Raw genomic sequence first — 72,089 nt, 5'->3', positions numbered from 1 at the left:
TTGTGTGGCTGCATTCAGCTGTTGGGGCAGCTATAGGGACTAGGCTCAGCTCACACGTCAGGACGGCTGAGACTCCCGCTCTCCACGTAGTCAGAGAGCTTCTCTCTCTCCATGCGGACTCTACATGTTTTCTGCAGCAGGGTAGCTGGGCTTTTGACATGGTGGCTCAAAGCTCCTAAGAGCACAAAAACAAAAACTGCCAGATTGTAAGACCCAGAACTGGCACAGTGTCATTTCTGCTGCATTTTATTAGTTAAATCAGGTTCCAGCCCCAGCCCAGATGCAAGGAGAGGGAAATCTATACAGATGTGAATACACAGATGAGGCCCGTCGCCTCATCCATCCAGCCTGGTGACTCGAGAGAACAGAGGTGAGCCCTCTATTCTAGCTTCTGGGTCACTGAGGAAGACAGACTGCCACTCCGCATGCTCTCCCTCCACCCCAGGCCCACTGGTAAACTCCTCTTGATTTAGAAGCTCTCTTTCAACTCCACATACATACATTGTGTGATTACTGGGTGATGGGCATTATGCTGTGCTCTGGAAGTAACTCCAGAATAAATAGCAGCGGTTTGTGTCCTTGAGGAGTTCATAGTGCAGCCAACAAAGAAGGGGGCTTAGAACCTATCTTCCCAGCTGACATGAGGTGACCTCACAAACCAAATCAAGAGCTGGGAGACATCCAGGTTAGATGATGGCCACAATAGCCACTTGACCTAACAGGCTGAGCCTTAGGTCACAAAAGGGCATCTGATTAGTCTAACAGGCATAATTTTGCTAAGGGCGTGAGGCTATTACTAGTGTGTGGCTTTATTGTTTAGATCAACATTTTTTAGATTCTGAAACTAAAAGCTAGCTACTTTTGCCCTGTACAACCTAGTACTATCTTCATTGCTCATAATAGGAGCCAAACAAAGATTTATTTTTAAGTTGAAATGAATTAGTGTTTTTTTTAATGTCTAAGAAATGCTGTTTTACTGTATGTGATACTTAGAACACCACTATTACAAAAATACCCAGTAAACCTCCAAAGACACAGATACACACCCATATATATATACATAAAATAGCTATTAGTCCTAGATTATTTTAGTCTGCTTTTAGCCAATTACATTTTTTAAAGTTCTAGGACACTTTGAGAAGCAAATAGGCACCACTTGTACTCCATAGCTAATCACTTTTAATTCTTCCAGTAGTCATTTTGATAATGTCAGACATAATTAAATCACTTTTCAGTAACGTGGGTCTAAGTCCCCCTATGCAAAATAGTCCATTTTAATTCAGGTTTGGAATCCCTGCCAGAGCTCTTGAGGCTGCTCTTTCTATAGGGTCATTATTGAAGGAAGTTTATTTTTATGATAATAAATTCTTTTTTTTAGAAATTTTTAATTATGAAATATTTCAAAAGTATAGACAAATGTATAGCTGACATCCATGTGGTCATAACCCATATTTACCAGATGTTACTTTGTTTTTTTTTGTTTGTTTGTTTTTTATTTATTTTCTTTTCTTTTTTTATTAGTTTCTGCTTTATACAAATAGATCTCACACAATAACACGGAACCCCAGCTAGTCTTTCCCAACTGTTGTCATGAGATGTTATCATTCTCCATATTATATGAATAAATAAGAAGCTGGCGGTTTCTAAACTACACCAAGTATACTGTAGGGGGTTATGAAGGTGACTCCTGGATCCCTGATAATCTGTCATTGCACTAAGAATTCAGATTAAATGGAATCTTATTAAATCAGGTATGAAGAAACTGAGGGCAGAACTGCTTTTATCTTTAATGTAAATAAGGATTGGAGTGCATCTTTTTTTTTTTAAGGCATGATTTTTCTCTTGATGGACGATGTGGCTTGTCTGACATCATTAAGGCCCTTTGTGTGGTTTTAATCTGCAGTTTGGATACTAGAGAGTGTTATGCTATTTTCACTCTTTAAAGTGACATAAGCTTGGTTAATGGAAGAAAGAAGATGAACCCCTGAGGGTCCTCAGCCAAAAAGCATTACCTACAGGATAAATCAGTCTTCTATTTGGGTTGGAGAAAATCAGCTGAAGAGAGGTGTTGAGTGGCCAGGAAATGGAAAGGAAGTTGAAGAAAGGAAAATGGGAAGGGAATGAGTCAAAGCCACCTCCATGGTCTTGACCATTCTTCTTCACAATGGGACCCTTTCTCTTCTCCAAGCTCCTCCTTTCACACACAGAGCCTGACAGCCTAAAATTGCAGGAAGTGGACAGTTAATAGCTAAAGGAAAGAAACATCCAGCCCTGCCCCCAGATAAGCCAGATACTCTTTTGTCTTTCTGCATAAAACTTGGAAAATAAGGGCATGCATGGTATGAAATATAGCTTTGTCTTAAAGTCTCTGAAGAGGAAAAAAAGACCAAATTGCAATCTTAAACTTACTGTGAAAATGTGTTTTAGTCACTGCATTTTCCTTTCTTGGTACATCTACATCCTTACAAATGGATTCATGCTGTACCAGTCACTATTCACGTTAGAATCCTTGGACCAAATCTGCAGAGAAAGATTCAGCCCTAACTCTCTTGCATATTTGTTGTTGTTGTTTAACTCAACCAGACCTGTGATTCATTAACTGCTTGTCATGTTTTGATATGTGGATCAGGAATTGATCAATAGCAGGCAAAATTTAATAAAAGGAGCTCATTTCTGGAGAAACGAGCTCGTTGCCATGCCAACTATCGATCTTCCCTGATGGAGGCTCGGCAGTCAGTCACAAAATGGGCCCTGTTAGGCAGACCCTACTGTCTGTCCATAGAAAATCACTGGGTCGCCAACCTCAAATGAGTTCCTAAAAATGACATCCGGTTCACAATGGAGAGAACTAGGCTACACTTTTATGCAGGGAAGACTCTTCCTTACTATTGCTCGAAGCACATCTATTCCATTGAGCACCTGAGAATCTTGTCACATAGCTGGTATGGAATGCAACATGATGGAAATACAGCATTGCATTCTGCTTGTGCAGTGCTTGCCATATTACAGCCATGGAGAAAAAATGAACAGCTTAATATATTACTGCTTCATGTTTATGAAGTGTAAATGGGAAGAAATCTGTTTACTCTGTGTCATTATGTACTCACTTCCTAGGTGTGAGAAAGATTAATAGCATCTTTATCAAAGAGAGATCTGGGTCTGTACTATGTTGTATAACATAAAGGCCAGGGGAAAAAGAGAGTGAGAGAATAATAATCAAAGAACTCTTTGAACTTTTTCAAACTCTGAAAACTCCTTTAAAGTTAAGAAGTCATCAGAATATTTGAAAATGTCACAGATTCTAATTTGGGGAATTTCATTTGCTTTTATAGGAACTAAGACATCTTTACATATAGAAATTGCATTTTACTATATTGTTAAGTGAATAAAGTGCTTAATATTTGTTCAACAAATATTTATTTGAACACCCACTATGTAGAAGGCAAAGCTCATGAATGTAACTTTTACCTGCAGAACAAGTTTTTGGAATCATACTGTCGTAAGGATTGAGATACCAGGTAACGGTCTCCTGTTTAAGCTTTGTCCAGCAATCTTCAAGCCTCAGGGACATGATTTCTCCCTCCCCAATCAACTGAACTCAGGAACCAGTTTGTGATGATGAGAGAGGACCACACTCAAAACAGAACCAACCATCACATATATAGTCAATAGATTTTTGACAAGGGTGCCAAAATCATTCAATGGGGAAAGGACAGTTTTTTCAACAAATGGTGCTGGGGCAACTGGACACCCACATGCAAAAGAATGAAATTGGACCTTCACCTTACTTCATATACAAAAATGAACTCAAAATGGATCAAAGATCTAAAAGTAAGACCTAAAACTATAAACCTCTTAGGAGAAAACATTGGAGGAAATCTTCATGACATATGGTTTGGCAATGACTTTGTGGATATGACACCAAAAGCATAGGCAAAAAAAAGAAAAAAAATAGATAAATTGGACTTCATCAAAATTAAGAACTTTTATGCATTAAAGGACCTTATCAAGAAAGCAAAAAGACAGCTTACTGAAAAAGAAAAAAAAAGGCAGCCTACTGAATGGGGAAAAATATTTGCAAATCATATACCTGATAAGGCAGCCATATCCAGAATATGCGAAAAAAAAACTCCTGTAATTCAACAACAACAAAAAACAACCTAATTCAAAAACGGGCAAAGGATTAAATAGAGATATTTCCAAAGTAGATGTGCAAATGACCAATAAGCACATAAAAAGATGTTCAACATCATTACTTATTAGGGAAATACAAATCTGAACCACAATAAGCTGCCACTTTTACACCTACTAGGATGGCTACAATTTTTTTAAAAATAGAAAATAAATGTTGGTGAGGATATGAAGAAATTGGAACCCTCGTGCATTGCTGGTGGGAATGTTAAATGGTGCAACCACTGTGAAAAACAGATTGCTGGTTTCTCAAAAGGTTAAACGTAGAACTACCATGTGACCCAGCAATTCCACTCCAAAAGAATTGAAAGCAGGGACTCAAATAGATATTTGTACATAGTAGCATTATGCACAATAGCCAAAAGGTGGAAAGAACCCGTGTCCATCAACAGATGAATGGATAAACAGAATGTGATATTTACATACAACAGGATATTATTCAGCCATAAAAAGGAATGAAATTTGTTACCTTGCTACGGCATGGATGAACCTTGAAACATTATGCTCAGTAAAATAAGCAAGACACAAAAGACAAATATTATATGATTCTACTTACACGAGGTACCTAGAATAGTCAAATTCATAGAGATAGAAAGTAGAATAGTGGTTACCAGCGACTTGGGTGAGAGGAAATGGGGAGTTATTGTTTAATGGGTACAGAGTTTCAGTTTGGGAGGATGAAAAAGTTCTGGAGATGGATGGTGGTGATGGTTGCACAGCAATGTGAATGTACTTAATACCACTGAAATGTACACTTAAAACGGTTAAAATGATAATGTTATGCATATATTAGCACAATTTTTTAAAACTTGACCTGAAACTAATATTGTATATCAATTATAATTCAATTTTTAAAATAATTTAAATTGAAAAAATACTAACCTTGAGAGATATCCTGGTTTAAAAAAAAACAAAACAGAAGCAGAATCATCTGCTATCATTCCCTTTTCTAATTAATAAATACCCTCAGCAAAGACATATTTCTCCACTTTCATACCAGCGTCCCATGGTGTTGTAATTGTCAGTTTCCTTCTCCATCTTTCCCACTGCTGTGAGAATCTTGAGGGCAGAGGCTGGCTTTTCTTTTCCTTTCTTTTCTTTTTTTTTTTTTACATCTTTATTGGAGTATAATTGCTTTAAAATGGTGTGTGAGTTTCTGCTTTATAACAAAGTGAAACAGTTATACATATACATATCTTCCCATATCTCTCCCCTCTTGTGTCTCCCTCCCTCCCACCCTCCCTATCCCACCCCTCTAGGTGGTCACAAAGCACTGAGCTGATCTCCCTGTGCTATGCGACTGCTTCCCACTAGCTATCTATTTTACATTTGGTAGTGTATATATGTCCATGCCACTCTCTCAGTTTGTCCCAGCTTATCCTCCCCCACCATATCCTCAAGTCTTTCTCTAGTAGATCTGTGTCTTTATTCCTGTCTTACCCCTAGGTTCTTCATGACATTTTTTCCCTTAGATACCATATATATGTGTTAGCATACTGTATTTGTTTTTCTCTTTCTGACTTTCTTCACTCTGTATGAAACACTCTAGGTCCATCCACCTCACTGCAAATAACTCAATTTTGTTTCTTTTTATGGCTGAGTAATATTCCATTGTATATATGTGCCACATCTTCTTTATCCATTCATCCGATGATGGACACTTAGGATGTTTCCATCTCCGGGCTATTGTAAATAGAGCTGCAATGAACATTGTGGTACATGACTCTTTTTGAATTATGGTTTTCTCAGGATATATGCCCAGTAGTGGGATTGCTGGGTCATATGGTAGTTCTATTTGTAGTTTTTTGAGGAACCTCCATACAGTCCTCCATAGTGTCTGTACCAATTCACATTCCCACCAGCAGTGCAAGAGTGTTCCCTTTTCTCCACACCCTCTCCAGCATTTATTGTTTCTAGATTTCTTGATGATGGCCATTCTAACTGGTGTGAGATGATATCTCATTGTAGTTTTGATTTGCATTTCTCTAATGATTAATGATGTTGAGCATTCTTTCATGTGTTTGTTCGCAGCCTGTATATCTTCTGTGGAGAAATGTCTATTTAGGTCTTCTGCCCATTTTTGGATTGGGTTGTTTGTGTTTTTGTTATTGAGCTGCATGAGCTGCTTGTAAATTTTGGAAATTAATCCTTTGTCAGTTGCTTCATTTGCAAATACTTTCTCCCACTCTGAGGGTTGTCTTTTGGTCTTGTTTATGGTTTCCTTTGCTGTGCAAGTTTTGTAGTTTCATTAGGTCCCATTTGTTTATTTTTGGTTTTATTTCCATTTCTCTAGGAGGTGGGTCCAAAAGGATCTTGCTGTGATTTATGTCATAGAGTGTTCTGCCTATGTTTTCCTCTAAGAGTTTGATAGTTTCTGGCCTTACATTTAGTTATTTAATCCATTTTGAGCTTATTTTTGTGTATGGTGTTAGGGAGTCATCTAATCCCATACTTTTACAGGTACCTGTCCAGTTTTCCCAGCACCACTTATTGAAGAGGCTGTCCTTTCTCCACTGTATATTCTTGCCTCCTTTATAAAAGATAAGGTGACCATGTGTGTGTGGGTTTATCTCTGGGCTTTCTATCCTGTTCCATTGATCTATCTTTCTGTTTTTGTGCCAGTACCATACTGTCTTGATTACTGTAGCTTTGTAGTATAGTCTGAAGTCAGGGAGGCTGATTCCTCCAGCTCCGTTTTTCGTGCTCAAGATTGCTTTGGCTATTCGGGGTCTTTGGTGTTTCCATACAAATTTTGAAAGTTTTTGTTCTAGTTCTATGAAAAATGCCAGTGGTAGTTTGATAGGGATTGCATTGAATCTGTAGATTGCTTTGAGTAGTAGAGCCATTTTCAAAATGTTGATTTTTCCAATCCAAGAACATGCTATATCTCTCCATCTATTTGTATCATCTTTAATTTCTTTCATCAGTGTCTTATAATTTTCTGCATACAGTTCTTTTGTCTCCTTAGATAGGTTTATTCCTAGATATTTTATTCTTTTTGTTGCAATGGTAAATGGTAGTGTTTTCCTGATTTCACTTTCATATTTTTCATCATTAGTGTATAGGAATGCCAGAGATTTCTGTGCATTAATTTTGCATCCTGCTACTTTACCAAATTCATTGATTAGCTCTAGTAGTTTTCTGGTAGCATCTTTAGGATTCTCTATGTATAGTATCATGTCATCTGCAAACAGTGACAGCTTTACTTCTTCTTTTCCAATTTGGATTCCTTTTATTTCCTTTTCTTCTCTGATTGCTGTGGCTAAAACTTCCAATACTATGTTGAATAAGAGTGGTGGGAGTGGGCAACCTTGTCTTGTTCCTGATCTTAGTGGAAATGGTTTCAGTTTTTCACCATTGAGGACGATATTGGCTGTGGGTTTGTCATATATGGCCTTTATTATGTTGAGGAAAGTTCCCTCTATGCCTACTTTCTGCAGGGTTTTTATCATAAATGGGTGTTGAATTTTGTCGAAAGCTTTCTCTGCATCTATTGAGATGATCATATGTTTTTTCTCCTTCAATTTGTTAATATGGTGTATCACGTTGTTTGATTTGCGTATATTGAAGAATCGTTGCATTCCTGGAATAAACCCCACTTGATCATGGTGTATGATCCTTTTAATGTGCTGTTGGATTCTGTTTCCTAGTATTTTGTTGAGGACGTTTGCATGTATGTTCATCAGTGATATTGGCCTGTAGTTTTCTTTCTTTGTGACATCCTTGTCTGGTTTTGGTATCAAGGTGATGGTGGCCTCATAGAATGAGTTTGGGATTGTTCCTCCCTCTGCTCTATTTTGGAAGAATTTGAGAAGGATAGGTGTTAGCTCTTCTCTAAATGTCTGATAGAATTCGCCTGTGAAGCCATCTGTTCCTGGGCTTTTGTTTGTTTGAAGATGTTTTATCACAATTTCAATTTCAGTGCTTATGATTGGTCTGTTCATATGTTATGTTTCTTCCTGATTCAGTCTTGGCAGGTTGTGCATTTCTAAGAATTTGTCCATTTTTTCCAGGTTGTCCATTTTATTGGCATAGAGTTGCTTGTAGTAATCTCATGATCGTTTTTATTTCTGTAATGTCAGCTGTTACTTCTCCTTTTTCATTTCTAATTCTATTGATTTGCGTCTTCTCCCTTTTTTTCTTGATGAGTTTGGCTAATGGTTTATCAATTTTGTTTATCTTCTCAAAGAACCAGCTTTTAGTTTTATTGATCTTTGCTATCATTTCCTTCATTTCTTTTTCATTTATTTCTGATTGGATTTTTATTATTTCTTTCCTTCTGCTAACTTTGGGGTTTTTTTGTCCTTCTTTCTCTAATTGCTTCAGGTGCAAGGTTAGGTTGTTTATTCGAGATATTTCCTGTTTCTTAAGGTAGCATTGTATTTCTATAAACTTACCTCTTAGAACTGCTTTTGCTGCATCCCATAGGTTTTGGGTCGTCGTGTCTCCATTGTCATTTGTTTCTAGGTATTTTTTTATTTCCTCTTTGATGCCTTCAGTGATCACTTCGTTATTATGTAGTGTATTGTTTAGCCTCCATGTGTTTGTATTTTTTACAGATCTTTTCCTGTAATTGATATTTAGTCTCATAGCCTTGTGGTCAGAAAAGATACTTGATACAATTTCAATTTTCTTAAATTTACCAAGGCTTGATTTGTGACCCAAGATATGATCTATCCTGGAGAATGTTCCATGAGCACTTGAGAAAAATGTGTATTCTGTTGTTTTTGGATGGAATATCCTATAAACATCAGTTAAGTCCACCTTGTTTAATGTATCATTTAAAGCTTGTGTTTCTTTATTTATTTTCATTTTGGATGATCTCCCCATTGGTGAAAGTGGGATGTTAAAGTCCCCTACTACGAATGTGTTACTATCGATTTCCCCTTTTAGGGCTGCTAGTATTTGCCTTATGTATTGTGGTGCTCCTATGTTGGGTGCATATTTACAATTGTTATATCTTCTTCTTGGATCGATCCCTTGATCATTATGTAGTGTCCTTCTTTGTCTCTTGTAATAGTCTTTATTTTAAAGTCTATTTTGTCTGATATGAGAATTGCTACTCCACCTTTCTTTTGGTTTCCATTTGCATGAAATATCTTTTTCCATCCCCTCACTTTCAGTCTGTATGTGTCTCTAGGTCTGAAGTGGGTCTCTTGTAGACAGCATATATACGGGTCTTGCTTTTGTATCCACTCAGCCAGTCTGTGTCTTTTGGTGGGAGCATTTAATCCATTTACATTTAACGTAATTATCGAAATGTATGTTCCTATTCCCATTTTCTTAATTGTTTTGGGTTTGTTATTGTAAGTCTTTTCCTTCTCTTCTGTTTCCTGCCCAGAGAAGTTCCTTTAGCGTTTGTTTTAAAGCTGTTTTTGTGTTGCTGAATTCTCTTGCTTTTGCTTGTCTATAAAGGTTTTAATTTCTCTGTCAAATCTGAATGAGATCCTTGCTAGGTAGAGTAATCTTGGTTTTAGGTTTTTCTCCCTCATCACTTTAAATCTGTCCTGCCACTCCCTTCTGGCTTGCAGAGTTTCTGCTGAAAGGTCAGCTGTTAACCTTATGGGGATTCCCTTGTGTGTTATTTGTTGTTTTTCCCTTGCTGCTTTTAATATGTTTTCTTTGTATTTAATTTTTGACAGTTTGATTAATATATGTCTTGGCATGTTTCTCCTTGGATTTATCCTGTATGGGACTCTCTGTGCTTCCTGGATTTGATTAACTATTTCCTTTCCCATATTAGGGAAGTTTTTGACTATAATCTCTTCAAATATTTTCTCTGTCCCTTTCTTTTTCTCTTCTTCTCCTGGAACCCCTATAATTCGAATGTTGGTGCATTTAATGTTGTCCCAGAGGTCTCTGAGACTGTCCTCAGTTCTTTTCATTTTTTTTCTTTATTCTGCTCTGCAGCAGTTATTTTCACTATTTTATCTTCCAGGTCACTTATCCATTCTTCTGCCTCAGTTATTCTGCTATTGATCCCTTCTAGAGTATTTTTAGTTTCATTTATTGTGTTGTTCATCGTTGCTTGTTTCATCTTTAGTTCTTCTAGGTCCTTGTTAAATGTTTCTTGCATTTTCTCTATTCTATTTCCAAGATTTTGGATCATCTTTACTATCATTACTCTGAATTCTTTCTCAGGTAGACTGCCTATTTCCTCTTCATTTGTTAGGTCTGGTGGGTTTTTATCTTGCTCCTTCATCTGCTGTGTGTTTTTCTGTCTTCTCATTTTGCTTATCTTACTGTGTTTGCGGTCTCCTTTGTGCAGGCTGCAGGTTCGTAGTTCCTATTGTTTTTGGTGTCTGTCCCCAGTGGCTAAAGTTGGTTCAGTGGGTTGTGTAGGCTTCCTGGTGGAGGGGACTAGTGCCTGTGTTCTGGTGGATGAGGCTGGATCTTGCCTTTCTCGTGGGCAAGTCCACATCTGGTGGTGTGTTTGGGGGTGCCTGTGGACTTACTATGATTTTAGGCAGCCTCTCTGCTAATGGGTGGGGTTGTGTTCCTGTCTTGCTAGTTGTTTGGTATAGGGTGTCCAGCACTGTAGCTTGCTGGTCGTTGAGTGAAGCTGGGTGTTGGTGTTGAGATGGAGATCTCTGGGAGATTTTCGCCGTTTGGTATTACGTGGAGCTGGGAGGTGTCTTGTGGACCAGTGTCCTGAACTTGGCTCTCCCACCTCAGAGGCACAGCACTGACTCCTGGCTGTAGCACGAAGAGCCTTTCGTCCACATGGCTCAGAATAAAAGGGAGAAAAATTAGAAAGAAAGAAAGAAAGAAAGAAAGAAAGAAAGAGGATAAAAGAAAATAAAATAAAGTAATATAAAATAAAATAAAGTTATTAAACTAAAAAATAATTATTAAAAAAAATTTAAAGCAAAAAAAAAACAAAACCAAAAACAAAAACAGACAGATAGAACCCTAGGATAAATGGTGAAATCAAAGCTATACAGACAGAATCTCACACAGAAGCATACACATACACACTCACAAAAAGAGGAAAAGGGGAAAAAATAATAAATCTTGCTCTCAAAGTCCACCTCCTCAATTTGGGATGATTCGTTGTCTATTCAGGTATTCCAGAGATGCAGGGTACATCAAGTTGATTGTGGAGCTTTAATCCGCTGCTCCTGAGGCTGCTGGGAGAGATTTCCCTTTCTCTTCTTTGTTCGCACAGGTCACGGGGTTCAGCTTTGGATTTGTCCCCACCTCTGTGTGTAGGTCGCCTGAGGGCGTCTGTTCTTCGCTCAGACAGGACGGGGTTAAAGGAGCCGCTGATTCGGGAGCTCTGGCTCACTCAGGCCGGGGGGAGGGAGGGGTACGGAGGCGAGGCGAGCCTGCAGTGGCAGAGGCCGGCGTGACGTCGCACCAGCCCGAGGCGCACCGTGCGTTCTCCTGGGGAAGTTGTCCCTGTATCCTGGGACCCTGGCAGTGGCGGGCTGCACAGGCTCCCAGGTGGGGAGGTGTGGATAGTGACCTGTGCTCGCACACAGGCTTCCTGGTGGCGGCAGCAGCAGCCTTAGCGTCTCATGCCCGTCTCTTTGGTCTGCGCTTTTAGCCGCGGCTCGCGCCCATCTCTGGATCTCCTTTAAGCAGCGCTCTTAATCCCCTCTTCTCGTGCACCAGGATACAAAGAGGGAAGAAAAAGTCTCTTGCCTCTTTGGCAGCTCCCGACCTTTTCCCGCACTCCCTCCCGGCCAGCCGTGGCGCATTAGCCCCTTCAGGCTGTGTTCACGCAGCCAACCCCAGCCCTCTCCCTGCGATCCGACCGAAGCCCGAGCCTCAGCTCCCAGCCCCGCCCGCCCCGGTGGGTGAGCAGACAAGCGTCTCGGGCTGGTGAGTGCCGGTCAGCACCGATCCTCTGTGCGAGAATCTCTCCGCTTTGCCCTCCGCACCCCTGTTGCTGCGCTCTCCTCCGCTACTCCGAAGCTTTCCCCCCTCCACCACCCGCAGTCTCTGCCTGCAAAGGGGCTTCTAGTGTGTGGAAACCTTTCCTCCTTCACAGCTTCCTCCCACTGGTGCAGGTCCTGTCCCTATTCTTTCGTCTCTGTTTTTTCTTTTTTCTTTTGCCCTACCCAGCTACGTGGGGAGTTTCTTGCCTTTTAGGAGGTCTGAGGTCTTCTGCCAGCGTTCAGTAGGTGTTCTGTAGGAGTTGTTCCACGTGTAGAGGTATTTCTGATGTATCTGTGGGGAGGAAGGTGATCTCCCCGTCTTACTCTTCCTCCATCTTCCCCCTCTCTCTGGCTTTTCTTTATGATAGAAGGCTGGATGGAAGTGGGCTTCGGATTCAAATAGGCCTTAGAGTCCAATTCCAAATCTACCAATAACTAGCCAGGGGGCCTTAAGCCAGCTCTTGAAGTCTCTGTGACTGTGCTTTCTCACCTGCAAACTGGAGATTGTTTTAAATAAGGTCATACATGTAAAGTGCCTGGAATCATAAGCATTCAAAACATCTCAGTTACAGTAACAACATTAATTTTAGTAATTAAAACTAGATGATGTTTAATGTAAAAAATTTATAACTTTAATCAATACAATGATTTCTATTATAATTATTATACCCAACATAGGCCTAACACATGACTGGCTAGTGGCAGGTAAGTTTCGGGGTATGTGCTTTTACCACACTGTAATTGCCAATTGCAACGGGCTCTTTTCTTGTTTGTCTTCCCACTAGATTGGTCTTTCTTGGAGGGCTGAAACAGTGTCTTATCTCGGTATCTGCAGCATGTTGTATAGTACTTGGTATACAGTAAAAAAAAAAAATCAGTACATGTTTATTGAATGAAGAAAATGAATGAATCGGGGACTGGGTACATTGGGAAACCAAGTGAGAGAACCCCAAAGAAGAGGGAGGAGAAATGAGGAAGGAGATGATAAGGACTGCTTGTGTGGCCACTTCCATCTATGTGGAACTTTTCCTAGAGCTCTTCTCAAGACTTGCGAGGTCTTCTGATTATTTTGAACGAATGGCCTTTCCTTGTTCATGCTTCCTAATTAGAATGCAGCAATGTAGAAAGTTACAAGGTATTTGCCTGTTTCCTTGTTTGCCTCCCTCCTCTAGACTGGGAGCACCTGGAGACAAGAAACCATCCTTCATTCGTCCTTGTGTTCCAGTATCTAGAGCAGTGCCTGACACACACTGGTGGTGCTCAGTGCATGTATAATGCATGAAAGAAGCAGAACAGAATTGGATCATATGTTCACATTTTACTTTACTAAAGACCTCTTACATTGGGGAGGGGGCAGTCCTGGCACAGTCAACGCTCTTGAGTAAATGAATGAATGAATGAATGAACCTTATTTGTTAATGTTAGGTTTGGGCTTTTCTTTCCCTGAGAAGAGGGGCACAGTAAAACATTCCTTCCTCAACATCCTTTAGGCATGTTTAAATGATCTCCTGCTCATCATGAACTTAGGCTTATACAAATAAGTAGGAGTCTGTCCATGTTTTCAGGGTTTTAGGAAGTAGGAGATGGTAACAAATTGAGGGGGTACAACAGGGAAAATAATAAAGGCCCAAGAATTTTCCATCTGAAGGACGTTAAAATAGACAAAGGGGAAGAGAAAGAAAAAAATAAGGAATGCAAAAGAGAGAAAACTCATGGATGTTTGAACACTGCAATCTGGAGGAAAGAAATTCATAGAGCATCACTTTTATTTAGAGTGATAGTATTGTCTTATTTTGATGCTGCTCTCTCCCTCCCCTGCAGTCTCTTCCTGCTGCAAGCCCTTAGAAAATGTTTCTGAGTTTACTGGCTAGTTCACATCCTCTCACTATTTTCAGTTTGGGGAGTCTAGGTTAAAAACAATCCAGTGACTTGACTCCATTTTGCATAATTGTCCCTGACTTCTGAGTTCTATATTGAGATCTCCTGACTTTCTTTTAAAATATCATTGCAAGATTTCCTAGAGTGGATTCTCATCGTAGGAAATGCTTCATCATCAGGAGTAATGAGTCATTCCAACCTGGAATATGTGTTAGTTCACAGTCACCAGCAAATACACCAATGTGGGGTTTAGCCAGGGAACAGTTACCACCAGGAGTATTGAGAATCAGCCCAAACCTGCTGTTCCTGGTGACATAGGGCTGTCAGCTGGGCCTGCAGGCAGCCCTGCGTGGCATCCATTCTCCATGGCTGATCCTGTACTCCGTCCACAGTCCAGTCAGGCCTCACAGGGACCCAGAATTTAGCTCCAGTGACAGGTTAAATCCTGCTAGAACAAACTGTGCAGTCTGGCGCCAAATTCCTTTGCTATAGAGGAACTCAGCTATAATAAATAGTGCTTGAAATCCAGCCATCAGTGGGACTTCCTGCCATATGGAGTTTTTTGGCTTGTGTGATGGTATTTCTTGTAACATAAGTTGACCTGCATCGTTTGGGGTCCTGCTGTACTTCCTTTCTGGGCATGAATGTCTGAAGAGGCCTGGTTACTCAGGCTATCACTTTGAAAGAGTCCTTCCATTTTTAAATATATGGTAGCAAAGGGAGTATTCAGATACACAAAAGTGGGAAGGCTCCGCTTTCACAAAGAAGAAGTCTATAAGTATCTCTAACTATGAAAGGCAAACTGGCTTCAATTTGTCAAATGTGCCAGCAAGACAACAATGCTAAAACCTTTTGGGAATTTATAAATAAATTGTAAAAATTGTACACATGGTATACCTTTTTGTCTCACAGTACAACCTCGCCTTATCTGTAGACACCTCTTTTCAATTTCCTTTGCAGTTTTGGAGGAAAGGCAGTTTGAAAGTTCCTCCACATCTAGGTGTGCCCCATCCACAGAGTGTTTCAGGACTTCTTGAGCCACGGCCACTCAGAATTCCCATGTTATGTGACATCATGGCTTTGCTATATGCCATTAGCACCTAGAAATAATCTATTGTTCCAAAAAGAATAGCTCTTATATCATGAGAGCAGGGCACAAACTTGGCTACATTCTAAGGATACAGTGAGAAGGACACAGTTCTGATCCTTCCTTGAGGAGTTTACAGGCTAATGAAGAAGGGAGTCAAGGAGTTGTGATCTGTTGTGATTCATGGTGTAGCGAGGGGCACACAGTAGATACCTGAATCTAGTCATTGATTTATTTTCAGATACACAACCAAGCCAATAACAAAATCCAAATTCCGGCCTTCTTTGAATTTGTGTATCTACTCTGCACTGCTTCTTAAAATTGGATTGAATACAGATAGGCCCCAACCCAGTAATAATTTAAGCCAAAGCTTTCCCTGTGTTTTTATTTTTATTTATTTATATATTTATTTATTTATTATTTTTGGCTGTATTGGGTCTTTGTTGCTGCGTGCAGGCTTTCTCTAGTTGCAGTGAGCACGGGCTACTCTTTGTTGCAGTGCACGGGCTTCTCATTGCACTGCAATGGCTTCTCTTGTTGTGGAGCACGGGCTCTAGGCACGCGGGCTTCAGTAGTTGTGGCTCGCGAGCTCAGTAGTTGTGGCTCACGGGCTCTAGAGCACAGGCTCAGTAGTTGTGGCACACAGGCTTAGCTGCTCCGTGGCATGTGGGATCTTCCCGGACCAGGGCTCGAACCCGTGTCCCCTGCATTGGCAGGCGGATTCTTAACCACTGTGCCATCAGGGAAGTCTCTTCCTGTGTTTTTACTTCCTAATTTTAAAGGTCTGAGGAGTTCTTTTATAGACACAGAAAGAGATTTTAAAAGCACGTACAACATCTACTCAGCACTAACTAGGTGCCAGACACTGTACTAACCCCTTAATCACCAACATAATTCTTTTTATAAATGGGGAAACTGAGGCTCAGGGAGTTTAAATAACTCACCAATGTGACACAGCTAGTAAATGGGAGGGCTGAGAAGGATTCTCCACTTCTTAGGAGCATGTGAAGCTGTCTCTTGGACATAGGTGTTGAGTTAACGTAGTTACAAATGACTCTTTCTCTTCCAATGACTGAGGCAGGACATCCCAGATTGGAATTTGAAATGCATTTTACCTAAGGAAATATGTAGATGGTATTCAGGTGTGGTTGAAATAAGGTAGAAAACATACAGGAAATTAAACCACAGAGAAAAGTCAAGTCAGAAACCACTGAACAATGAGAAAGATGTCTCTTACTGCTATACCCACCAAAACATTCATGTTTTACAAATCTGATAGATCGTCCCAGGTGTCAATGATTGTAAATCTCGACCCTGGAAGTTTAAAGAAGACTGCTGCCTCTCCAAGCCGGACAGAAAAAGACTGTTCTCAGCAAAGTGTACTTCCGTAAAATTATATTCAGCACTTCCCTGGTGGTGCAGTGGTTAAGAATCTGCCTGCCAATGCAGGGGACACGGGTTTGAGCCCTGGTCCAGGAAGATCCCACATGCTGCGGAGCAACTAAACCCGTGTGCCACAACTGCTGAGCCTGCGTTCTAAAGCCCGCAAGCCACAACTACTGAGCACACACACCACAACTACTGGTCCCGTGCACCTAGAGCCCGTGCTCAAGCTTCAAGAGAAGCCACTGCAATGAGAAGCCCACACACCACAACGAAGAGTAGCCCCTGATTGCCGCAACTAGAGAAAGCCCACGTGCAGCAACGAAGACCCAACTCAGCCAAAAGTAAATAAATAAGTATCAAAAAATAAATAAAATTATATTCAAAGCAAATATCTGAGCATAAGGTATGCAAAACCATGAACACTAAACTCACAAGGCCAAAGCCACATAATTCTACTTAGTAGCCAGGGCAAAGCCATGGTATTTTTAGAGCCTTTTATTTTAACCACATTGTTTCTTCTTCTCCTCAGAAAGTCCAAAGCAGAGGAGAACCCAAGTGTGGATGTATTCTTCCTGAATCCAATGAGGCTGCCTGTCTAAATACCCTACTGTTCAGTCTAACAGAGATAAGAGCCAAACTACAATCACCTAATGCCAAAAAAGTTTAGAATTATCTTTCCTTTCTTCACACACGTGTTGAGTTTTTGACACAAAGAAATGTAGCAGCTATTAAAATGCAACTGAAAATATGCTGTGACTCAAGTGACGGTCACTTAAAGTTAGGGAGTCATTGATTCCAGAATGAGCTATTTAAAGGGAGTGTTACAGGGATTTAATGAGAACCTAAATGGTACAAACCAAGTCCAAATGCAGGGACTACACTGAAATCATTTTCTTAATTGAGAAATCTCTTACATGTCTCATTACTTGTATGTTGGGAGATTATTTTTAATTGTCACGATACTCCTTGTGTTTGATATTTTCAGTTATGTGGGTAGGCATTTGGGGACTCCAGAGTTATTTAGTCCATGGCTCATAAGCAAAAATGGATGTGATCCTGACAGATATCAGTTGGCTAGGATTGTTAACCTGGGCACTGTCGGATGGTTCTGGAAGGTCTGGGAGACAGATGCGCCCTCCCTTGGAAGGATGGAGAGAAAAGATCCCACCTGATTTTTCACCAGTGAACTCCCTGGGGAACCAACACCATTCCTTGCAATTAGGTTAACCAAGGCCAAGCAAAACCACAGGAGTTTAGAATAATTTCCCAGAGGCATATAATGCTGTCCAATATAGGTGCAGTTAAGGTATATAGACTCTTCAACTATGGTTGACAGATTCAGTGGGAACCTGGGATCACCATGACCCCAGGAAGGAGGCCAGGACATCCTTCTCAGGTAACCTGCTTCTACTTTCTCTGTTAGGTTGCACTTCCTCTTGATCTAGATTCTTGAAGTAATGGATCATGGAGATTTCTCATCTCATTCTTAGGAAAAATCTTCTGCTCAGAAATAATCCAAAGGGCTTAGAAATGCCATAGCCACTCTCCCTCAGCCCCGTTCTGGCTCCACCCAGTTATTCTCTCAATGCTGTCAAACTTGATCTTGACTTTTTACGCAGGACTATGGTCATAGATCCTTAGGAATGGAAGGGCTTGTAGGGATCATCCAGTCCAGCTGCCTCAGATTTGCACATGAGTCCAATAGAAACCCAGATAGCTTAAGTAACTTGTCCAAGGTCACTTGGCTAGTTTAGGGCACTCCATTCAGTTGCCCATTGTGTCTCCACTTCACCATCTTCTTTGTCTTGAGATCATATTTCCAAAACTCTGCTACTGGCAGAGCTCAGGCCCAGGACTGACTCTAGGCATTCTGAAATACTGTCATTCTTCTGGGTACCTTGTTAGGGTGAGAGTTGAGTTGAGCTATTGAGAACTGGGCAGTGATTAAGGAAAGGAAAACTGATGGGGTCGCAGGAGTTCCATTTTCCCAAACCCACCATGCATGTAGCTCAAGGATTGCCCAATGCATTCTCCTTCCTCACCTGGTACTTCCAGTTCCTTAGGTTGCATTTTATGACTCCTCCCACACATTCTGGACTGCTACTGATAATCCTCTTATCTTCACTTACCCAGGAACGGGAACACATTGGAATGGAAATGAAGGGAAGGGCAGAGTCTTTTTGCTGGTCCACATCCCCTTAGGGCTGGGTCTTTGGCCGCCCTGGGTAGAGATGGGCCACTGGATCAGGGAAGACTTGTCCTATTTTAGAGAGAGGAGTTTCCAGCTTGGCCCTGGCTAGGTCTAAACTGATAAGGGGCTCAGTTAAAGTATCTCCAGCTGGCAATGGAGTTGCTCTTTGGGGATCTGAGGCACAAAAGCATCTGTCCTAAGTTGGTATGATGGCAGGTAGGATAAGGGGCTATAGTCATAGATTCATGTTTGGAAGAGATTTTAAAAGTAACTTCAGGGGCTTCCCTGGTGGCGCAGTGATTGAGAGTCCGCCTGCCGATGCAGGGGACGCGGCTTCATGCCCCAGTCCGGGAGGATCCCACGTGACGCGGAGCGGCTGGGCCCAGTGAGCCATGGCCACTGAGCCTGCACGTCCGGAGCCTGTGCTCCGCAATGGGAGAGGCCACAACAGTGAGAGGCCCGTGTACCGCAAAAACAAACAAACAAAAAAAGGAACTTCATTCAGCACACTTTTCTACAAGACCCCACAAAGATGGTGAAGCACATTAACCCCTTCTAGCCACTTTGCCTGCTCTGACACTCTACAGAGGAAGCCACTTTACCAGACATTACTTTATTCGTGTTAGTAGCCATCACTGAGTGGCCACTATGATGTGGCTCCATTTCATCTAATTTACCCGAAGACCATAAAGATAGGCACCATTATTACCCTTCTTTCACAGATGTGGAAACTAAGGCTCAGAGTTCTTAAGTCGCTTGTGCCAGGTCAAGAAGCTAGTTAATGGCAAGATGTAGAGAATCAAACCTTCCTAAAACTGTTTGACTAAAGTCTGTGCCCTGATCGCAGGGCTTTTGAGAAAGAGAGAGAATCAGTGAATGAATGAATGAATGAATGAAGTGTGTGAGAGAGAGCGAAAGAGAGACAGATACAGAGGGAGAGAGACGGGGGGCTGGGGGGAGTGAGAGAGTTGTGTTAGGTCTTCTGTGGGGTGGAGAGGTTAGACTGGATTCCCCATATCTCAGCTTGACCAGAAGGTGGGAATCAGTTAAAACATTGCAAGGAATGTGACATTTTTAGGTGTGGCAGTGTGGGCCACTGTCCCCCAAACCAGGAAGACTAACAGCAAAAGCCACTGCTTCCCCCAGAGTGCCCTTGAGGTCTTGTCCCAAAGCCCCTCAGGACCTACACCCGGCAAGCTTGTGAATGCCAGGGCACTATTTATGCCCTCCCTCACTAGATCCCCGCCCCCCCGCCCCGTTCCCGGCCTGAGACACTTCAGAGTGAGCAAAAAAGCGCCACAACTTTTCCCACTTGAACTTTCCAAAGCAAAAATGCTGTGCACATCCCCCCGCCCAGAGTCGGGGCCCTCAAGGCCAGGTTGGGTGCAGGTGGCGCTAGCCTGCACACCCTGATTCCCACCCTGTGCACAAGCTTTCTGGAATGTCTACCGGAACCGAGCGTCAGTACTTCTGTTTACACTTGACCCCGCGCTTTGCAGCCCCAAGCTGGGTGTGGCCCCAAGTAAGTTCGAAATAGCAAGCAGAGTAGCTGGGCCAGCTGGAACGCAAAGCATTTTCAGAACAGCCTCGGTCACCGGGGGCGGCGATTCTCAGGCTGCCAGGTGCGCCCGAAACTTTCCCCCAGACTCTGTGCGGGCCCGGCCCGGACAGTGGGACCGAGTCCTGCTCCAGAGGCTTCTCCAGGGTTGGGGGGGGGGGTCGGGGGACTTCCCAGCCGCAGTCCCCGCAAGTCCGCTTCCCGTGAAGTGGGCTACTGGCATGCTGCCCAGCATCCTGGGCAGACAAGGACCCTCTAATCCTGCCTTTGCTCTCTGGATCAGCTAATTTCAACAGTGCATTGTACTTGACAATATCGCAGACATTTTCTCCCCGGATTCTGATGTCCACCCAATGAAGGGATAGGTGATTATCATGATTCCCAATATAAAGATGGGGGAGAAGCAGAGAGGCGACGTGACTCCCCCAAGGCCCAGGGCTGGTCAACAGCAGTCTAGACAGGGCTCTAGATCTTGCACCTCATGCCAGGCAGTTGCTGAGGGCAGACTCGGTGGGCAGTTGTGCCTCCCACTCAAAGCCTCTTTAATTTTGACCCTTCTCTTCCAGCCTCAGGAGGAAAAGAAGAGGTTAGGGACCACTAAAACCGGTTAAGAAAGAAGGCTTCACAGTTGGGTCAAGTTAGGTGGTGGAGGGGCCTACTATATTCTAAACACTTGCAAGCAAGTCACTTCAGCCCTGTGCCTCAGTTTCCTGATATGTAAAATGAGGGATAGTAGTACCGACCTCGGAGGGTTGTGGAGGGGATTTCTTGGCACGATGTACGCTCAGCGCCTTATATTTAGTAGGTGTTAAATAAATCGCTGTTCCGTTGCTTTCCCGGAGCGCTCTGAACACCGCAAGTCTCACAAAGTTGTGAAATCATTTTCTAAACGACTGGAAAGTCCAAGGTGAGGTGGGGAAGCTGAGAGAGGAGGCAACTTTGAACTGGCTGGAAGCAGATGTTAATGCGGGACAACCAGTTGACATGGATGGAAGTCTAAAAAAATTATAAGCGCAAAGGGCAGAAGGGCCAGTCGGTGCACTGGGCAAACTGGATTAAGCCAGCGGATTTTTTTTTTTTTTGTGGCCAGACTTTGGCAGAAAGGAGCCAGTTTGGGTGTGGTGGGAGGAACGGCCGTGCCGGGACCCTTGAGGGTCCTCTGGCCTCCTGTGCAGAGCACCAAGTGTTTGCCCCAGGCGTGCTCGTTCCTAATTCTCAACCCCGGGAGAGCAAGGGACACGTTCCTCCCACCTGCCTCTTGGCTGGGGAGGTAGTGCGCAGCGCCGAGGCAGGGGGAAGCCAGATGAGAAGACGCGGGCTGGAAAGCGGCGGCCGGGGCAGCGGCGGAACAGCTGGGTAGTGGGGAGCCCCGCACCGCGGACGAGCATCCCGCCGGGCAGGGGCTCAGCCGACCGCCGGGATCTTCGCCTATCGTGTTTCTCTGGCCTGTGGGGAGAAGAGGTCCCACCGAGAAAATGGTCACACGGTGCGGGAAAGGAGCTATTTGTGTCTGGTGTTCTCGACCCGTGAGGTTTTACAACCAGGCAGCGATCTCAGCCGGGCAGTGGAGAGCGAGCAGGAGGGCTGCGTCTGCACGCTCTTGGACCGCTCGGAACTGCTTGGGCACAGCCTGGGATTGGCCTCGGCTTCTTAGCAGGAGATTGGACAGCCTTATTTTTGCGATCCCTAAATATTTAAAGCCCCCCAGTTTTCGAAGAGGCAGCCCGGGATCAAAGTGGCCCTCTGGCCCCCAGAGAAGGGGCGCGGTCAGCCCCTTTAGGTGGAAGTCCAGGCAAGGCAGGGCAGATGGCCCGATGAGCCCTCACTCCACCCTGCTGCTGCTGAGCGGCCATCCCTGTCCTTCAGGATCATCGGGCTCAGGGACTGAGGTGAGGGGCGCTGCACCGCCAAGACCCCAGCAACCCCTGGCTGCTGCAGTGAAAAACTTCCCGCGTTGGCAGGGCTCTGGGGACAGAGGAGGTGGTAGAAGATCAAGTCCGTTCAGGGGACAGAAGGGCTCCAAGGAAGTTTTTAGGAGTCTCTGTGAGAGGAGGGCAAAGGGGAGAGGCAGGAGTCCATCCGTTTGCCGAACAAACATATGGTGAGCCCGCGTCTACCGCCAAAGACCAGGCACTGTGCAGAATGCTCTAGAAGGACCCTTCCTTTTACAGGGAAGAAATCGAGGCCTGGACAGGAGCCAGGATTGTCCCGACGTCAGTCAACTTGTAGGAGCCTAGCTGAGACTGGATGTGAGGTCCTAATTCCAACTTGAATGATGTGTGACACTGTCCCTTCTCTCAAAGGTAGACGCAGTAAATCATCGGAGCTCCTTGGCCTCTGGCCCTTATTGCCAACCGCTTCTCCGGGTACGGCCTAAGACAACAGCGGGCTCCTGAGTGGCGGTGGCGCAGGCGGGCTTTGCCAGCCGGGGAGAGCCCGGCTGCTCGAGGTAAACGCTATCCGCAAGGTCCTGGGTTCTGGACTTCCTGGCTTGGCCCTGGGACCCTCAGCAAGGACTGGTACCCAAGCCGTGGAGAGAGCCTGGGAGGGACGCGTGTGGGGGGGCTCAGTCGGGGCCTGGGGTGACGGGCGACGACAGCTCGGGCCAGACTGGGCGCTGCCTTTGCTTCAGGCTCTTCCGCCAGGGTTCGGGGAGCCACAGGCTTCCCAGCGGACCGCGGCTTGTCTCCTGCGTACGCGGAAGTCCTCGTCTCCCTGTCGCGGCTGTTGGCAAGCTGCCTATTACAGCCGTCGAGTTCACACTTGAACTGCTTTACGCCTGGAAGTAGAAACCTAAATGTTCACCCCGGATTCCCAGAGCCACGATGCAATATAAAAGAAGGGTAATAACGTGTTCACTGGAGACAAGCAATTCCCCGCATCAAAAGGACCCATTATGTTCAGGATGTTTTTTTGTGTGTGCATACATCTATACCAAGATTTCACCGCGCTCCCCATTGCATCAAGCATTTCAGAAATTTCCGTGTGATCTGCCGCTCAGAGACAGACTGGCGTGGTCCGGGAGTCACAGCAAAACCCCAGCCCCTGTCACCTTGCTAAACCGAGGCAGGTGAAACCCCTCGCGCCTGCATCCCTCCCAGTCCACAGGCTTCTGCGGCCCCCGGCGCCTGCACTGGGGCCACCTTCGCACTTGCAAACTTCGCCAAAGGCTGTGGCAAAACCCCACACTTTGTCTTACAAAGCAAGGAAGGGGAGCATTGCCCCGACACAGGTTTCCCGGCAGGCTCCTCAGGCCTCCCCGAGGGCACCAGGCAGCAGCAACTTACCTCCTCACCGGGAGCGGAGGCGTCCCTTTTCCGCCCGGCGGCCCTACCTGCGGGAGTCCAGGAAGGGAACTCTGGAGAAGCTACCAACCCGCAGGGCCTGCGCTCCACGGGGCGGGGCCTTGGGGAGAAGATGAGGGGAGCCCCTGGGAGTCGCGGAGCGCCGGGCAGGGTTGGGCGAGGATTCCTGCTGATCTGCACCCCAGCCACCGCGTGGAACCCGAGGCCCAGCTGAAGGGGGGCGGGGAGGCCTGAGGGCTTCTTCTTCCCTCGTTTTAGAGTCAGCCTGAGGACCAGGTCGTCACTGAAGAGACCCCTGGGAAGGGGCAGGGGGGACGGCGATTTCCCTTCCAACGGGAGAGAGCCGGGGGGGTGGGGTGACGGGGGTTGAGCAAAAATCCAGGGAACCTGGGCCCCCTCCTCTCCTCGCCCTAGGCTCCCGGATGGACCCAGGCCCCTCCCAACAAGTGAGCCCTCTGGGGAATGCTAAAGAAAGAAACTGGCAGGTGGGGGAAAGAGGTGCTCTTGAGCGCTGGAGGGGAAGTGTCGCAGTCCGGTGGACATGGAACATGTGCGCGGAGGGTGCGTGTAACTGGAGACTAGGGCGGGTCTGCAGGAGTGTGTGAGAGTGAGCGCGAGACAGAGACAGAGAAATGAGAGACAGAGAGGCAGAATGGACTCACACTGGACTATTTCGAAATGCAGACTTTTGTCTATTCTACAAATGCATAAATCTCACACAGTTTTCACTTGTTCATCCCCTGAGACCTTAGCCAAACCGCACTCTCCTGGTTCAAGTTCGAAGTGGAACTGGAAACAAAAGCAGGCGACGATTCCGGCGCTGCCGGAAAGGAGGACCACAAAGCCTCCTCCCCCGTCTCCCCTCCCGGAGCTGGGAAGCCAATGTGAAGATCAAAAGCTTCCACAGCACCCCGGCGGGGCGCGCGCCCCCAGCCCTGACAGAGACTGACTAAAGGATGGGGGATCGGGGGGAGGGGGGAAATCTGTGGGACTCCGGAGCTGGGCGGCTCCTTCCAACCCTTCCTTGCATCCAGAGAAAGCGCGGGCGTAGGCCCTCACCCTCGTGGGTTCTCGGCAGCGGTTTACGAGTTTATATTTGGCCTTTCAGAGCCGCCCGCGCCGTCCCAGCAGCTCCGTGGTCCATTAGGCCAGTAAGCGTCCCAGTTGGGGAGCTGTAAGCTCTTTCCGGCCCGAGGCCACCAATTCGGTACTACCGGTGGGCGTCCCTAGCCGAGCCCCTCTTTCAGGGCTAGGGCTCTGTGAGAGCTGCTGGGGTCTCAGTGGTTTCGTGGCCGCTGCGGGGGCGGGAACGGCCTTTCCCAGAAGGTTGGGGAAGTCCCCCGAACGTCTGGCTAGGATGGGGCAGGGAGAGGGGGCCAGACAGGAGACACCTGAGGCTTGCTGGGAACCAATGCCCTAGGCTAAACCGGGCAGAGCAGCAGACCTCTCTCGTGGGTGTGGCCGGCCGTGCCTCCCCCTCCCCAAACTCGCGGGTCCCACAGCTCTGGAGGGGAGGCGCATCCCGAGGGCCCCAAGACTCCCTGTAGTCGAGGCGCAGCTGCGCTGGGACTTGCTTTCCCGGGGCAGACCGGCCAGGAGGGCGGCTACTGAGCCTCGCCGATCCACGCCAGTGGCTGCTGGGTGGAAGCTGTCGCGCGGCCATGACAAGCCGGGTCCTCAGCATTGACCCGAGTTGGCGTCGGGATACCCCCGCCAAGTGACCGCCACCTGAGAAAGCCCAGGCCGCGCACAATGCGCCGGCGCCTCGTTAGGGCCGGGCAGGCGCTCAGGGAGCCAGGCCTGCACTGTCCGCGGCCTCATCATTCATTTCCCTGGACGTGCTGGTAAAAATGCATCAAAACAGGCTTCGGAGCGCGGTATAAAAGCACAGCGGGATGAGCTGCTTTCCAAAAAGGATCTCGATGATTGGACCGGGCTCTGTGTGATTGACAAGAGCTTAGTTTGGTAAAGGGAAGACACGCAAGCTTTCACAGCGGGATCCCTTTTCTAAAATATATCACACTAGCCTTTGAAAAGCGCCGCACACTATAAGGAAATAGCGTTTCACGGCTCGCTTTATGGTGCGATGACATTTCTTTAAAACACAGCGAAGATCAAAAAAGGGAGAGAGAGAAATAAAATGTGTTGCAAACGCAATGTTTTAATTAGTTTATTCTGCGCGTTGCTTTTATCTGACGTATACATTGCGGGTTCCCCTTTAATTAAACAGCCCTTCTCAAGCGGCGGCAGGCAAGGAAGGGAGGCGAGGCGCTGCGCCCCTTGGTTCCCTTTAGGGAAAACGGAAGGGCTGGCCGGCCCCGGAGCCAGGCTCGCAGGCCCTTGTGCCCTCTGGGCCAGGATCAGGCGGCTGAGGCTTTGGGGCTTCGGGAAGCGGCAGGACCTGAGCGCCCCACGGAGGCAGAGAGGAGGGAGGGGAAGGAGAGGAGAGGAAGGGGAGGAGGTTTCCCTCTTCAGGGAACAGAATGGAACGAAGGCCGTCCAAGTAGCTCAGGCTCTGAGCCAACATCTTACCCCTCCCCTGGCGTACCCCCAGCACCACCACTACCCCCGCCCCTGCTAGCGGCCGACATCCCTCCTCCCCCGGGCCCTCTCGGCTCTCCAGGTTGGGCGGGTACGGGGGAACGGTAGGCACCAGGATAAGCACTGGGGGCTTTGCCCACTCCCCGGCTTTCGGACTCCGACTTCCGGCCACTTCGCCCTCCTTGGGTCCCAAAATAGCGGATCCTCTGTCCGGACCAACGGGAAGAGGAGACTTAGCCAGCGTCCGCTCACTGAAAGCGCGGGCGCCGCAAGCGCTGTTGTAAGTGACGCCTCAAGAAAGGCGAGGGAGAAGCTAAGGTAGGATGTGTTGTGAGCCTAAGCAAGGCATGTTCTCACACACACACACACACACCGCTTACTTCTTGGGAAGCTCTGCAGACTTGAGCTCCACCAATAACTACCTTCTCCCTCCCAAAAACGCCGTGGCCTGGCTTCAGTCTCAGCCCAGCCCTTGAGCCTAACACAGAACAGGCCCATGCAGCACTCAGCAATATTTGCTGCTCCAGCTGGGAGGTAATGATGGTAGGCATGATGTAGCCTTACACTCAGAGAGCATTGTTTGTTCATTCTGTGGTGAGACCAGATAATTCAAAATATAAACCTTTGGGGGCGGGGAGGGGGCGGAATAAGAGATGCAGATTTGGCCCTCTAGACAAAGCCAAAACACAACCCCGTAAATTGATGGACTGGTCATAAGACCTCCTCTCCTGACCAAATTTGTCCCTTCTACTGAAACTAGTAAAGAAAGTCAAGGTTTTCGGCCTGGGAGCAGGGATGGGGGTGAGGAGACCCACCACAGTGCTGGGATGCCTCCTTTCTACCTTTTGCTCAGAGGAAAATTTCCTTCTGACTTAATTCCACTCAAGGAAATGAGACAGAAGGCAGGATGGCCTGCTGAATACCTCTGTAGCGTGTTTGACTATGCAAGGAGGTCTGCAGTGTTGCCTCTCTTTGGAAATGGGGAAGATCCGTTACTTCTCCCACCAAATTTTTTTCTTTTGTTTTTTGGCCCGAGCCGCGCAGCTTTTGGGATCTCAGTTCCCCGATCAGGGATTGACCGGGCTCAAAGCGCTGAATATTAACCACTAGACCACCAGGGAACTCCCAATATATTTTTTTAAGTATTGGAGTTTGAATATTGGGATTTGTGAAAATGTCTGAAAGCCATGATCTTCAATATCAAGGACTCTTTTTAAAATCATATACACTCTCTCTATATAATAGCACACATAAGCAACATATGATATGTTTGGATGGAAATGTAAAAAAAAAACAACTGCAAGGACCATTTGATAATAATCAAAATAATTCACTTAATATGTGGTTTCTATGAATCAGAAAATGTGATGTTACAGAGCATATGCATAATATGCTCTCTCCATTGTATTATCCTCTAAAGCCCTTTCTTTCATTAAATTATTTGTGATGGGTCTACCTTATAAAAACAGTTAACAAAAATTAACTGACATGTGTGATGACAAAGCAGTGCCAAGCCCACTTCCAGAGCAGTCTGCCTCCCAACCTTTTTGAGCATTATACTCAAAATAATGATTTGAACCTACCACAGCTGTAGAATAACAACATAGCTCAAGAAATGAAGCTCATGTATGGAACTGAACTATAAAGGACTCTCCCATGTTATGTATGCTTCTCTCTCTCTCTTTCTCTCTCTCTTTCTCTCTCTCTCTCTCTCTCTCTCTCTCTCTCTCTCTCTCTCTGTGTGTGTGTGTGTGTGTGTGTGTGTGTGTATTTCAGGGAGTCACGGAATTGGAAAATTAATAATAATAAAAAATAAGCCTCCAGTTGTTACCAAGTGATCTTTAAAATTGTTTTAGAAGGGCCGGAGTGTAAGCAATATTAAATGAAGCCTCTGACCTTAAAGACTTTATATTGCAGAACAGGACAAAAGAAGAATACAATGGAAGAAGCCACTCCCCAAATTAAGAAAGTAATAAACTCAAGCTGATTTCTTTTTTCTCACAAAAAGATAAACTCTTCTATAAAAGTTCAATTTGGGTATTTATCCCAGCAAACTCCAGTAACATATCTGAGTTGGAAAAGACATAACTCAGAGAGGCATGTTTAAAAAAATGAATAAGCTCTATTGGTTACTCCAGACTTCCAAGCAATCAATATAGTATTCATGAAATACCTATTCTAAAACTTCAAATCCTAGCATTTGTTTTTAAGGTATTAAAATGTTTTGTTGGTCCATGTGCAAGACTGTGTCACAATGTGCCATCCTTTACTCTTATCTCCCCCACAGCGTCTAAGACAGTGTCTTGCATATAGCAGGCAAGTTGTAAATATTTTTTGAATAGAGTGAAACTAGCTAATGTATTGCTTGTGTGAATTTTTTTTAAAGTTTTCTAAGGAAAAAAAGTTAAATTTCAAATCACTGCAACTTGAGCTGCAACCACTTGCCCCCATCTCTCTCTGCCTTCCACAACTTCAGGGAGATGTCCCTGGAGCCTGAACCAAACTGCATGATCCCTGGACAGCTCTGTTCCTCATAACTGTCTAAACCTGAGAGGCCTAAGGCTCCCCTCAGAGTCCACCTAGGGTAGGGAGGGGGAAGCAGAGAAAGTATTCCTGAGGAACAGTTCCAAGTGAGAGGAAATGCCTCCCCATCCACATCCACATCCACTTCTCCTTTCTTCTGGCAGGAAGTCAGGACTGGACTGGGTAAGATGGAGAGAAGTGGGATCAGAACAGCCCTTTTGTTCAAGTAGCTCCATCCCTCACTGTCTTCCTGTGGACATTTTGTTCTGTGACAGCAAAACTGTAGCTCTTTAGTTGAAATAAAACAAATGGGACCAGAGCCAAGAACAAACTATTTCTTGATCAGATGCTCGTGATTTCTTCCACCTCAGACCAGGGCACGGCAAGGGTGCATTTCTAGAAAGCAGAGAGTGAGGCAGGAGTTGAAGGTGAGGTTCTCCTTCATGGGAACATTTGGTGGGCAAAGGGAACAGATAGGGATAGCAGTCTGCAGTGGGGACTCCACGTTTACTCTCAGAGCACACCAAGTTTGTGTAGCTTAGACCTGCGTAGTGACACCAGGGCCACAATGTGCCGGGGGAGGTTGCAGGGTTGGAGTAAAGAGGCTCCAGCCATTGACCTACCCTAGCTCAGTGATTCCCTCATTAGAATCACCTGGGGAGCTTTAAAATCTAGTAATATGGTACCCCTCCCTAGACTAAGCGAGTCAGAAGTTCCGGGGTGGTCTGGGCATCTGAATCTTTCAAAGATCCCCGGGAGATTCCAATGTGGAGCCAGGGTTTCCAATCCTGGGAACTCTGGCTCCATTCTACTGTTTCTGTGGCAGAAGTCAGGCAATTCCTCCCTCTTCCAAATTTGAGGAGGTGTGATGTCTGCAAAGGAAACTAGATATTGCAATATAACTCTGAGAACCACAAAAATAACAGATCAGGCCAGAGTTGGAGCTTTTAAGTGTGTGCATAAAGGAAATGGGTCCCCCTCCACTCCTAGGGGGCCGTATTAGAAACTGGGGAGGTCAGGCATGTGTATACTGATGTTCACAGTGGTAAAGGGCTATACATAAACCACCCAGAAGGCTAGTTTGCATCAGAAAGCAGTGGAGGCGCCCTTGGCTTCAGAAATACCTAGAGGCCAAAACAACTTCAGGAAGACTGGAGAGGTGAGAAATAAGAATTAGTGAACTTTTTGTAAAGTGGGAAAGGGGTACTTAGGTGATGGGGGGGGTAGAAGGGTCTTCTGGAATGTTCTTGAGGCCACTGAGCTGAGGACAGATTCAGCCTGTGGAACTAGTACTGAGGGAGTGCGGAAAAGAATGTTCTAGGCCGTGCTTTTTTCCTCTACATTTTATAGGTAGATAGATAAGAACCTCTGTCAAGAAATGTGGGGGGCTTCCCTGGTGGCGCAGTGGTTGAGAGTCCGCCTGCCGATGCAGGGGACACGGGTTTGTGCCCTGGTCCGGGAGGATCCCACATGCCACGAAGCGCCTGGGCCCGTGAGCCATGGCCACTGAGCCTGCGTGTCCGGAGCCTGAGCTCCACAACGGGAGAGGCCACAACGGTGAGAGGCCCACGTACAACAACAACAACAACAACAACAAAAAAAAAAGAAATGTGGGGTGAGGAAACAGGAGGGGAGGAAAATGGATGTCTGCTGATAAAATGTGTTTCACAAGGGCCTTGGTGCTGAGGAAAACTTGACCTTTTGCCCTGGAAGGCTGCAAAGGGGTTTCTGCACAACTGGTGTTGACTGAAGCATGTGTGTGTGTGTGGAGGTTGGGAGAAGGACAGGGCTGGGCAGAGGGATCCCAGGCTCTGGGAACTCCTCAAGGGCCCACTGGGTGTTCTTGCTCAAACCGAAAGTCAGGGAGGGGGAGAGAGGGCAAGGCACAGCGGTCTTTGGGGGCCAGGTCGGTGTGGAATTTGGATCCTGGGGAGGGAGCCTCGGGTGCACACAGGCAGAGCAAATTAGGAAAGGACAAGCAGACCGATCCCAGCCTCCAGTCCTGCTGGGGTGGCAAGAGGTCACTGCACGGGACCTCGAGGCCTGCAGGGCACGGGGTCTCAAGTTCCCCAGTACACGAGTCCTTCCACAACATCTGCTGTTTATGGGTCCCCCGCAGTCAGTAGCACACGGGGTTTCCATCAAGGGGTTAAGGACCTGCTCTGAGAGGGGAGGCAGGAGCCCTAGGGGACGCAGTTTGGGAGCAGCAGCAGGGGAGGGTGCTAGTCCCAGAGTTCTGCGGCCCCCTCCCACCTTCCGAGAGCTGAGGGTTTCTCTAGGCAGGGCCAGGACGGGGCTCGCTTTAACTATCGTGCCCTTGGGACTTCCCTGGTGGCTCAGTGGTTAAGACTCCAGGCTTCCACCACAGGGGGCACAAATGCGATCCCTGTTGAGGGATCAGGGAACTAAGATCCCTCAGTGGCTCAGTGCAGCCAAAAAAACAAAAGTCTGTCTTCCACATAGCCCCACCAAGATGGCTCCTGGCCCGCTTGAAGAGAAACGGCACCTTTGGGCCTGCCAGGGTCACGGGTCCCCAAGCTGATTTTTCGCAAATGGCGCCTGTGGAAAACCCTAGGTTCAGGGAAGTCCCTCTTTCTTCCTCCCCTAGGCACATGATACCTGGTCCCGCTGCCTCTCCCCGTTGAGACAATTTAGCCTAGCTTCTCAGCTCATCTAGGCCTTCTAGGCCAGGGGCCTGAATCTTAGTGTTACCAGATAAGATACAGCTCGTTCAGTTAAATTCAAATTTCAGACAAAGAAGGAATAATCTTTCAGTGTAAGTATCTCCCATGCAATATTTGGGACATACTTATACTTAAGAAAATCACTGTTTATTTGATATTCAAATTTAACTGAGCATCCCAGATTTGTATGCTAAGTCTGGTAGCCCTACCAGAGTGGAGTGACTACTTGTGTCTGGAGGAACTGTTGACTCTGTTTGCCAGCCTGGGCCAGGTTCAAAAGGTGAAGTGTAATCTACCAAAACTGAGTCTGTGGGGAAAAGGTTGAGGGCAGGGAGGAATTGCAACCTGGTAGAGAAATTCCTGACAGGGCTGAAGTCTGGGAGGAAAGAAGAGGAGGGAGAGAACTTAGCAAGAGGCCAAGCTAAGGTTGTTGGGAGCACCCTGGGGCCTTTATGGTTTTAAAGAAAGGAGGGGCATTCAAAGGGAGGGGGCCTAAAATCCTTGCCCAAGTGTACTGGCTGACAGCATTTGTCCATGGGAGAAAGGGAGGGAGTGTTTCTGGGAGAGAAAGAGGCGAGGGATGAAGTCCAGGCCCTCGCAGAGGAGGAGAAGTTGAACTGGGGAAGAGTTGTGACTTCTCTTCCTCAGAGACCCTTGGGCCTGGGGAACTGGGGTCACTTCCCTGGGGTTCCTGAAGGCAGGCTGCTCAACGGCCTTAGCCTGGAGTCACATCTCGCTGGGTTTGTCGGTTGCAGTTGCCCCTCAGGGCTCAATCATGCAGAAAGGGTCAATAAACTATGTATCTCCAGCCAAAGAAGAAAGACAATAAAACCACCCTCAGGGTCTGAGGTCACCCAACCGCGGATTGAGATATTCACAACCCTTTATCCTTCCTCCTCTATTCTTGTCCTTTCATCCTCCCTCGGGCTCATCCTCCCTTGACTCTACTTTTCACCTTTCCCCAAAGCCAAAGTTGTCCCCGGAAATAACTGAGGTGTGAGGCTGAAAAAAAATCATCTCATGCAAAATGAAGCTTGAAAAGTAGGAGAGTGATGGTGGATAAAACCCACCGGTTAGGAATACCTAGCTTCCGTGAAGGTTGCCGTCCAACCTCTAGTCCACGGGTCAGCAAACGTTTTCTGTAAAGCGTCATATAGAAAATATTTTAGCTTTGCAAGCCACATTCAGTCTCTGTAGCATAATCTCCCCACCCCCTTCCTTCTCCTCCTCCTTCTTTTTCTACTTCTAACTCTTTAAAGATTAAAAAAATATTCTTGGTTCCTGGGGTCATACAAATACAACAGGCCAGATTTGGTTTGCAAGTTGCCAAATCACATTCATGCTAGAAGTTAGTCTAATTCACCTCCACTCTGTCTGTTTGGGGTGGGGGCGGGGTGGGAAGAGGTGAGAAGGGAGGCCCCCATGCTTTGTTTTAATATCAAAGCCCTTTCCTCCTGTCCCTTCACTAGGAAAGGACTAGAGGAGTGAATCCAAACCAAATGCAAAAACCACAGGCAATTCCATTTTAAAAATGCCATTCCTGAACTATATAAAGTTCCTTGGGAGTTGAATGAGCCAGCCAGTTGAATGGATGGCATTTCCTTAGGTGGCAGGGATTCTCACTCCAATTTGGGCTAAAGGGAAGATAACTCAGGTAATACAGCATCTGCCCCCCAGGGAGAAGGGGAGGAGGAAGAGGGAATGGTAGAAGAGGCCTGGAATAGGTAAATGGAGCTGGGATGCTGGGGGCATCAAGGATGAGTCGCTGCCAGAAACCATGATGTGCTACAGAGGTACCCTTCCTGTCACCTTGGGTGCAGGATCCTGTCTCAAAGCAGAGAAATGAATAAGTAAGTACTTCAGGAGAGTCAAGTCTTCTCTCCACTTGTTTTGGAGCCGAAATCATTTACTAGAACTAATGGAGCATTTAGCAGTTAGAAGGAACTTGGGACCCTGGGTAAATGAGAGCTCCAGAATGTTAGGCAAGCTTTGCACCCCAAATCCATTCTCCTTCCTCCATCTCTTCAGGTGACTGGGGAAGGACTTGGAATCACATATCAAATGCATCATTGCATACTTCTGCCCCTGCCTGGATCTCCCTCTCCTCTTGCCTAAGTGCTTTCCTACCTACAAAGGGTTCTGATCCCAAAGGAAGGGGAAGTCTTCTTTCCATGTGACTTGTCCTTCTGGCATCCAGAGCCCCTCCCAGTGTACCTTAGAGTCTGGAGGCTAACATCCAGGCACCCCCAGGGCAATAAAGGTACTCATTGGCTGCAGGTCCTGGTGGGCCAGGACCACCGCTCACCATGAGCCTGGCACCCAGACTTGGCTAGTGACAGAACACTGCCCACTGCCTAGGGTTTCACTCCATTTCCTGTATTTCCTGGGCTCTCTTCATAATCTCAAACTAGATTCTGATAGCTCTAGTTCAACTTCCTGCCTTTCTCCAAGTTCAACCCTATTTACTTCAACCTGTGTCTCTGAAGTTCAAATATCTATCTATCGTTTATCTGTCTATCTATCTGCACAGCCTTGATTGACAAGTACAATGAATGAAAATGTCTCATTCCTGTCTGGTTTGCATTTCATTACATTGGGCAGCGATATGCGGTGGACTGCAGAGGACAAAGACAAAACAGATTTTTAAAAAGGGTTGGTTAACAATATCTATTTGTTCATTCTATATTGAATTTAAAGGTATCCAGGACTTATAAAATTTTTGTCAAATGATGAGAGGGTAGTGAAAACTCTGATGTAGCAAATAAAATCTGGACCCCAAATGAGCGGTTGATGAGATTGTCCCCTAGTCCCGGAGCTCCCGAGATCGATAGTTTAGCTCGGCCCCTGAAGCCAATTAAGAGCTTTATCTTAGCATAAAAATAAAGAGGAGTTAAAAACGCATTCCTTTACCAGCTTTCTTCCCCCTTCATTTTTTATTGCGATTTGCAGTTTTTCTTTTAAAAAGATCTGGGACTCTGAAGAGAGGGTGGGGATTGATGTAAAGAAAGTGTCGTTTACCAGGGAAAAAAATTGCGAATAATGGTGAGTTTAAGGACATGTTTCAACGAGAAACACTTTGTGCCTCGCTAGGAAGAGGCAGGGGCACCAAATTCAGCATCTTGGAATAATTCCTTTCCTGGATTCAAAGATTCATTTATTGAAATAAATCAGGAAGCATTGGCAGAACGGAAATCCCCTTGCTGGGTTTAAAGGGTCTTTAAAATGTTGCGAGTGTTAGATTGCAAGTCTTTTCTAAATACAAAACAGAAGAAAAGACCGCAGTGTTTCCCTTGGACTTAAAATTGCTAGGTCTCCGACTTAGGATAATTTCATGTCCGCCACAGAAAATGTGTTTAGGAAGAAATTCTGCCCGATAGCACAACTGCTGTACATGTTTTGTTTTTTAGTAGGCTGGATTGAAGAGAAAAGTGCTGCAGAGTGGGGCTCTGGCTTGTATGGAGAGACCAGTTCGTCCCTACTGCCCCTCTGGACGTTCTGTTTCCCTCCTGCTTCTCCAAGATGGATCCTAAAATTCTGGCTCAAAAGCTTTGCTCGTTTGGCAATGATCAGTTTCTCTGATTTTATTTATTGCTTCAGATTTGGGCATGAAAATAAATCTTTTTCCTATTTACTGTTTGAACTCAGTGTGAGGGAAAGGATCCCATTATATTTCCTATCCGTACAGACATGTGGATATTTAGACCAGACCACATACAACTGGGGGACGCATAAAAGAGATTTATTGGTTAATTTACGCCGCCTAATACACATGTAAACCCCAGTAAGCCAAAGCTGCCGAGGGAGCCTCGGTTCTAGTGTAAAATAAGAACCACGACCCCTGGATTCCAGTTGCCCTGCCCTGCCCTGCCCAGTGATTCCTTCCTTTACCTGAGAAACGAAGAAACCAGAGCTCTCTTCTGCCTCGCCCCAGCCTGTGTGCAGAAAAAAACTTTTCTTCACTTGCCTCTTTCCGCCACCACTCTGCTCTCAGACTCAGCTCCCTAAAGCCCCCTGTCCCCCGAAGTTGTTCCCAGAGTCCCCTCCAAAAAGTGAGTTGAGGGGCGGGGGGCTGCAGGTAATCAGGAGAACTTCGCTTATTATTATTATTATTGCCCAACAGGAGTGGTTTGTTTTGCGGGGGGGGGTTGTTTTCTTTTGCAGCAACTTGCTATATCTGGAGGTATTTCGCTTTCTATCGTGTTCCAAGGCTCAGGGTTCCCCCTCCCCAGAAAGAAACCTCCACTCAGACCAACCGAAATAGAATTCTAAATGGCCTGCCTCTGCCCTGCTGCTCACAAAGTCCCCAGCCTCGTCCTCTTGGGGGCATCGGGGGTCCCTGCGCCCCAACGAGCAACGACACCCCCTCAGAGTCGCACACTCGGGCTGGGCCGGGCTGCCCCAGGAAGGGCTCCACCGCCCGGGGTTTTGGCCTGGCTGAACCGCCTCAGGTCGGCCCCTTAACAAGCATCCCCCCTCCCCACTTCTCGGTTGATGACCTAATTGAATTATGCCTTTTTGTTCCTGGGACTACAGAGCACGTGCTGGAGGCAATTAATTATCGGAATGTGGCCATATCAAAACGGACACTGGGCACCGGGTAGGTCAGCGGCGGCGACATCCCCTGCCCTAAGCTCGGGACCCCTCCCCGCAAAGGGGCAGGCGAGGCTCCCTCGGCGCCCTCCTTCCTCGGCTCCACGCCCCGCTGCCGGCCCAGACTCCCAAGCGTGCCGGGCCCCTGGTTCTCGGGGTACCTGGCGGGGCTCCCCGGAAACCCTCGCATCAGCGCTGGCCGGGTTAGGGCTCGAGAGCCGCCTCCTCCCCGCCCCCGAGCCCCGCTGTCATCGGGGCTGGCGCCGGTAAGAAATCCAAACTTTTTCAGACCAACTGTGCGCCCAGGGTCCGCGGGGCTTGTTCGGAGGTGAAGAGAGGTAGAAGGAAGGGAGAATATAAAAGGGGGAAGGGGGAAGAAATGGGAAAAAGAAAGAAAAGCAATCATCCCTTTTTGTAAACCTGACTCCAGGAAATTCACTTGCATGATTTAGACTTATTTGTTCTTCAGTGAACATTTCCTCCCCCCGCACCGCTCCCCCGCAAAGAAAACCTCTGCTGAGCGGCACGGAAGCCAGTCTTGGAGAGCCTGTTTTCAGTAGATGTAATAATTTAAGTCAGCAGTGAACTCACCTTCCAACCTGGGGAGAGAGCTGTGATGTAGAGGGAGAATTGGGGCGAGTTTGAAGGGAGGGGGTGACTACGTAAGTGCGCTACCGGCAGGGTTTCCCCCCAGCAAACTGGCAAAGAAAGAAGGTGAAGTCTTGACCAGGCCAGGCGGATTGGGGGGGCAGGAAGTGAAAGGCTGCAGTTATAAAGCGCTGCTTGAGGCGGTCTTGCCAAGCGCCTCTGAACTTGATCAGATGTTCGGTTTCCTACAGAGAGATGGCGGCCAGGCTGTGAGGCTGCCTCAAGGCGCAGACTTTGGGGCTCGGCTCTCTTTGGGGTGTGACAATCACAGCCATCTTTTTCTCCGCCTTTTCTTTTCACTCTCACCCTCCTACAGTCTTCGCAAATGCCCTGCTGGACAAAAAATGAGTGGATTTATAGCCCTGTCTGAACCTGCTCATTATGTCCAGAAAGACCTCGCACCAGACAGGAGAGGGGACTGTGATCCCACACACAGCCCTGGAAAGTCAATCCTTAAGGGTAAGAAGTTCCCGAGGTCACTATATGCTTCTTTGGGTAGGAGTAGAAGAGGGCAAAGCCTTGGCAGTTCAGAGGGAAGAAAATTCCACCTCACAATCCCCATTCCCGCCCCCCACTTTTGCATTTGAAAATGTTGAGAATTCGAAGCTGTTTAGCCCTGTGGTTTGAAAACGGCACTGATCCTGTGTGTGTCTAGTGAGTTTGCTGTGTAGTGTGTTGTGTGCATGTTTGGTGTGCACAGGCTAAGCGTACACTGTGCATGTTTAGTATTTGTGCCTCTGTGTGTTTGCTGTTACGTGCGTATTTATCCTGTTGTGTGTTTAATTTGTTGTGTGCCTGTTTACTGTTTTATGTGTAGTTTGTTGTGTTACTGTGTTGTGTGTACTTACTGTTGCTAGTTGTGTGTGTTTTTAGTGTGGTGTGTGCGAGTTTACTGTGTTATATGTGTTTGCCGTCTTGTGCCTGGTGTGTCGTGGCGGGGGGGAATGGCGGGGACAGTGGTGGGGACAGTAGACTACAGCCACGACTCACAAACCAAAGAGTCAATGCGCGGCTCAGACGGAAGTAAGGGAGATGGCTCTAACTGTAACCATTTCTCCTCCTTCGGGCCTCAGCCGGCCGGCAGCAGCTTGGATCACAGACGGCGAGCTGGTCGGCCTGGGTCTGGGCTCTCGGGGACATCAGGGCCCACAGTGGCGCGTGGGGAGGACGCGGCTAATGGGCCGCGAGAGTGGAACTGTTGTTCTCGCCCCGGGATCCGCGCCCTGCGGCCGCGGAGGGGGCACATTCTCGAGGTGTTGAGGCGGAGCGGGCCCAAGCGGGGCTGGACGTCCAGCGCCGCGCCGACGGTGGGAACGATCCTCGAGCGGCAAAGAGTTCATTTGGCCAAAGCGGGTAAAGCGCGCCCGAGGGGTGCTCGACCGCTTCTGACGGGAGGGAAGCCAGGGAGAGGCCCTGGCTCCGCCCCGCCGGTCGCCAGCTTGAGCCCGGCTCCAGTTCCCCACGGCAGCGCCAGCCCCGCGGAGCCCACTCGCGGGCGCCCGGCCGCCGCCGCCGCCGCCTCACCTGCCAGGCTCCCGGCCACGGCCCAATCAGAGGCGGCCGCTCGGCCGCAGCTGCCATGTTCCCCGCTCCGCGCTGCCAATCTGTGGCGATGGCCAATAGGCTGCGGGGCCGGGGGTCAGGTGACCGCGGGCCAGCTGGCTCCCCATTGGCCCTCGCCGCGCGGCCTCCCGCTCGGTTTATGTGAGAGGAGTGAGTGAGTGACTTTATCAGTCCAAGGACATTACTCTGGAGGTGAAGAGCCTGGGACTGGCACGGTGAGCTGCGAGGACCGAGCCTGCCTCCTGCCCGCCGGCCGCGAGCTGGCTCTGCTTCTAAGCGCAGTCTAGCCGTGAGGCCCGTGCCGAGGGAGCCTCCTGGCCCCGCGGTTGTGCGCTCTCGGGGAGAGGAGGGGTGCCCCGGACAGGATTGGCAAACTCCGCCCTCCACTTATTATTTTGCTTATTTTTCTTTGTGCACGCTTGTTATTTTGTTAAACCAGATCTAGTCCGAGTCTTTTCTCCTCCCTTCTCTCCTCTCCTCCCCCCTCCAGGTCCTTCTACTTCCCCTCCTCCCTCTTATCCCTCTGCAGGAGACTCTCGCAGCGACGGAAAGTTGCAGCCCCTGGTACTGCCTTGGGGGTCTTCCAAGGTGGTGTCGCCGCCACCCCTCTACGACTGCGACACTTCGGAGATCTTCGCCCGCACCCTCGCTCATTTCAGCCGGATCGCTGGTGACCAGAACGCCCCACCCATGACGATGCTCCTGGACGGAGGCCCACAGTTTCCCGGGCTGGGAGTGGGCAGCTTCGGCGCGCCCCGCCACCACGAGATGCCCAACCGCGAGCCGGCGGGCATTGGGCTGAATCCCTTCGGGGACTCGCCCCACGCCGCCGCCGCCGCCTTCAAGCTGAGCCCCGCCGCGGCTCACGATCTGTCTTCCGGCCAGAGCTCGGCGTTCACGCCTCAGGGTTCGGGTTACGCCAACGCCCTGGGCCATCATCACCACCACCATCACCACCATCACCACGCCGGCCAGGTGCCCAGCTATGGCGGTGCCGCCTCCGCCGCCTTCAACTCCACTCGCGACTTTCTGTTCCGCCAGCGCGGCTCTGGGCTTGGCGAGGCGGCCTCGGGTGGCGGGCAGCACGGGCTCTTCACCGGCTCGGCGAGCAGCCTGCACGCTCCGGCTGGCATTCCTGAGCCCCCCGGCTACCTGCTCTTCCCCGGGCTGCACGAGCAGGGCGCCGGGCACCCGTCGCCCACTGGGCACGTGGACAACAACCAGGTCCACCTGGGGCTGCGCGGAGAGCTGTTCGGCCGCGCCGACCCGTACCGCCCGGTGGCCAGCCCGCGCACGGACCCCTACACGGCCGGCGCGCAGTTCCCTAACTACAGCCCCATGAACATGAACATGGGCGTGAACGTGGCGGCCCACCACGGGCCCGGCGCCTTCTTCCGTTACATGCGGCAGCCCATCAAGCAGGAGCTGTCGTGCAAGTGGATCGACGAGGCTCAGCTGAGCCGGCCCAAGAAGAGCTGCGACCGGACCTTCAGCACCATGCACGAGTTGGTGACACATGTCACCATGGAGCATGTGGGGGGCCCGGAGCAGAACAACCACGTCTGCTACTGGGAGGAGTGCCCCCGCGAGGGCAAGTCCTTCAAGGCGAAGTACAAACTGGTCAATCACATTCGGGTGCACACGGGTGAGAAGCCCTTCCCTTGCCCCTTCCCGGGCTGCGGGAAGATCTTTGCCCGCTCCGAGAACCTCAAGATCCACAAGAGGACCCACACAGGTAAGGGGGAGGGCGGGAGGGCGGGCGCGGGGTCCGCCGCGGCACCGCGCCACGAAGCCGACTTTCAGCGCGAGGGAGCGAGGGGTGGCGGCGAGAGAGAGGGGCGGCGCCCTGCCGGGGCCGCTCGAAAAAGTAGTGCTGTCACTGTCCCTCCACCTCTCGCCTTCCCCGCCCCGCGGCGGTTTTGCCCAGTTCTAGCTTCCCGGGCAGACGGCTCTGCGGTCTCAGGAACTAATTGGAACCTTCTCGCGCCCAGGAACAAACTGGCGCCGCCTCTTTTTGTCTCTTTCTGGGTTACTATGAAGGGACTCCGAACGTGTGGAGAGGAGTTGCTTACGAGCGACTTAGTCTCCGCACACAGTCGGGGGAGGCAACCATAGAAATGCTAATGAAAACTAACTGTCGGTTACTTCCGCTCTTTTTTACCATTGATTGGCACATCTCCTAATTAAATGATACTTTTGTCAAACTATTTTTATTTGGAGTTCCAGGTTCAATTCAGTCCTCCGGGAGGAAAGCTAAAGTAGAAAAGGCACCACAGTTTCGTGGCTTGTTCAGAGCATCTTGTAAAACTGTCCAGAGCCCCTGGATTTATATAGTTTTCCCTTTTCGAACGTTAAGTACGACGACCCAAGGTTTTTAATACTGGGCTTAGCAAAACCGCTGCATTTGAAAGAGGCAAATTAAAAGGTACAAAGGAGGAACTAAAAGGGATTGTCCCATCCCCGGTCCATTGTCCTGCCCGGCCTTGGCTGCAACGCCGAGATATCAGCGGTACGGGGCTGCGCTTGGAGGCCCCGGGCCGGGTAGGGGGGTACCACAACTCAGGGGCAACTTTGGAGGAGCCAGGGGCTTTCCATCCCGCGCGAGAACAAAGGGCCGGGCAGGTTCTGGGCCGGCCCTGCCCCACCCCCGCCCCCGACCACCACTCCCCACCCCAGCAGGCCCAACCCGCGCTCTCCATTTTTCACCAGGGAAAAGAGATGCTACAGCCGCCCCCAGTCGGCGCTCCCTCTCGGGGAAGATCGCCGGACGCTCTGTCTCCCGCTGCTCGGCCCAAGGAAGCTCTCAGCCCCTGATCATATTTACCTCCCTTTGCGTTTCTGCGTTTTGCAGGTGAGAAACCTTTCAAATGTGAATTTGAAGGCTGTGACAGACGCTTTGCCAACAGCAGCGACCGCAAGAAGCACATGCATGTGCACACCTCGGACAAGCCCTATATCTGCAAAGTGTGCGACAAGTCCTACACTCACCCGAGCTCCCTGCGCAAGCACATGAAGGTAATTACTTCTTTATTAGCGGTCGGCGGTTTATAAACACTCGGCCCGACACCGGGTCGCGGAACGGAAGCGCCTGCGCTGCCAACCCTGTATCTTCCACGTTAAATCCGATTTGCTCCAGCGTTGACACCTTGAACCCATTTTGGGGACCCGGAGGGGGGCGGGGGAGAGCACAGTGGGGAGGAGGAGGGAGCGGAGGGAACAATCAGTTGTTTACTGGGAAGCTCTCACCGAGCTCGCCAGGGCTGGAGGTCGCAGTGGCCGCCTCTACCCGGCTCAGCCCGTGGTGGGAACCGAGAGTGCCCGCGCCGAACCCGGGGGCGGGTGGTTCATTCCCTCTTCGGCTTCCGGTAAAACAATAGGGCCGAGGAGCGCGGTGGGATTCCCACGCATTTGTCTGAGACCTCGCAGCGCCCAGGGCGCCCGTGCCACCTTTCTCTGTACCTGCTTTCCCAAGCCAAAGCGGGCTTGGCGAAACCTGGGCCCGGAGTATTTTGTAGGGCCCCAAAGACTACGTGCTTACCCCGCTCCATCCGCGGAGAAAGCATTTCTGAAGGGGCATGAATAAATCAGAGTGCTTTATTCCTTTTCCATAATGCCAGTCTTAGGACTCAGACTGTTTTGTTGGCGAACATCTTGGGGTTTTCTAGACATGGGTAATGTGGAAATTAAAAACAAAACCCCCAAATCAGCAGCATTTCTCTTTTAAGTGGGTCACTGGGCGGTCTTGCTCTTACAGTGCTCTAATTCTGCTCTTGTTTTTGCTTGCACAATGCCAGTTGGAATTATATTCATTATAATATATACATGTTAATTTTAGGTTCATGAATCTCAAGGGTCAGATTCCTCCCCTGCTGCCAGTTCAGGCTATGAATCTTCCACTCCACCCGCTATAGCTTCTGCAAACAGTAAAGATACCACTAAAACCCCTTCTGCAGTTCAAACTAGCACCAGCCACAACCCTGGACTTCCTCCCAATTTTAACGAATGGTACGTCTGAGGACAAACACAAACACAAACCCTGTTAACCATAGAATGGACCAAATGCATTTTTAAAAGAAAACTGAGACCAGTCAGATGGAAATGGAGTTTTAAGGCAAGAGGCCATACATAGGGCTACATCTTGTTAATTGCAATTGTCCAGGAAGGTTTGGGGCAAGATCCCAAAGTAGCCATGCCCTTTTTTCTCAGGATTAGAAAATATGTTTTGGCATTTGAAGGATTAAAAAAAAATCTTCTCACTGCTTTTTTTCTCCCTTTTCTCTTGCTCTCTGCTCACCCCATCCCTAAACGCCTTCAGTTCATTTTAACTCTTGTCCTGTTTCCTGAGAGGAAGTTATAGAAGGCTTATTGGTGGTGGTGGTGATGTTAAAACTGATGGAAAAATCTTCGCCTTAGTGGTGATTGTTTAAACTCTCACAGTCTTAAACCATGCCAAAGTCCTGTTATGTCTTGAACTTATCCTCAAAGCATTACGCTTGTGAATGTATTTTTGTCTAATGGGGTCGAAACTGTTGTTCAGTATTTTTTTCAGGCTGAGGATGTGATGTTACTCTACACAGATTGTGACGTTTAGTATACGGTTGCCTTTTGTAATAACTTTTTTTTTGTAAATACATATCCATTGATGCCATATTTATCGTTTGTAATTTAATTATTGCTACAAGTGCCGGGAACTGAACAATATTTATGGAAAATGTTTTCTAACAAATTCTGTACAGCTTTTGATTATAACCGCTTTAGCATTATATTTTATTGTTTTGAAAGAACACAATTTACAATTTTTGAACCACTGACTCCTTTCTCTTGTTTTGTAACAGCCTCCTTCTACAAAGAGGAGACGAGCAAATGAAACCTTGTTTGTTGGTATTTATAACTCAGATCCCTTTTTTAATTGTTAAATTATTTTTCTATTGCAGTATAGATTCTTTACAGTGTCAGTTTCCATCTGGGCAGACCCTCCTTTCTTTATCTCTAGCTCAGATGGTTGTTTAACTGCGAGTTTAAATGTGTTTGTCCTGGATTTTCGGCATGCAAATCAAATATTACTGATCAATTCAGTTAGTGGCCATGACATCTCAATCTTGTACTTCAAAGACTGAGAAGCTGGATTTAATCATCCCTGCCCTACATATATAAACATAAGGTAACCTAATTAGTTTTATGTCCCTTAGTTTTTTTTATTATCTTACATAAAAATGAACATTGCGGCAAGATGCATGTCTGTCTATTCTATTGAGAGATCACCCATATACCTATATATGTTTGTATCTATGACTTATCTAATCTGCCTATCAAATCTATCTATCTATCTATCTATATATTTTCAAAAGTAAGCATATGTCTGAAACAGTGGTGATGAGTAAGGCCCGTCGAGCCGTGCTTACTTATGATTAAAGTGCTTCTTAAAAGAACCATAGTCCATTTACAATTTTGGAAGGCAAAGGCTGGTTTGTTTTCCTGTTTATAGTTCAATTCGTAATTATCACAATTATTCATAACATTTTTATAGCGGTGTAATAACTGCAGCGGTTCTGAAATATTATGGAAAGAAAAAACATTTGCAAAATATGTGTTTTTAAAGTTCATGGTTTGTAGGCAAAGATGTTAAGAGCATTGTTTCCATTAAAATCAATAACAATGAAAAATGGTTGTTTGCTTTGTGATAAAATGTTAACAATCCATTTAATCTTCAGCGAAGCAACTCATTTGGACAAACAGTTCTCTTACAGTTATATGAAAAAGAAAGTGATTGCTATTTTGGGGGGGGGTGGAGTGGGTAGAGTACTGATAGAGGTTTTTTGTTTTTTGTTTTCTTACTAATTTAGGGTGCTGTTTAATATTGAGAGCCCAATCTCTTCATGAATAACCAACTTGCAAATCAGCAAATAGAATGGTGGAGATAAGGAATTGTAAAGAATTTAGAAATGTAATGAATAGGCCAAGTACCTCCTTCTCTTGAAGGGGCAGTGCTCTAGAATTTTTGGTGGCAGTCAGTTTGGTATTATACATAATCATTTTGAATTCTAGAATTTTGTTTATTGTTCTTTCTGAAGAAATAAAGTCTTGGCACATCTATTTATAACATTTTTGTATTTGGTGCCTGATTTTTTTCCATGTTCAAATAAATCGATCTTAAATTGAAATGCTCAGAGAAGTTCTGATGATTAAAAGAAACTTTGATTCCCTGGACACAGTTGAAGCAGTGTATTTTAAGTTATCTACTGATCTTTGTCAACAGTTAATTATTGACAGTTTCTAATTGCACAATGCTTTGGATGCGATTTTTGTTTGTGGAGAATGCGTTTTTTTGCACTTTCCTCCACCAATAGACAAGGCAAGGGTCTGAATGCCATGAACGGATTGGGATGACTTCACAAGTGATGAGCAGGTAACCTGGTCAGTCTACCACTCCTAGCCCAGACATTCCAATCTTGACCTTGACATTGAGGGTGCTGGACCAAATTCCTATTTCAGGATTTTTCCTCCACTTCAAACCAGAGACCATTTTAAATACTCAGCAAGTTTTCAGAAAGTGCATACTCATAAGATTGGCTCTAAATGTGTTCCAACTGAAGTCTAAATAATGTTTTTCTTCTGAAATATGCATCTAACTTCCACAGTTTACTGTTCTCTCTGAATTCCCTCTCCACCCTCAATGCAACCTAACCTTAAATGGCAGTAGAATGTTGGGTTGGTTGAAAGATTACTTCAGAAACTTGCTTCCCCCACCCCTCCGCATTAAATATATTAAACAATTAAACATCTCCTTAGGACACAAAGAAGAGTTTGCTTTCTTTACTAGGCTTGAAATTACTCTACCATAAAAATTTACAGTAGAGCATTGTGTCCTAAGAGGGGAAGATGCCAATGAACAATGATGATAACCTATATTAAGATAATGTAAAAGTTTTGCCCCTCTACATGATTTCCTCTAATCTTGGGTGTAGCATCATATTTCTCAAATAGTCTATCCCTCTGCCCTTGTCATTTGTTGCAAAGAAAAGTTTACGTTAGTAGAAAACTTCTCAGATTTTCTTCCTATAATCTGACTCTGGGAGTGCACATTGACATTCTTGAATTTTCAGTAAATACCTTAAAGAATACGCACCCCCCACCCCCCAACAAAAAAACCTTGTAGCCCTAAAGATAGATCAGCTGGAAACCATGAATGTCAGCTGGGTTCTTCGTAATCGACCTGTTAATTTTACTTCTTGCACCTGGTAAGACCTTTGTTAAAAGTCCATCATCTTTTCCAAAATGGGTGGTTTAGTTTAACATTTTCACGTTGGGTGGGGAAGGGTAAGGTGTCTATTTCCACGCAGACAGAAGTCTGGACTTCATCCAGCTTGGAAGGTTAAAGATCAGGTCCAGGCTAAGCAGGGCAGTCGGTCCTAGCTACTGCGGAGGTTGGAGAGTTAGCAGGGACCTCCTCCGTTCACAAAGCTTCCCAGGAAAGTTGTGTTCAGGACTTCCTCGCCCCTCCCCCGCTCCTCGCCGCCTGCTGTCTCCTCGCCTCTTCGCCCCTGGCTCCTTCTCCTCCCCTTATAAAACCCCCCAAACAAACGAAAAAAGTCTAGGGGCCTCTTTCCACTTAAGTTTCTGAAAGAATCGCTACCGGCGTGCTCATCCCCTGAAGCGCGGGATCTCCGCCCGGCAGCTAGGCTGGTTTGCTCTCGGGCTGTCTGCCCCATCGGGGCTCAAGTCTAGTCAGGCTTTGCCCTGGGACGAGGCCAGGCGTTGCGGAAGTCAGGGCTCCCGCTCGAGGTCCTCAGGCCCCTCGTCGGGGCGCCCGGGGTCCCTGTACACACACCAAGTTCTTGCAAGGCCCGTTCGAAGCTGGGGCCGGGAGGAGGGGACCTCATTTCCTAGGGTCAATTCTCTCGCGGTCTCGGCCAGCTGACCCTTTGACCTCCACCTACAGGGCCCTTGGCGGCCGTAAGCCGGCGGTCGCCCGGGCTCCGAGGACGCTTCGCGCCCCATCGCCTTCCCGGCCTCATTAGGCCGGCGGGGCTGTAAAGCAGGAATCAGCCGCTACCTAATCCGGACCTGGGGTCAATACGAGCCCAAACAATGGTGAGCTCCGATGGCCACAGCGCAGCGCTGGCCGCAAACTTTGTGTTCCATTCATTTTCTTAAGGCGGTGCGGTGGCGGTGGGGTGGGGGAGGGAGGGAGGTACTCGCACGCCCGAAGGCCGGTACCGGCGCCCGGGGCTCTTAAGCGAGCGTTCTTGCGCTCGACCCTCCCGGTCTCGTCGCCGCGCCAGGGTTTTGGAGGGGGTGGCAAGGCTCGGGGCCTGGTTGGCGGCCCGCGCGAGGGCCCGGGGGCCGCCCCCGCGCCAAGAACAGACTTTGAAGTGGGTTTTTAGCGCGCACGTGTGAGAGCCGCGCCGGGGCTGGAGCGGTGACCCGCTGGGAGGAAAGAGTAGGCTCCGGCCCGGGCCCCAACCCCTCCCCCGCTCCCCGTCGCTCCGGCCTTTTCAAGCCGCGGCCGGGAGCCCGCCGGCCCCCCCCGCCCGCGCCCGCTCCCGCGCCCGCTCCCGCGCCCGCGCCCGCTCCCGAGCCCGCGCCGCGCGCAGGCGCACAGCCGGCAGCCGTCGAGTCGGGTTTCGCTGCGAGGGGGCGGCGGGGGAGAGTTGAAAGCGGCTTTGCAGCGCCGCGGCCTCGGCCGGGCCGGGAGGGGGGCGGAGGGGAGGGCTGGGGAGAAGGGGGGTTGGTTTTGGGGGCGGCTCTCGGGTCAGGAACATGGCGGCCGGATGCGAACCCCCGCAGAGCGCAGCAAAGCGCTGACTGCGGGCTGCCGAACTGTTGTGTGGTTTCAACTCCCTTGTTATTCCTCGGCTAGGAGCGCCTCGCGGGAGAATGTAGGTCGTGGCGGCCGAGCGCAAAATTGTTTAAAAAAAAAAAAAACGGAAGCGAAGAAGTTCTTCCAGGGCATGCTGGGCGTGGGAAGTTGGCGAGTCTTCTGGGGGCTGGGGTTCCCGGGGTGGGGGGGGGCTTGGACCTGAAACCCACTCGAGGCCGCCAGTCCCGACTGAAATCGTTTCTCCCGGGCCCTCTGGGGTGGGGGATGTCATTTTGAGCTTCGTGACCGTGTCGGGATCCCCCAGCACCTTCGAGTCTCGAAATGCCAAGGAGTGGACACTGTTCTCTTCCATGACAATGGCGGGGCTCGTGAGCGGAGCACGGGGCACCGTTTCCAAACCAAATGCCCTGGATTAGCGACACGGATGTGCCATTGAGATTTCGAACCCTACACTTTCCTCAGGCCCCGTTTTCTGCATATCTCATTTAAACACGGGCCTGTGAGAAACAGTACTGTGTACACTTTTGTGTGTGCTGTAACAGCTGGTGGTCTAACGAAAAAAAGAAAAAGAAAAGGCCACGATCCCGAAAACTTTCATTCAGCTTTTGCTTAACTGCCTTAATACTGGCGTGTGAAAGAACCCCTGGTAGCTCTGGGATCTCGAGTCCGTGTTTCCTCTGCAGAAAAATGTTGCAGATTCGCCTTCAGATGTCTTTCGTGAGGGAAAAACAATGTGGGGTTTTAAAAATGTAGTCATTGACCCCCGTCTCCTGTAGAAAAATAAGCGGCACGAATTCTTTCAGGTTGCGTCTTCGTGGAGGCCAGCAGCTATACGAAAAGACAGCCTTCTGGGGCTGCCCACTGTCGAGTATTTGGGCTCCTGAAGGTGCGGGGCAGCTCCCGTGGGCCACCTTGGGAAGGGCCCCAGGTGGGTGGGCAGGTCATTAGCAAAGCTGGCTCAGATTTGGGGGAAAACTACAAAACAGTGCCTTTATCTGCAGAGGACAATTGATGGGGTTGTCTTTCCTCCTTTTCAGTGCACAAAGAAGACGGCTTTGGAGCAAGAATTCGGAATATGCATTTAAGTTGTCGCGCTTTGCATTGGAAACCCGTGGGCAATTAAAATAAGCCTGCCTTGTAGTGTTTTCTGTCCTTTTCTTATGTGTGGTTCCTGCAAGTCAAAGGGGCTGGAGTCCCTTCTGCAGTTTGAAAACTTGTTTTGAAATTGCCACCAAACAGATTTTTCCCCCTTTGGGTGAAGTTTCCTTCCAGGGCTCAGCCACTTCACCCCACCCCCAGACTGGAATAGAGTGTTGACATCTTTGAGAGATCAAAGGAAGTAGATGGTGCTTGCTGTATACTTTGTTTTTTCATGCTGTAGTTTGAACCCTGAGGTTTGAGCTTTTTCCTGGTTAAATCTCTTGGTACCAAAAGTGTGGCAAATGAAAAGTTCATTAACTTGAAAAATCTTTAGCCCATGGGTAGGCAGTTTGTCTCTGAGAACTGCAGCGCCCAGATTGTCTCTAAGGTTGACTTTAAAATCAAGCTAAAGATGCACTGGTGAACGATCTCCCCTGGATACCTGTGGTGTGCTTTGGGTCATTTGATATGGTAAAACTGTGGTTGATTTTCATAGGAGTTATGTGAATGGAATTTCTGCAAAACTAGACAAGTGATAAATTGGTAGAACTCTTATATTTGTTTGAATGACAACTCCAAAGGGCACTGCTTTTCCCACTGAGGTTTGGTTTCTACCATAACTATTGAAACTTATAGCTTGAAAAACTAAGTTTGCAGGAAGCATTTAAAGGGGGGAGTGTTCAGAGCACTTGGACTGATAGTAACTTAACACAGGAGCAAAACTTTTTTGAATAAGATTCCTGTTGCCAAGAACCTGTTAAAACTAAAGAAAATATATTTCTTTAAAAATCATCGAATAGAGCAAACAATTTTGTATATTTCTAATGTGATGACAGTTCAACCCATTTACTGATCTGATTGAATAGAGAAATGTGAGCTCTATAGTAACTATAAAAACAGCCTTCACCAGATGGCAAGTTTTTAATGTTCTCTAATAAGATGTTTATGTTGTCTGATGTGTTTTATTAAAACACAACCTATGTAAAGACCATACCTTTAGTACCTTTGAACATGAGGTATTAAAAATAAAAGATTCCATCGTGTTTTATTATAAGCTAGCATTTAAAATGACATATCCAGTAATGTTATATGAAATTTTTCTAAGAGTAAATGTAGCTTGTTTTGACCTATCTGCAGTTCACTCTTTGTTTTTTTGCCAGTGTTGTCCTGCTTGGTATCCGGGACAGTCTCTAATTCCTGATGAAGAACTTGATACTGACGTTGGTATGCAGCAGCCAGCCCTCCATAACACTACCTATCCTAAATGCAGGGTTAATGCCGAACCTACTGTGCAAGAAATGATTTACTGATGAGGTTTCAAAGAAAACCACATCAATTTGGATGTCTGTTACCTTGAAGTGATCATTTTAAGAGTAGTAGCTTCTTCCCTAGGTATAAAAAGACTATTTTCTTCTTTTGGTGTATTTCATTCTGTGTTGAGCAATCATTTGTGAAATGAAAAAGCAAAAAAGCACCCCCACACACACACACACATACATTCCCCCAGCCAATTTAGGATGATAAACGGGAAGATGGAGGTGAAGACTAGCCTAATCCATAACCCAGTGCGTATTATCTCGTACATTGTGTTGACCTTGTTGAAAATCTCTTTCAAATATCTGCATTCCACATGTAGAACTAAAGTGTTTAAAACTAGAAATATGAATGCTTGTTTTGTTAATTTCCTATGTTTGTGTTCAAAAAGCAGTATCTAGGATCTCTACAATTGTTTGACTTAAATAAAACCATTTAAATTATTTTTTGTGATTATTTTACTACAGTGACAACTATAGCCCCTAAATAACCTTGATTAACCTGTTGAATTGGGACAATTTATATTCTATTCACATTTTTCATGATATACCTTGGCTTTCACTGAGCAATAAACTTGGGGAAAAAACCCCACTGAACAAACTCCAACCAACTGTTTTTAGCTCACAGTGTTTTCCCAGAGGGACTCAGGGCCAGGTGCTGGGGAGGTCAGGGGAAGAATTCAGAGTCAAGGATTGAATAGGATGATTAGAAGGAAGAACTGGAGGTATGACTTTGGAGAAAAAAGAGCATTTGAACTAAAAAGAGCTAAAATTTTGAACTAAAAAAGAGCTATTTGGGTGAGAAAGAGAGGGAAAGACAAAGCCGAAAATAACCTTAAAGGAGAAAGGAGGGCCTCTGGAAAGGGGACACTGCAGCATAGCACATTACATGTACATTATTCAGAAGCTCCAAAGTGGTTCTTGGGGCAGACAACTTGGCAACCATTGATTAGAACACTTATAGAATCATGGAATATAGGTGTTATTAAAACACAAGTTGTCGTTAATTAACTGTAGTACTAGAGAAGATGAAGACACTTCAGAGAAATTCTTCGAACTCCCGATACTTGATTTCTCATTTTACATTTAACATCTGTAATCTAATGTAATCTGTGAGTGGCCATCATTCTATTTATTTGACGTGATTATGCCATGATGAGGTATTGTAAAACTGTGGACTGACAGACTATATTGCTATTGGTTCTTTAGATCCAGTTTTATTAAAATTTCTGCTAACTAGACTGATGATACTATAATGTTTTAAGTAGAGGGGAAAACTGCTCATCTCCCTCTGATTTTTGTTGTTCATTTACAACAAGAGTAGGCACACAGGCCGGTCAAGAAAGACTCTGATTCTTTGATTCTTACCTCCCTAGAACTTGACATTCTTATATCCCCCCGGAGATATGTTGGTAGAATTTTGTGTTTTGTTTTTGTTTTTAAGAACAAGAACTGCGTTCTTGCAGACAGGCAGTGGAGTGTTATAATGGGATTATTAAAAAAGCCCTTGGAAAGGTAAACTACCAAGTTGTGCATGAGCCAGCTGCACTATGATAATAATACCTCCTAGGGTTGTTTTAAGGATTAAACAAGAACATGTCCGTAGAGAGCCTGGCACAGAGTAGGCCCTGGACAAGTGTTAATTCGCTTCTTTTCCTCTTGCAGGTAGCTATTGTTTCATTGCTTTGGGGTAGTTTCCTATTTTTAATATGGAATATTTTACTAAAAACATATAGTGATTTGTACTGGGGTGCAAATTAATGCAGTTTTCAGACAATAGATGGAGAGTTAGGGCATATAAGAAATACTGCATTTCATAAGCATAATCACTGGATCAGGCATATGGGTTTATGAACATAGCTATGAATATTTAAACACATAAAATTAAAATGTTATTAAATGCCTTTTGTTCATTATCTTCCGATGAATACACTTATTCTTAGATTAAAAATAAGTTGTGTACTTAAAAATCTGTAAACATAGTAATTTAATGGCGTACTTTTAATTTGACACAATTTTTACTCGAGGCAACAGCTTCTTACTATATTTAAATTAATTTTACAATGTGAAAATTGGCATTTTAAGGATAAGATTAAATCTTGTGGTGTCTTAAATTATTCAGTTTCCCCTACTAAATTTATGCTAGTATTGTGTGGGTGTGACTATAGAGGAATGAGACTGATTTTCTTGTGGGGCTTGGAAGGTAGCTCTGAAGGCAGTTCCCAAAGAGGAGTCCCCGAAATGTTTTGACCAATGTCAGCATCCTTAGAATAAGTTTATGGACTCCCTAGGTGATGGCCTCACTTCAGTTTGTTAAAAAACAAACATCAGCCACCAGTCATTACTTTACAGCCAAACTTTTGCTTTTACTATGTTTTAAAAGGGTACCCTGATTATTTTATGTTAATAAAATTGAGGCTTAAATGAAAGTGTAGAAATCCTCTATTATAGCATGATGAAATGTATTTTTTCTCAGCATAGGTCTATTTATGCGGTAAAACAAGACAAAAACACCAACACACTAAGCTCTTCCCAGATGGACTGGTCTGAGTGGGAAGTATTTCCTTCCCACTGATTTTGGGGGCTTGGAGCTTCCCTGAGAGGCTGTACTGCTAAATGTTAATGGCCTTTGTACGGAGGCCTGGGGGACTTTTCATTATTCCTTTTTTCACCGGTTTATCACCTTTGTCTATTTCTTTCTTCCTGACGCTGCCCTATTAGAAGCGGGGGTCCGCCGTGGTGTTAACGTTATTTTGAGTATTGGTTGGTTGTCAGCGAGTAGGAGCAAGGTTATATTAAATGACCAGTTTGAAAACTGATGTCTAGTGCAGTGCTGTAGTGCCTCCCGTGGCCGGATCCTCCTGTAGGTGAGATCACTCTGGAGTCCGAAAATCAAGTCTCAGTACAGCCTTTTCCTATAGAACTGGGAAGGGGGGTGGGGGCGGGCAGTAGAACACCCTCTCATGTTCTCAGAAAAGAATCTAAGTTCCTGCTCCTATTTGTGTGTGTGTGGGGGGGGGGGTTGTACTCTGGGGGAAAAAAAGTCCTTTTAAAAAAAATTGGGTCATCAAAAACTTCATTGAAGAAATGAGAAAAATGTTATTGCCAATGATTCCCTCTGTAAATGTCCCAGAGACGATAATAGGAGGCTATTTGTAGTACAGCTAAATAAATGTATTTTAACATCTTGATATAAATCCAGTGCATGGAAATTGCTTACAAATGATTCACTAATGTTACCCAGCCAGAACTTACACGGAAAAGCTACACTCATATTCTATTTTTGAAGCTAATCATCCACAGAGTATGTAATTGGTTGGGCCAGCTGATAACATATTTTTGGCGACTTCACTCTTCTTTACAAAAATATTTAGCCAGGGTATCCACTGAGATGTGACATCTTATTGGTTGTGGTGATAACCCAATACAGAAGGTGTTCCGTTAACTTCTGACCACTGACATATTAAATGAAGATGTTCAGTTGAGCAACATCAGTGATTTCAATTGATTCATCAGTCGCCAGTATCTAGCAGCCATCATGTTTCATTTTGCTAACAAGCCGATATCCCACATCTGATGCCAACAAGTCTGGTCTTTCAAACAAATGACATGTTTGATAAAGAAATCTTTTCAAAATCATTATGCACTTCAGCATTTGTCTTTTCTTCCGGCACAGCATCTGTGCATCTGTTCCATCAGGCGTCTATTCCTTGATCATTTCTCAGCCTTCCATGATTTTTGAGCCTGATTTGCGGGTATTTCAAGGATGTGAAATGAAGCTTCTTCCATTGAATGTTCCAGCGAAACACAATGTTTATGTTCAAGACACTAGATTTAATCTTGTGAATGAGACGGCAGGGAAGCGTTCTCACAAGACTTTCTGATAAGACATTGTTGTGAAAGAAATCGAGTGGGGGAGGGGAAAGAAGCCCTACTTTAGGAAAAACATTAAGGGCATCTTTTTTTGTTGTCTTTGCTATGGGTACTTGAAACTTCACACCACTATTACAGTATTGAAAAGCTTCAGAGCTTTAAGGCATCTCTCTGAACTGGTGAAATGAAAATTCGCATAGTCCAACTGGTTAAAAATGGATGCAATTCATTCTTTAGTGAGCCCTGTTTAACTGCATCATTTGCTTATATGCATAAAACCGAGGAAGTCTTAATCTCTAGTTTGCATGTATCTGGACTGCATGCATCTGGCTCCATTAGATTCCCTGTAATTGCATATTGACTAATTGCATAATACAGCTATTTGAACACTGAATTTAAACCCAAATGCTTCTATTAGCACTGTAATCACTTTGGATAAGTGAATAGTTAGAATATAGTACTTGAAAATCACAACGCAGGACAATAACCACTTTCCTGTCTGAAAAGAAGAAAAATCTAAAAGCAACTTTGAATTTATAAATTAACCAGTAATGCTTTCTCTTGGGCAAATGTTAAAATCAGAAAATGAATCAGTAATTGATAAATGCAGAATCTTCTTATGTAATATTTTATCAAATCTTCTACATTTGCTTCTTTTAAGTGTTTTAAATTGAACATCCACATGCAATATAAATATGTTAATTAAAATTAAATCATTTTGAAAAGGTAATTGTGCATTTGTTTTCAATTTGCATTCATTTCTTTAAATGTATGGCCTGGGGCATTTTGTGTTGGCATGGGGGAGGATGGATTCTGTAGCCTGTGCTAATTGAAACTTATTTGGTGCATATGTGTTGTTCAATAAAGGAATCGCGGCTTGTGTGTGCACACATATAACACTCATTTAGACTAAAAGCGTGTGTTTATCGTCGTCGGGTGTTCAAAGCTGAAGTTCCTGGTAGAATCCAGAGAGAGCATCTTTAGCTAAAATAGGTGATAAAGACCATTTCTTCAGTGCTAGAAAAATATTGCAATTGCTGTGCTAAGTGTAGGTTGAATGGCTCAGATATTTATGTTTGAGTTTTAAATGTATTGTCTCGAATAATAGAAATGGGGAACCTCATTTGTCCTCAAATTGAGCATTAATTAGCCTCCAGCATGTGTGGTGGATCACGGGCTTTTCCCCCTCTTACTTAAATGGTTCAGTTCAGGGCACAATCCAAGGACCATTCTAGGAACTTCTCTACTTTAAGCTTTTTTTTTTAATGTAAAAATGGTGTTTATTTTTGAATAGGTAATACATGTACATGATGAGAAATTCAGAAGTGTACACAGTGAAAAGAATGTTCTTTGCCCACCGACAACTCCCAGTCTCCCTGTTTCCGTCTCAAGAGACGGTCATTGTTTCTTATGTTCTACTTCAAGCTTTGAAGAATGTTCTCAGGCAAGACTTTCACTACCTTCCTCCTTGATTTCGTTAGGCATTCTAAAACTCAGAGAGTGGCTACATCTAATCGAAGCCAAAATTTTAGTCATCTCAGAAAACATTCAATATTTGTCGGGAAGTTATTGTGTATATTTAAACTGGTCGATACATTAAATCAACTGAATGTTCTGGCATTGTATAGGGACAGCTGTATTTATATGGACAGGATGAAGTGGGAGCCAGGAAATTATACGGAGAGCTGGGTGTTAAAGAAATTGAGTTTTGCACCTACTATGTGCCTGGCTTGCACAATGTCCAACCAATAAATGAGTGTTGAATAAATGGATGAATATAGCTCAAAGAGTGTTTGCATGGAATATACTATGTAACTTAATTGACATTTTAGTTTTGCTTATTTAGGTATTTCCACAGAATTATGAGGGTCACGGGGCTGCCAGCTATGTGGCCTGCAGGTCACGTGTATCAAAATTTCTTGGACCCCCGCTCAGATAAACAAAACCATAGTTCTCAGTGTCAGGGCCTGGGGATATGCCTTCAAAACAAGTGGTTCCAGGGAATTCCCTGGTGGTCCAGTGGTTAGGACTCTGTGCTTTCACTGCTAGGGCTTGGGTTTGAACCCTGGTCTGGGAACTAAGATCCCACAAGCTGCACTGTGCGGCCAAAAAAAGAAAAAAAGAAAAATAGAACAAGTGGTCACTCCAGCTGAATTTGATATATATGAAAGTTTGAGAACCACTGTTTTACAGAGAATGGCAAAAAGCAAAACTCCTGAAACTCTTTCCTACCAATTTATCTACTTGCTCACCAGTGGTCTTTTAAGATTCAGTATATCAGTATGGCCTCCTCAATTAGTAAACTCCAAAATGACTTTTGCCTGAGGCAAAATATTTTTTTCCAGTGCGGACAAGTGTCTCAATTCTGTCTACTTCATTTTGCCAACGTAGAACTGCCAACCATTCAAAGACACATAGAGGTAGATCTGAGGACAAATTGGTATCTACAAGCAGGGGGTAGATTCCTCAGCATGTGTTTGTTTGATTTAACATTTAACTTAAATGCAAAACCCAAGCCTTTTTCTATTTCTGATCATTTCCCATTCATTATGCCAAAAGTCCTCCTCCAGGTTTCTGCAGCTTTCTGTGTCAATGCTCATGACATATTAAAAACAGTAACATTATAAATACTGTGCCCTTGCTTTTTTCTGTAATGAGTAAGAACAATAATTCTCTCACCTTCCCTACATTTCTGTTAGACAGACGTTACAACAGTTTTAGTTGGAAGGAAAAAGCAACTCTAAAGTTAACTTTTAGCATTACGGGTGCTAAAGGGTTGTTTTTTCCATTATATTAAAGAAAAAACTGCTTGAATGCGGCAAGTTTTCTAAGCCATCGAGTGCTCTCTGCGGAGTCTTTTCAATACAGGCTGTCCCAACAAATGATTTGGAAATGGGTTATGTTCCAAAATTTACTTTTTGAAGTTTTAGGTTATTTTCAATTCACAATTTTATTTTTCTCTAGAATCAGTGATAGAATCCTTGGATTACCTCACCGAAAGTTCTTTTTAAATTCTTCTATTTGAACTTTAACTCACAATGTAGTCAGATGATGGCACCATAATAGTGCTTGGTGACCCAAGTACAGATGCCAAAGGCATACCTTGGCTCTCCTTCCCCAGCTGCCTAGACAAAATCGGGGCAGTAATGGTGGAAGGAGGAAAATAGGAGACCACCTCCTCTTCTTCTGTATCACCCTCTTTTCTCATCCTCTTGGGTCTGGGGTGGGGCTGAGGAGAGTTCTGGAATTGGAGTGTGCGCTGAACTGGGTTTCTGAAGTAGGATGCAGCTTCTAACAGCAGGTAGGGAGTAGATAAAGGGAATAAATTGCCGTGAGTGTTGGAATTTGTAAGGCAGCATCTTCTTTTCAGAACCACCCCCCTGCTCTTCTTCCTATTCTGCTTTGAAAACCTCTCCCTATCTCAGTTTAAAGCTTTGGTTTCCAAGTCAGATACAAAGTAAACCAACTGAATCTACCCCAAACTAGGTAATAATGAAAGAGTGAAGGAAAAGTATTTCAGCAGTAGTCAGTTATTTTTCACGTCACAAAAGGAACTGTATCCTTGAGTTGATTTTTGTATTTTTTGTTTTAGCAGTAACCAATTATTTTTCACTCCAAAAAACAGAAACTGCTTTCTCAACTTTGTGTTTGTCTTTGTGTCCCACGTGCTTTCAAAACATGCCCATTTCCTTAAAACAGCACCTTAATTCATATCAAGCCTCTACTATCTTGAGGACAAACTACAATAATGTTTACCTAAACACTGCTTGCAGAAAGGAATTGTACAAAATCAGAAAGGAAGCTCTATTTTTGTCTGTGGCTGCTGGCTTTTTTAAGTTACCATTTCCTGAGAACTCTTTGTGCTTCCTAATTTTAGGCTAATTCTGTAAATCTTCCAATTTCTTATACTTTTCTTAGTACTGATTTTTGTGTTTTGCAATGTGAAATTTTCTACTAAGGCTGTCAGAACAATTTTTAGTGCAGCAAACAATGGAATAGATGTAATAACTTTGCAGTAAGACGCAATAAATGTTCTGCCATTTGACTCCAAGCTGATGTTAAAGAGAACACAGGTATGACAAACCGAGACCTTTCTAATAGCTTTGGAACTCATCTCTAAATTCCTACATATTCAGAGATGCAATGGAAGGGCCACCCTTACAGGCTGCTGTTATGAAATGTCCTTATTCTTTCTTGTCCCTTGGACTCTGGAGAGGATTAGGGAGGTAGCTGACTGCACACTCGGTAGATGGCCCCCTTCTTAGTGCTGCTGCCGCCCAGTAGTTTTCCTTGGCAGTTCGTGAACTTCCCTGGATTTTTAAAGACTCTCCTTATTGTTCCATCAAATGCAATTTCCTTTGTCTCTTCAGTTCCTTTTCTGCTGTTTTCAGAATAGGGCTTAAAAGTAAGATAAAAGGCCTGATACTTTTCATCATAAAAAGTTGTAATGACAGGTCTCACTAATTAAAGTGTAACAATGGGAAGATTAGCCTTTCAGTCTGCATTGTGTTGAATCTGTACTGTATTTTCAAAAGCCCTAACTCAGAACATATTGGAGCACAACATCTTTAAAATATAAACATTCACACATGGATTTTATTATACTATGCACACCAAATAGAGGCACAGTACAGTAAGGCTTTCAGAACGCAGTAAATAGGAGAACTTCCCATTTTGGCACAAACCTTTTCGGTACTAACCATTCTACTACTGAAATGGGAAAGAAGGGAGGTAGAGTTGGAGGAACACTCTGTGGAGCCAGGCTCTATGCTAATTTTGTGTGAGGAGCTTTCCCCTGGATCCCTTGGTATCAGAGAAGCAGAGCATATGTGCTTTTTACTGTGGCGTTTCCTTCCCTCAGTGAAAGAGCACATCTTCAACCCTGTCTTAATAAAGTAATATTCCTTTCTTGTGGTTTCAATACCACCACAATGTGCCTGACGCATTATTGGAACATTAGTAATTCCAAACATTTGAAGCTATGGAAATGTATTTGATGTGTAAAAACATGGTACACAGTGGGTCTTCCTCGCTGGGGATCACAGGACAACATTGGTCTGCGTAGCATCTCACCATGCACTTTTCTAGAGATATAAAAATAATCAAAAGAGATCTAGAAAAATCCAGTTGCAGGAGGCCTGATAGGAAAGACCAGAGAGTGAGTAGGAGAGAAAATACTCATGTTTGCATCAGGCTTCAAAAAACATTTAATTTAGGTGTTTAGATGTCTTTAAGATTAGTGATCAGGTCCTCATTAAGAAACAAAAACACATGTGCAATTCTTTTCTTTCTTTTTGTTTAAACTTCGAGGTTAGGTTCAAATTCCTGACTTGAATACAAGTTAAGTATCTCTTATTTTCTGGAACATACTGTTTTTAAAAGAGGTTCCTGGTTCACACTTTGTCACCTTTACTTTCAATATCTTTGTCTTAGGCATTACAAGCTGAAGTGTCTGAACCAGGCAGAAATGTTGGGCATGTTTTACTGTATTTCAGCCGTGAAGATATAATACTGCGGCTCTGCTCCAAGTTGGAATAATCACAGTTCTCACTTTTAAATGTTTGCATTCCTTAGGGAAAACTGAAACGCCTAACAGAAGAGTCTCACGTAAGGTGACTGTAGCTCAGTCACAAGGGGAGAAAGGAGACAAGGATTAGAATAAAAGGGTGCAAATTAAAACTACGTTCATTTTGTATAATATTGAGAGATTATCCTTTTCTTCACTTCTTGGGCTCCAGAAATTGACTTAGGAGGGTTGTGTTGACATTCCTTCTCAATTTTTAGATAATCAGTTCCCTCTTCTTTCTTGCAAATCTGCCTCTCCCCTTCAAGTGCTAAGGACTGTTTCGCCTGGACTGTTGTCTTTCCTCACTAACTGATCTTCCTCCACTTAACTACCCCCTTCAGGCTCTCACCACTCCCGTTTTCCACCCTACTGTCGGATTAATCTTCCTAACACCTAACACTGATCCTGTCATTTCTGGGCTGCAGAGCCTTCAATGGCACCCCATTGCTCATCAAATTAAGTACAAATTTCATAGCTTGATACATAAGGCCCTTCTCACCTAGGCCGACCTTATTTTGCAGTATACGTTTCCATACATCCAATGGTCCAGTCGAAATAGACTCCTTGGGAAGTAGTTTGAGATAATAGATAAGAGAATATTCTTTGAGAGTCAGATCAGAATTGCTTCTGTGTGATCCAGCTGTGTGACTTCAGTGCCTCTGCTTACTTTTTTGAATTTCAGTGCCCTCATTGATGGGGATAATACAAACACCTGCCGCACAGTGTTGTTGTGAGGACTGAACAAGTGATATAAACTTCAGACATTTTGGGGAGTAACAGGATATTTTAATTATTTCTATCAACCACCCAATGGTTATTTGTTGTGTGATAAGTATCGATAGAGCTGATCCTGGAGGGAAATACGGAAGCGGCTCTGAGGTGTCTAAAGTAGCCTGAGAGATGCTCTCACTGGCACTCTTTAAGTAGCTCAGGATGAAATGGGGGTGGTGGTGGTGGGGACAGATATTTATACCCAAAGTTAAATGATAAAAGAGTTCAAAAGTTCATGGCCATAATACCAGAATAGTCTCGAGACCATGTGTGAGCAATTGCCAGGTGAACAAGATTGATAGTAACTGTTGTGATGTATTGGAAGGAGACATCATGATGGTCCAGGATGGTCGAGGAGGGCTTCCAGGAAGAAGAGGGATTTGAGCTGGGTAGGTTTTAGATAGGAGGACAATTCGCACTCCAAGGGTAGCAGGTCCTGGCTTTGTTTGGGGGATCTCCGCTTCGATGAGCTCCTTTTGTCGTAAAAGCCTTCAGTCTTTGTTTAGGAGGAAACTTACTTCAGAGTGAGATGCTAATCAATCTGTTTGGTGATGTAAATTGGGTTTAAGCAAACTACTCTCCAATAGAGTTAGAGAATTTCCCTCTTTCTAAAGATGGATTAAGCTTGGATTTTTCCACTTCCCCCCACCGCCGTCCCCACCGCCCTCCCGTCACCCCCCCACCCCAGCCCCGGAGATGGGTGTGGTTTTTTGCCCTGAGATTTTCTCACAATAGACTTGGAATTGAGATTAGTTTGAAGCAGGGGAGGTGTGTACGTTTGATTTTTCTTTAGCCTTAAATTGGAGGAAAGGCTGTGACACGGAGCTGAGCCTGGGCCTGGCTTAGTGCTGGCTAAAAGAGAAGAAAGATGGCCTCACTTGGAATCACTTGAGACATGTTTATGCCAGCCTTTGGGAGACGGGCTGTGGACTCCTGATTATCTATCTGGGTCATGGTGTCTGGAGATACCAGGGACTAGGATTTCCTTAGGAGGAAATGGAGAATCTCAGTGTCATTCACTCTGGGGTGGGAAAGTGGGCCAATGATCTTAGGTGGCAGGAAAGGCGTTTCTCCTTTAGCTGGAGCCAAGGGGATCTGGGTCTGGAATCTTAGCCATGGGAACTCTTAAAGATTCCTTTTGGTGTGGATTTTGAGCCGGTACCTGCTATAAGGATACTGCCAGGAAGTGGGCTAGAAATTGAACGTGGATTATAAATTACAAGCTAGTAGTTATAAGCTACTACCTCAGTCATCTCTATGCCACCCTCCAAGCATTCAGTAAAGTTCTGTTAAAAATTACAGTTGGGGCTTCCCCGGTGGCGCGGTGGTTGAGAGTCTGCCTGGAGGCCCTTCTCACCTAGGCCGACCTTATTTTGCAGTATACGTTTCCATACATCCAATGGTCCAGTCGAAATGGAGGGGACGTGGGTTCGTGCCCTGGTCCGGGAAGATCCCACATGCCGCGGAGCGGCTGGGCCCATGAGCCATGGCCGCTGAGCCTGCGCGTCTGGAACGGGAGAGGCCACGACAGTGAGAGGCCCGCGTACTGCAAAAAAAAAAATAATAAATAAAATAAAAAATTACAGCTTGGACTGAAGGAATTAGGGAGAGCAGGGTCCTCTCCTTGAGGTAGGAGTGGGGGCGCCATCTGAAATAGGCCCTCCCAAAGTTTCTTACTGTCAGACGTTCCGATTCAGTAGTTTGCGGTAGGGTTCTGGAATCTGTATTTTTAGCAAATTCAGGTGATTCTGATGCACAATCAGGTTTGGGATCCACTTCTGTAGGCTGAAAATATTACTACCACTTCTTAGTGGGTTTTTCTATGAAGTGTTAGAATACCTTTAACTTGATGGAGAGAAGTTGTGAGAGTGACGTGCAAGATAAAAAGAGTTGTATATGTTAGACTTGGAATCATTTTGATATTTTACAACAAGAACATGTTCATGGTGTAGTAACCCCACCACCACCACAATCAAGATGAAATAAAATAGAGGTGGGAAATTCTGCTCTGACCACCTCCTTTACAGGGCTTCCAGAACCAAATTAAGAATGGATGGGAGAGGGGCAAGGCTTGAACAGCACAAACTGTCATACAAATCTCAAGTGCTCTTAAGTGATGAGTATTACTTTCTTAATCCAAAAAGAATCTATGAAAGTGGGAGTTTTAAAAAATAAAACCAGGAAAAAGTTATGAGAGAATATATTTGTGTAACTTAAATCTCATACTACTCTAGAGAGGATGAAGATCCTTTGGTTGGGCAAATAATCACTCTCTGTTTCTCCTTTGTATAGATGTAGAATTATTTATGGTATTTGCTTTGAGTGAGGCCCATATAACAGAGAATGTCCTAGAAACTCCAAAACTAGTTATATGAAAGTCATTTGAGAAAATTTGACGCCTACTGCAAAACTTTTGGAAACTTACTAGTTATATCTGCCACTAAAGTGCCACATATTTCAGACCATCAGCTTTTTTTTTCTTGACACGTGTTATATCTTACCAATGACTAGATATCACAGGAAATTATTAACCTAATTTATATGATTTGAAAGTGTTTCTTTTACTATTGAAGAATATGCAGAGTTACCTTTTGCCTTCTATAAGGATAGAGTATTTCCATATTCTTTCAGATATTTTAAAAGAAGTCCCAGATAGATTTCCTACCATTTGAGCCTCTATTGTGGGCCTTTCACACCACCAGGTTTACTTGACCTTGGCTCTAGTGCACTGAAACCCCAAGTGTGAACACTTCTCTCTCCCAGGAGCTTTAACTTCAAAGCCTGTGAGAACCATTTGCATGGTAATACTGTTAAGCACTAAGAAACAAACACTCATAAACTGTCTTCTGACCATCCTTCCACCACACTTGCATGTAGTGCATTTGTCCATTCATTCCTAGCTGCACTGCCATGTGCCACTCTTTATGGAGAAAGCATTTCTTTGATTGTTTTACTTCCCCAATTCTCCCTGTGTGAGAACTGCAGTAGGGAACTCTCGCTTTGGCCTAGCAGATGGGCACAAAGAAACTCTGTTTGAGGTGTGAGCTGACCTTTCTTGAAATTTGAGATCAACTCCTACTTGGATTTGAACTTTGAAGACCCAGAGATAGGAAGTTTCCATATAAGGATCAAAACACGTCAGAGTAGGACCCATTGATATGGGCTGGCAACCTTGGCAGGTAGGATTACTTTGCTCCACAGCTCAGAACAGTGTATCCTGAGCCCTGAAAAGCCACCTCACAAATGTCTACTGACCGGTCCTGATGGTAACTGGAGAGAGTGTGAGGATAAATCAGTTCAACCTATCTCCACCACTGGAAGAGCAAATCAGAGCATGTCCTAGTGAATATCATCCTTCATTCCACAGCTAACGTTTGTGAGAGACTGTTAGGTTCACAGCAGTGTGGCAATCGCAAAAAAATATATAATTGTAGTAGTGTCTGCAGGAGGCTGGTGCCTAGTGAACACAGTGGTATCTAGCAGAAGCAGCATTGGTGCCAGTGGGGAGCATTGGTGCCTGGCAGGGGTTGAGAGCAGGAAATGAGGAAAGGAAAGGTATATGCCACATGGAAGCAGACCTGGACAGCTGATGGGGGCTCAATCATGAGCCAAGGTGAGATGCTGCTTGGAGACTCCCAGAAATACCTGAAGGGCACTTTACAGGAGGACAGGGTCCCACATGAGCAGATAGGGACAAAAGTCAGGGAATTATAGATTCCTGCGACCCTATTGTGCCCACAGGCTGGCAAACCCTAAGGAAATTCAGGTTACATGATCAATTCATCAGTGTAAGAGACATGGTTTCCACTCTTAGGGAGCTTCTGCACACAGCTTAGGGACTTACACACATGGCAATAAAAGATTCTAAAAAATGATGAGGAAGACATTGCTGGGGCCCATAAAAATAAGTAGGTTCTCATAGTGGTACAGGTGGGTACTGAAGAATCCGTAATATTCAGAGAGCTGGAAAGGCAGGAAGGGCCTTCCAGATAGGGGTCCTCATGATTGCAGAAGATCAGGCCATCATCACGTGGGGTCCTGGGAGGTAGGCCTGGCACTGTAGTCTGGGCCAGGCTGTGGGAGGGTGTCGACTGCCTAGCTGTCCTCTGGAGTTGGGACATGTAACAGTGGAAAGCACTCAAGGCTTTGGGCCGGCACACTGCTGGGGATTAGGAAACTCTGTATAGGACGGAGGGAAGGTTTGTGGCCTGGGAAGAGAAACTACAGGCTGGGAGAAACTGCAATAATTGAGGGGTGAGGTGATAAAGGTCTGGACTACCAGATAGGAAAGTGGAAAGGAAAAGAGAGGAAGAGAAAATCGAGAGAGGTGGGGAGACAGGGTTGATAGGACTAGTTAGAATTGACAGCCTGGGCACTGGCTCTGGACTGATTTCCTAGAAAGAGGTCAGTCAGTCCCTGGCGGTCCAGTGGTTAGGACTTGGAGCTCTCACTGCTGAGGGCCCAGGCGCAAGCCCTGGTCCAGGAACTAAGATCCCACAAGCCACACAGTGCGGCCAAAAAACACCCCTAAAAGAGGTCACTCAGAGAATGGAGATTTGAGCCCCACTAACTGGGAGACAGGCTGACAGAAAAAGGGAAGAGCTCATTGACATTAGAATTACATTTCTGAGTAGGATTGATGACACATGCTTTTGATTCTCAGAACTACTAAATATAACCCGGCCTTATCTTCCACCTTCCTTTTTCCTTCCACTCTCCGCCTTCTCAACACCACAACTCTGATCCTGGTTAAATTTCTATAATTTATAAGCACATGTTGGTGTTTTTGTTTTTAACAGAAATGGTAGCATGACATACATATTGTCCTGCAACTTCCCTTGATTAACAATACATCATGAATATCTTTCACTGCTGTTGCATATAGATTCTCCTCAATCTTTTTAACAGCTATGTAACAGTCCGCTGTATGGCTGTACCATTATTTATTTTACCAATGCTCCATTGATATGCATTTATGTTGTTTCCAAATATATATTCTTATAGCCGATGCTTCAATTAATATCATGTTCCTATCCTTGTGCAAGTGTCAAGGATAAATTTCTAGAAGAGAAATTACTGGGTCAAAGGATATGTACAATTTTACATCAGTTGATACATATTGCAAAATTGCTCTCCAGAATGTTTATCTCATTTTAATTCTTCCATTAACAGGTTAATCAAGACCTCTTCGTGGATGTCTGTAGCAATTTGTCAACCTGCTCTTCCTACAGCTGCAATAAATACTAGTTTGCCCCATTGGAAAGGATTATATTAGTCAACAGAATTCTAATGAATGAAAGGTTTCTTAATTAAAATAACCAGAAAGTCATTACTTGTAAATATATAAACAAGTTGATTATAGCAAGAGGCTGAATACTTCTAATAAGCATGTGTGGATATTAAATTAATCATGGTTCACAAACCATCCATGGATGCATGGTTGATTAGAAATAACCACTTCACAATGGTTACCCGATTCCTCTTTGCCAACTGCCAAATGGTATTCCCGTTTGTTTGATTATTATGGTTTGACATAACTCACCATACTCCCAAACACATATATATGTCAAGTAAAAGCGTGGGTTTATTTTAAGTGGACATTGAAGAAATTGAATACTTAATGGAGGATTAGGAAACCAGCTTTTCTTTCCTTTTTGATTCAACAGATATTTGTTCAGCATGTACAGTATGCTAGGAAGGTACCTTATTAATTGCTTTAGAGAGTACGTAGATGAGTAAAACCTGGTTCTTGCCCTCAAAGTGTTTATAGGAAACACACAGGAACATATGATGAATATAAAAATAAATATTAAAATGGGGGACTCCCCTGGTGGTCCAGTGGTTAAGAATCCACCTTCCAATGCAGGGGACGCGGGTTCGAGCTCTAGTCGGGGAACTAAGATCCCACATGCCACGGGACAACTAAGCCTGTGTGCCACGATTAGAGAGAAGCCCGAACGCCGCAACAAAAGATCCCGCAAGCCGCAATGAAGATCCTGCATGCCTCAACTAAGACCCGACACAGCCAAATAAATAAATAAATAAATATTTAAATATTAAAAAAAATACTCAGATGGCTATTAAAACCAAGGCAGAATGAGAACAGTGCTTAAGGAAAGGCACAAAGAAACTACAGTGAAAATTCAAAAGAGAGCAAACACGTCTGGTTAAGAGGGAAATAACTGAAGGCTTCATATGAAGGAAATGCATTTGAGAGGGGCTTCCAAGAATGAATAGGATTTTTTTACTGAGACACTCATTTTTGGAACCTCAAGGCTACCATGCTGTGGAAAGCCAAGGTCACATGGGGAGTACATGTAAAGGTGCTTCTGTCAACAGCCCAGTTGAGTGGAATTTTTCAACCAACCCAGCCCAGGTGCCAGATGTGAGTGAAATTTTCAGCGGGGCAATTTCCAGTGAGTGAAGACACCCCTGGACATTTCTTGCCCTGAGCCACTGAATCACCCCAGCCGTTCAAGTCTTCCTGTCTGAGGTCCCTGACATGGTGGAGTGGAGGTAAATCATGTCTGCTGTGCCCTGTCTGCATTTCTGACTCACAGAATTCATGAGCATTAATAAATGGTTGTTACACACATACACACACAACTGGATAGGATTCCACAGGTAAGCTGGAGATAGGGAGATCATTTCCAGCAAAGGAAACCACATGAACAGAGGCCCTGACCTGGGGGGAGCATGACTGTGTCTACAGAACAATAAACAGTCAAGATGGGCTGGTGTCAAAGATTTCAACAGGGGAGTGGTAGGAGAGCAGACTAGTCTGAGAACGAAGAATGTGAAATGGCAAGCAAGTGTACCCTATTTGGTAGGCAAGAGCAAGCCAGCAAAAGTCGAGCATCAGGCTGTTCTTTTGAGCCAGAAAGAGAAACATATTCATAAATGTTTGGCAAAAATTAAATTTCATATTACCTTATTCTTGCAATTCACTTTTTTTTTCTTTCTTTTTTTTGGGGGCTGCTTTGGGTCTTTCGTTGCTGCGCGCGGGCTTTCTCTAGTTGCTGAGAGCTGGGGCTACTCTTCGTTGTAGTGCGCAGGCTTCTCATTGTGGTGGCTTCTCTTGTTGTGGAGCACGGGCTGTAGGCACGTGGGCTTCACTACTTGTGGTGGGTGTTCTCAGTAGTTGTGGCTCATGGGCTCTAGAGCGCAGGCTCAGTAGTTGTGGCACACGGGCTTAGTTGCTCCGCGGCACGTGGGATCTTCCTGGACCAGGGATCGAACCCGTGTCCCCTGCATTGGCAGGCAGATTCTTAACCACTGCGCCACCAGGGAATTCCCTCAGCTTTTAATTTGATTTAAAAAAAGTTCAACCTGTCATTCATTTAACAAATATTTGTTGAATGCTTCTGCAAATGTAAAAGTACTAAATGTATATAAATTACCTTCTAAGTTTAAATAAGCTATTTGTTTCTTCTCTCTTACATTAGTTTGTGTGATGCCTACTGTGAAAATGGTTTTCTGTCTTCCATCTAATTTTGTGCAGAAAAAAGGGTCATACCACTGGGATTGTGGGTAGGTTCTGGCCATGACACAAGTGTAGCCTTTATTAGTAAAAATAAAAGTACTATTGTATAAACATGAAAGATTTATTTTTCAGTTTGTTTTAAAAGTGGAATCAGATTTTTCACTATTGGGACTGAAACATGCAGTTTAACTAAATTTCAAAAGAGGCTATGTGGAAGTGCTTTGGAAATTATAAAAGCAATATTCAAATGCAAGTTATTATTACTGTTACTCAGCCGTATTCCAGAAGCATGGAGATGAACATGATATTGCCTATATTTCTTCTTTAAGTCTCTTTGGACTTTGTACCTTGCTATAAAGAATATTGCCTCAAAATAAAAAATAAACACACATATGAATAAATCCTAAATAAGAATTAAATACATTTAGAGTAATTATGTCAATAATCATGTTCAATACCAAAAAATAAATGGTTATCACCAAAATTCATACTTTGAAAAATAGTGAATGCAAATAAAATAGAGTCCTACTCTAATCGGACTCTGTACCTTTGATTTGACACAATTCAAATTCATACGTTCAGTAGGATACATATGTATGCTGGTGTGTATAAGTATCATGTGGCTGTTTAAAGCCATGTTAGAACTCTTACGCTAAAATTCAAAAGCACTTAATACATAAAAATAACATTCTTGCTTGATAAGAATACAAAAATAATAATAAAACAAATTTGAAATTTGTCCCAGAATAGGAAAGTTTCTCCTTAAAATACAGAAGTAACAGCTTCCGTTTATTAAGCATTTACTATTTCTGTGTGTCAGGTAATATGCTAGGTACTTTATATGCAATATCTCCCTTAAAACTCACAGCAACCTCAGGAGTTAAGTGCTAGTAAGAGGAAAGCAAGGTACAGGTAATTTAAGTAATTTTTCTAAGGTCACCTAGTTAGTAAGCAGGATTCAAATAAAAATGGGATCCAAACAAAGGTATTCTGAACACCAGGTACTGCGCTATTAACAACTTTGAATTACTTAACAAAGAGCCTCTCCCTGCGGGAAGGGACTTTAGAAGTCATCTAAAATAAACTAGAGAGAGACAGGTGTTAGTGGAATGAGAGGAGGATGCCAAAGACATCTTTGCCTGTTTTGAAGATTGCCCAGGTTCAGCCCTGTACCAGGCAATGTGGAAGGACTATGGTCCCAAGAGTGTGGAGTAAATAAATATTATTTCTCTCTCTGCCCTCCTACCTCTTAGCCCCTGAAGGGTTCAGATGTGCGCCCCCAAAATATGGCACCTTGGCATTTGAATATTTCAAGCTGAAGGAATTTGAGAAATGGCAAGTGCAGGAAGGATTTTCTGACTTTCCCCTGAAGCAGGTCATAAAACCTTCCTGTGACAGGTCACCTCCCTATACCTGGTGGAAAGGAGCATCTTTATCTCCCAAGACAAAGGGATGCTGAAAGGAATTTGAATGAACAGATTTTGCTGTTTCCCCCAGTTTACCACATTTAGCTCTTACTATTCTTTGTCCTTTTACATTTTTCCAGGACTTTCCCCTCTTCATCAAACCTAGCATAAAAACACTCAGGTTTAACTGCTTCTTTGGGTCTTTCTTTCCTTATGAAGATTCCTATGTCATGTAAAACTTCTTATATTTAATAAATCTGTCTGGTTTCTTCTTTTAATTTATTTTTTGTTACAGGGACCGCCGGCTATTACTTAGGAGGGTAGAGGAAAAGATTTTTCTTCCTTTACATACCATATGCAGACAATGGGAAGTGTTGCATCAGAACTCGCCAGCTTTCTGGCCAGAGGACTGTGAAAAGGGCCCCAGAGAGGCAGAAACTTGTCAGGGAGAGAGATCCTGTAAAGTGGTGCGTGAATGCCTGGGCACACCTCTGAGTTGTATACCAGAGACCATTAGACCACTGCCTAGTCTCAGAGTGGCCATTGAGTGGTGTATATGCAAGACAGATCCAAATAACACTGCAAATGCTCTGAAAACTAAATTGACATTGGAACCACAGCCCAGAGAAATTGGGTTGAAACTTGTAGCCTGAACCTCACCAGGTCTATTAACTTCTAAAGCAAAAATAAAACAGCACAAAACAAACATAAAACCACAACATTTTCCTTAGAAGTCATACGAGACCCAGAGTCTCATATTCAAAATGTGCAGGATGCAATCCAAAATTACTCAGCATATGAAAAATCAGGAACCTCAACTTGCAAGGGAAAAAAACAAAATGATCATCAGATTCCAGCTCCAAGATGACACAGATGTTGGAATTATGACAATACTTTGAAGCATCTATTATAACCATGGTTCAATAAATAAGGGCAAATACTCTTTGTCTTCCTCTCTTTTTCTGCCTTCTCTGGTTTTAATTAAGCATTTTATGTGATTCCAGTTTTTCTTCTCTCTTAATATATCAATTATACTTCTTTTTTAAAAAACTTTTTAAAGTGGTTGCCCTAGAGTTTGCAATGTACACTTACAACTACATCAATTTCAAATAGCACTATACAACTTCACAGGTAGTGATGGTACCTTATAAAGGAGTATTCCCAATTCCTCCCTCCCATCCCTTATAACATTATTGTCATTCATTTCACTTATCTATAAGCTATAATCACCAAATACCCTGTCGCTACACTTACTTTAACAAACTGTTATAGCAATTAAGAATGAGAAAAATAAAAGGTTTTTAAACCTTCATTTATTCCTTCTTTAACACTCCTCCTTTCTTTATATAGATCTGGGTTAGGACCTATATAATTTTCCTTTTCTCTGAAAAGCTTCTTTTATAATTTCTTGCCATATGTGCCACTGGTGATGTATTCCCTCAATTCCTGTTTGCCTGAGAAACTTAAATACTCTTGAAACAAATGGAAAGGTAGAAAGTTTCAGCAAAGAAATAGAAAATATAAGGATGGAACTGAAAAATATGATAATTGAAGTAAAAATTCATTGGATGTGGTCGATAACAGAAAGGAGTTCTAAGAGGAAAAGTTCAGTGTACTTGAACATAGATAAGTAAAAATTATCTGGGAATTCCTTGGCAGTCCAGTGGTTAGGACTCTGAGCTTCAACTGCAGGGGGCACGGGTTCAATCGCTGGTGGGGGAACTAAGATCCCACATGCTGCATAGTGTGGCCAAATAAATAAATAAATAAAAATAAAAATTATCTTAAAATGAACAAAATAGCGAAAAATGATTGAAAAAGAATGAACAGAGACTCAGGGATCTGTAAAACAATATAAACATAAACATATAAATTAAATATTTGTTTCATCAGAGTCCCAGAAGAGAGAAAAAGAGTGTGGCACAGAAAGAATACGTGAAGAAATAACTGATGAGAACTTTCCAAATTTAGCAAAGGACATGAATTTGCATGTTCAAGAAGCTCAGGGAACACTACCCAGGATAAACTCAAGGAAATTCACATGTAGACACATCATAATCACACTACATAAAACTAAATATGAAGAAAAATATTGAAAGCAGCCAGAAAAATACCACATTACATATAGTGATACAATGATAGTGCATTTCTCATCATAAACTATGGAGGCAAGAAAGACATGTCATAACATTAAAAAAATGACTCTAAAGATGAATTGTTAACGCATAATTTTGTATCCAATGAAAATATTCTTCTGGAATGAGGGTAATATAAAGATATTCTCAGATGAAGGAAAACTGAAAGAATTTATCAACAGAATACCTGATCCAAAAGAAATGCTAAAGGAAATTCTTCAGATGGAAGGAAAAGGATACCAGAGGAAAACCTGGAATATCAGGAATGGAGGAAGAGCAACAGAAATGGTAATTGTATGGGTAAATATAATAAATGATTCTTCTCATTTATGTTCTTTAAAATATTATGAAGGTGGAAAGTAAAAATTATAATGTTGACTAATGCGATTTTCTTTTTTTAAAAATATTTATTTATTTATTTGGCTGCACCAGGTCTTAGTTGCAGAATGCGGGATTTTTAGTTGTGGCATGTGAACTCTTAGTTGCGGCATGTGGGATCTATTTCCCTGATCAGGGATAGAACCTGGGCCCCCTGCATTGGGAGTGCAGTGTCTTAGCCACTGGACCACCAGGAAAGTCCCTCATGCCATTTTCAATGTACATAAATAAAATATGTAAGACAAGTACAACATAAAGTGAGGAGGTTGAAGGAACTCATATAGTGGTAAAGTTTCTACATTTCACTTGAAGTAGTAAAATATTGATTCTGAGTAGGCAGTGCTAAGTTAAGTATGTATATGGTAATCCCTAGAGTAACCACTTAAGCAGACATGCAAAGAGATTTACTAAAAAACTCAATGGATAAATTAAAATGGAATACTAAATAATATTATTATAGTTAATATAACTAATTTATAATATAATAAATATATTTGGATTAATAAATCTAAAAGAAGGTAAGAAAGAGAAACGAGGAAAAACAAACAGAACAAAGAGAAAACAAGTAACAAAATAGTAGACTTAAATCCAAACATGTTGATAAATATATGTCAATGATCTAATCACATTAATTAAAAGACACAGATTATCAGCATAGATTTTTTTTAAAAAAAGATTCAGTGGTATGCTTTCTACAAGAAAGCCTTTTTTATGTAATGAAATAGGCAAGGTAAAAGGAAAGAATGGGAAAAGATATATATCATTCAGTCACTAATCAAAATAAACTGGACTGACTATATTAATGTCAGATGAAATGGACGTGAGAGCAAGGAAAATTACCAAGGATAAAGAACAACATTACATAATGATAAAAGAATCAAATCACCAAGAAGACATAAAATCCTAAATGTGTATGCAACTAAAACAAAACTTCAAAATACGTGAAGCAAAAAATGATAGAACTGGGAGAATTGGGTGAATCCCCAATTATAGTTACAGACTTAAACATTCCTTTCTCAGTAATTGATAGAATAAGTACACATGTTATCAACAAGGCTATAGAACTGAACAACACCATCAGACAACAGTATCTAACTGGCATTTATAGAACAGTCTACCCAATGACGGCAGAATACACATTCTTTTCTGCTGCAAATGCAACATTTACCAAAATA

The 72,089-nt window shown here is 44.8% G+C and overlaps 1 protein-coding gene across 2 annotated transcripts; it reads left to right on the top strand.

Moving 5' to 3' along the window:
* Positions 1-38,565: 38,565 nt before the first annotated feature.
* On the top strand, positions 38,566-49,299 carry ZIC3 (Zic family member 3; the record flags this gene model as incomplete). Of its 2 annotated transcripts, none has more annotated exons than XM_081222193.1 (3): positions 38,566-39,763; positions 40,880-41,043; positions 41,864-42,043. In XM_081222193.1, 3 exons carry the CDS (start codon positions 38,719-38,721, stop codon positions 42,041-42,043), a joined length of 1,389 nt encoding a protein of 462 aa, XP_081078319.1. The 2 variants fall into 2 exon arrangements, with proteins under 2 accessions (XP_081078319.1, XP_081078318.1); XM_081222192.1 differs by lacking the exon at positions 41,864-42,043 and adding an exon at positions 49,150-49,299 and having other exon boundaries at positions 38,719-39,763.
* Between the last annotated feature and the right edge of the window lie 22,790 nt (positions 49,300-72,089).

Source organism: Mesoplodon bidens, assembly GCF_964165515.1.
Source record: "Mesoplodon bidens genome assembly, chromosome: X".
Classification (NCBI taxonomy): domain Eukaryota; kingdom Metazoa; phylum Chordata; class Mammalia; order Artiodactyla; family Ziphiidae; genus Mesoplodon; species Mesoplodon bidens.
This window is presented reverse-complemented; position numbering and strand designations above follow the sequence as displayed.